The 67350-nt window shown below is 35.5% G+C and overlaps 1 protein-coding gene and 1 long non-coding RNA gene across 2 annotated transcripts; both read left to right on the plus strand.

The window, feature by feature from the left end:
* Window positions 1-17851: 17851 nt before the first annotated feature.
* LOC149848539 (uncharacterized) lies at window positions 17852-20799 on the plus strand. The gene is made up of 2 exons (XR_016432956.1): window positions 17852-18056; window positions 20432-20799. It is a non-coding gene; the product is annotated as an uncharacterized LOC149848539 (long non-coding RNA).
* A 25714-nt stretch (window positions 20800-46513) lies between these two features.
* LOC149848540 (zinc finger protein WIP4-like) lies at window positions 46514-50134 on the plus strand. Its single transcript, XM_090011802.1, has 2 exons — window positions 46514-46980; window positions 49645-50134. Exons 1-2 carry the CDS (start codon window positions 46615-46617, stop codon window positions 50092-50094), a joined length of 816 nt encoding a protein of 271 aa, XP_089867928.1. The 5' UTR covers window positions 46514-46614; the 3' UTR covers window positions 50095-50134.
* The last annotated feature ends 17216 nt before the right edge of the window (window positions 50135-67350 follow it).

Consider the following 67350-nt stretch of genomic DNA (forward strand, 5'->3'; position numbering starts at 1 on the left):
GTCAGATGTGGCCAATACCAATTCCATGTAATTGGATATTGGCTAAACATATTCAGGTTGAATCCGATTTCTTACATGTAATCAGATTTGGATATCCATCATATCCAGATACCTGTCAGATTTGGTAGCAAAAGTCAAAACCGTATCGGAATCCGACTAAAATTGGATATGGTCTTGGCTTTATGAATCCGACTGAACCGGGTCGGATTCGGTCAGATATCAGATAAAATCCGATCTTTTGACATTCCTAAATGAGAATAGGATATATATATATATATTATATATATATTATATATTATTATACAACTCTAATTTCCTTCCCAACACCAGAAAATTTTTTAGTTTCATTTAAATCTATGTAAAGAATATTAGACAGATAACACAAAAGAACTACAAACCTGGCTGGCAACAAGTATTATGGCACGAGCATTCTCTTCGCAAAAACTGATTTCTTGTTTCCAAAAACAATGTTCAGGCTTTGTACAGCGATATTACTCTATAACAAGAACAGAAGGTGCACTACTCTGCAACAAGTGAACATAAAAACTATTTAGGTGGCTGGAGTAAAACAAGTAAAACTAAAAATCCACATGCATCAAATAAAAAAATTCCTTGACTAAAAATAAAAAAGAAAAATTTGTTGCTTGGAGGTACCAATCACCAGAGCACAAAAAAGAAAAGGAAAATCCAACACTGTAATAGCAATATGCTTGACTAAAATGATGATGTTTAACCTAGCTAAGCATCCACTTCACTTATGTTGAAGGTAAGGTGAAAGGAAGCAAAAATGTGGTAGAGAAAGAGAGAGAGAGTTCTCTGTTTAAATAATTGGATTTCCCTTCAGTTTGGGGCAAAGATAATCATGTCAGCATTAAGTGATCTCTTTACATCCACCTTTACTAAGGATATATGCTTATTGACCATAGGCGGGCACAGTGAGTTGTTGAACAACTTAGATTCAATCTCCTGTTGTAAAATAGCAACAAAACCTATATGCATTTATTCCTTCATGATAAACTGAATGTGAGACAATTAAGAATACAAGACCATATATGTGATAACTGGATTGGGAGTGTGAAGTTAGGTGGAGTTTGAATATGAATTTAGAAGTGCAAAATGACCTCTACCATTATGATCATCAAGCTTACACTTGTCCCTGTCACAACCTCAACCTTGTTAGGCATGTAGAAAAATAGGTGACTAGACCCATTCAGTAATATTTTGATGTACATAGGAAGTTTCTCTCCCATTTTTTTTTTTCACAAATCATGAAAAGGATGTACTCAAGAAATTGTACAGTACAAGTAAACAACATGACATTGTTTTTGTATTTTGCATCATGAAATAATTAATAGAAATGCTGCAAGAATTAATTATGCAAAATCAATTTGATTAGAAGACATGCTGGACCAAAGAAATATCGTTTTTGTACTCACGTTGCCATCTCAATTGCAACGAGAAATATGGTTGGTTTAACCATTAATAACAAGGATCTGGACTTGTTGACTTGTTCCATGGCACCTGAGATTCAAACATAGAAAAGACAATCATGAGAAAACAGTGATAATAAAGATGATGAAAAAATGCTTTATATTCTGCAAAGAGGGACCTTCAAGCTGCAGTAGCCCCATCAACAATCAGATCAAAAGTTTTCAAAGTTAATCACTTTATTTTTTGCACTCGTATTCCATGATTAGTGTTCTAAAGATAGCTGTACATGATTGTTTCAATGGCATAGCAAACATCTGGTAAACTTTCATTGTAACATGCATTTGACATACATTGACAACATTCAGTGTCATAGGCGACAATAAAGAGCAAGGCTTGTTTATGTTTGTTAAGGCCAATGATGAAATGGAAATAGCCTTAATGAGGTTTTATAATAATATATACAACAAATTGACAATAAAACCTGAAATTCAGGTTTCACTAGCTTCCCAATCTAGTTACCATTACTTAGCAATGATTACATGGCATAAATTCATAGATAGAGCATGAAAGTCTCATATCTTTTCAGCATACTCCGAAGATACTATAGGCTGAATATGCAACTGGGCAGCTGTTTAGATGCACATATATACACATTAAACTTTCTCAATGCAAAAGAATGCATGTTTCTTCCCAAGCTGTTTCAAACAATGGCTTTTATTTACAATTGTGCAGAACAGAAAAGCTTTCCATGTACATATGCTTGTGTGTGTATGTGTGAACTCTACTTGCTTAATTTCCATCCCAACATGCCTCATCATAAGCATAGCTCGTGCTGGAGCAAGTTGCCTTTGCAACACAAATCATCAATGCAACTCGAATTGCAAACTAGTAGTCAACCTCCATTGTCAAATCACCTCTTATGTTTGGCACTCCATAGATGGGGCTATGAGAGTACTGTACGAAGACCGGATCCAAGGTGCTGATCCAGTTCAGATCCAGAATGGAAGACCAAATACATTGAATCAAGGTGGTTGCAATCCAAAGGAAAGGATATCTAAGGAGCTCGTAAATTCAGCTAATGACAGCTGCAGGCAAATAAGAAATAGCAAGGAGAATACTAGAAAGAGCCCATGTAAATAAAAATGTAACTATTGCCTATATCTTAGGAGATCAATGAGGAAAGATGAGTGATTTCCTATCTCCTTGTATCTTACCTTATAATAGTGGACACTTGTGTGTGTGAAGAGAGACTCATCGACGTAGGTGTATTCCAACACCAAACCACATAAAAACTGATTGCCTGTGTGTGAACATCTGTGTGTCTCGTGTTCTTCATCTCTCTGTACTGCTGTGTTTGCTCTTTGAGGGGCAACCCCTTTGTGTACCATTGGTTTCTTACATGTTATGCTCTACAAAGGGATCTTCCATTATGAACATCATCCTTGACTCAGGTTCCCATTGAGCCACTAATGTCCCAAACAAACTGAATATTCATAGACTTATTGGCACCAAGGAGACCTGGAACTGGGTTCATGTAAATGGGGAAGCGGAAAATGATAGAAAAACGAATCAGTAAATTAATTGGGAAACATTTGAGAAACATGCAGGAAACATAGACTTTTCTAATTTAAACTTTAAATATTAAAAATTCAAAACCCGACTGTATAATGCATTAACTTAGTTCGTTTATTTAACTTGTTCAAAGATTCTAAACTCCAGATAAGTACACCATTAAGTGATATCTATATATATAACAAAAGTACAACAACAACAAACAACAACTACGCCTTCATCCCAAAACAATTGGGGTCAGCGATATGAACCAAAAAAGAAATTCATTTTGGGTCTTCCACATGAATCCTTTTCCTCCAATCATTTCTATCCAACGCCATGTCCTCGGTGAGGTTCAAAGCATTCATATCCTTTCCTATCATCTCCATCCAAGTCTTCCTAGGCCTACCCCGACCTCTTTTAACTAATATATTTTCCCATTTCTCCAACCTTCTAACTGGAGTATCATTAGGCCTTCGCCGAATATGTCCAAACCACCGTAAACGATTCTCTCGCATCTTATTTTCAATGGGTGCAACACCTACCTTCTTACGTATCTCTTCGTTCCGAATCTTATCTTTTAATATAACAAAAGTAATATGATAATAATATTGTGAAGAAGATCGTAAAATTTACACAAACTTTACTTGTTTACCGGAGTCATGATAACTGGCAAGAACTATTACATAAATTTATCTAACATGTGAACACCTTGATTACTTTAAAACAATCACACAAAGCTGTAACACGGACTCGCCGTAGAGGCTGCCGCATCCGCGTCGATGCGACACGATGGGGGAGCGGGTATGGGTGCAGCAATTATAAAATTTTGCCGCAGCGGGTGCGGTCGTTTATCCTAAATTTTGACCAAATCTATTTTGGTCGAAAAAAAAGTGGGGTACTAAGGCACGACTGCCCCCCGACTCCTCCCTGCTCGCTTGCTCCTCCTCTCCCTCCCCGACCAACTGCTCTTCCTCCCTTCTCTTCCGATGGCGGTGACGACGACGGCGGCCACAGGTACCTCTCTCTCTCTCTCTCTTGTTTCTCTTCTCTTCTTCTTACTTCTCCTCCTCCTGTCTTTCTTCTTCTTCCTTCTCCTCCTACCTCTGTCGCCTTCTCCTCTCTTTCTTCTTCTTTCTCCTTCTCCTCCTCCTCTGTTTGTTCTTCTTCTCCTTTTGCACAGGTACGATCCCCTTCACTTTTTGCCCTCTTTCGTTGTTTGTTTTTTCCTTTTTTGTTCATTAAAGATTGTGTTTGCCAGTTTGGTGGTTTCTTTTTAAGGTTTGATATATATATATATATATATATATATATATATATATATATATATATATATATATATATATATATATATATATATATATATATATATATATATATATATAGTGGTTTATGTGTCTTCTTCTGGTAGATCCATTGATATCATGATTTAAGGGTTTGGATTTAGGGATTGTTTGCTTTAGGGTTTCGGTTTCAGCCTTTGGGGTTTGTGATTTCATGGTTAGTTTCTATATAAGAATTTGTTGTATGATGGTTTGAGGTTTGGGAATTGGTTGGTTTAGGGTTTAGGGATTGATTAATTCACTTGTTTGGTTTGGGCTTTGGGGGTTTGTGATTTCGTGGTTATGTGCTACATCAAAGTTATTTTGATGATGGTTTGAGGTTTAGGGATTGTTTGTTTGATTAATTAGATTTATTACTTGGCATATATTATTGTTATTTTGGTTTTGATGGATAACGATTTAGGGTGTGGAGGGTTTTTTTTTTCAATGCGTTTTGGTAGGGTTTGTTGCGGTTTGCCCCTTGCACCTTGGGCATATCTAGTCCATTCAAAAGGATCATTACCTCATCGTAGTAAACATTGTGTATTATATATTTTTGGTATGCAATTAGGTTGTTTGTTTCTTTTATTAGTATAATCTACTTTTCTGCTTGACTTGTTTGATTGTTTCATGTTTTCTTAATTCACTTAGCTTAGCCTTAATATATTTAGGTTGATTTAATTGTGGTGTTATTTTTTATTGACGAGGAATGATAATTATAAATTATTAATTTGATTTATTGCATGAATTTATGCATGATGAATTGATGATATGATAATTATTTTTATTTCATTAGTGTTAACTTAAAACTGTTAAAAATTATATATATATATATATACACACACACACACACGCTCCCCACACCCCGCACCCAAGTTTTTTTTAAAGTGCTGCATTGCCACATCCGCACCCGCACCCACACCTATATGACATAGCACACAAGTTGTTTATACCATATGTAAAAGAGTCTATAATAGGGCTATTTTAATAAAAAAAAACAAATATTGTATGATAAAGTGATCAAATGGACAATAGGGATTTAGGGTTTAGATGGGTTAGATTCAAATGTAAAAGTGGGTATAAGATTTTAACCAAAAACAAGTAATTAAAATTTTTTAAATAGCACATGCATCTCAACTTTTTTTTTTTACAATGTGGAAAAACATTTCATATTTAAGGGAAACATGTGGAAATACATAACACTTTTCCTATGCAAAATAAACAGATTTCCCATGTGATGGGAATCGTGTTTCCCACTCGACTCGATGTGAAACATGCTTTGATGTGTTTTCCATACATTTCCTGCATATTTCAAAAACATTGATTCTCATGTTTTGGAAAAAATTTCCTGGGTAACTTGTTTCCGACAATGGTATTTTGGTAACCCTAGTTGTGTTAAAATATATAGTTATGCATATAGAACTATATTTCTTGATATATCTTGATGTAATTTAGTCTGCCCACCAGGGGCATTTTTGTCATTTCATACAGAGGTATTTTAGTTTACCCACCAGGGGCATTTTGGTCATTTTATACATGGGTAGTGTTGTTATTGCACCCATTATAGACATTGGGGCATCTGAACGTTAGGAGCTCCCCAAAGTCTATAATGGGAGCCACCTTGGTCACTCTTTTGTATATAAATAACGCTCAAAGGCCTTTGTATTTTTAAACTTTTCTAAAACAACTATTCATCTAAGTCACAGGGATTCGGCCAACCAAGTGCCGCACTCGCGTCGATGCGATGTGACGCGACGCGAGTGCAGTCAACCCGACCCTATGTGCGATCAACGCACCCAGAGTCATAAATGTCCAACGTTTGGACTTTAAAAAAAAAGAGAGGAGGATTAGGGCAAAATGATTTTGCCCTAATCCTCCCGACCTTTCCTCCCAACCCCGACGCCGACGATGACCAGCCTCCTTACCCGATGCCAGCGACGACCAGTGTCCCTACCCCGACGCCGGCGACGACCTCGAGCGACACCGTCTGGTACGCACTCTCTCTCTTTCATTCTCTCCTTCAATCTCTCTCGTTGAGATGATGCAAAATCTGTATTTTAGATGCAAAATCTGTATTTTTAATTGATGCAAAACTTGTATTTTAGATTGATGAAAAATCTGTAATTTTAGGTGTTGAAAAATCTGGTTTTATTTATAGATGTTCACGTTGGGTTTTAAATCAATGAGAATCAATTTTTTTTTACAGAGGTTCACGTTGGATTTTAGGGAAAAAGAACTTTGTTTGACAAATGCTCAAGTTAGGGTTCAAATTCAAAAAAAAAAACTCTGTTTGATAGGGATTGGAATTGGTTTTAGGATTCATGCAAAAATTCTATATTCCCTGTTTAGTGTTTACCTATATGCTGTTCGTTATTTTACTGTGCACAGGTGCAATTTAATTGTTTCTTTGTATTGGGCACGTATGCATTGCTCCTGCAAATCTGGATATACTATGTGTTGGGATTTTCATGCATATCAGTAGGCTGTTTGCTTGTTTTTTTTCTTATGTTAGCTATGTATATCTGTTGTTATGCAAACCTGTATGTGTAGTGGTATATGCGTTTCCTCTAAAAAGCCTATGTAACTGCATCATTGTTGTTGCATATTTATATACAATTTTTATGATGTATGTGTTTTAATGAAGAGGTACGTGCATTTTCTTTTTGTTGTGCACATGTATATGTGTTTTGGATGATGCCATTTACATGCAGTTTTTAGTGCCTATGTACATACTGTTTTGGTAACACTTGTACATGCAGTTTTTAATGCCATGTACATGCAATTTTTATTTAAGAACCCTTTCGGTATTTATTTATACGTACTACTACTATATTTTTTAGAACTTATTGTATATGTTATTGACCTTGCACTCAATATTTTTAATCTTGATCGTGTGCATAATTGATTGTAATATAACATTTTTTTTGTTTTCATGACAAAAAAGTCGGATAAAGGGAAAGGACTTGCGTCATCCTCTTTCCCACATTGTGAGTTCTGCTGCTAGTGTTGCTGGTTGTTGTAGTGGGAGTGTTGATTCAAGTTATTTAGCTGCAACATGTGATGATGGGGGGGCACTATGGGCACATGTAGATAAGCTTGCAAAAACTGGAGGAGGTGGTGAAAACAAGAGATTTCGATACAAGCTCTGTGAAAGAGATTTTGTTGGGTCTTACACAAGAGTTAAGACTCATTTGTTAAAGATACCCAGACATGGCATTTCAGGATGTAGAAGAGTTGATGAGGCAATGCGAAAACAATACAAGAATAATATGAGAAAAGGAAGATAATGAGTGATTCTTGTGCAATTAGTGTGCCATTTTTAAGCCACTAAGAAGATGCTAAAAAAAAAGTGGATGTAGGAGGTAGAGAAAAAAGAACAATATAAGCAGCATTTAATACATATGGAAGTGAGGAGATGGATAGAAAAGTAGGAAGGTATTTTTATTCTAGTTCACTCCCATTTAATGAAGCTAGAAATCATTATTGAAAGGATTTAGTTACTTTTTTAGCAAATTATAATTTTGCTTATGTATCTCCAAGCTCAGAAAAACTACGAACCATACTTCTTGTAGAAGAGAGGGCAAATGTTGAGAGATTGCTAGAGATTAAAAAATATTCATGAGAGCAAAATAGAGTTTTCATTGTTTCTAATGGGGTGAACAAATATTCAAATGCGCTCACTAATTAATTTATTGCTTCTTCTCTTAGTGATTCAGTATTCTTGAAAGCAGTTGATGCAACTGGGGAATATAAAAATGCTGAGTATTTGAAAGGGTTGTTTATAGAAGTAATAAAATAAGTGGGTGATCAGAAAGTAGTATAAATCATCACAAACAACATTCTAGTTTGTAAAAGTGCAACATTGAGTTTGGAGAGTGAATATCCTCATATTTTTTGGACTCCCTGTGTAGCATACAACTTGAATCTGGCCCTCAAGAGCATCTGCAACCCCAAAGAAGAAGAAAATTCACTAGCATATGCTCTATATTTATGGATTAAGGAATTAGAAAAAAATATCAAAAGCATTAGGAATTTTGTTGTCAACCATAGTCATGCTAATGCTATATTTAATAGACATTCTGACCCAAAATTGTTAGTCGTTGAAAGACGTTTTGCGTCCATCATTGTGATGGTGAAGAGGATTAAGGAAGTGAAGAATGCTTTGGTTAGCATGGTGACTGATGAGAATTGAACATTCTATCGTCATGATGATGATGTCATGGCTCAAGAAATTAACAAATTCATTATTGATGATGAGTTTTAGGACCAAGTCGTATATTTTCTTCAATTTACGCAACCTATTTGGAAAATGTTGAGAGAAGTTGATAAAGATGAGCCCATGCTTCACAACGTTTATGAAATATGAGATAATATGATTGAAAAAATACAAGTTATAGTTTTCAAGCATGAAGGAAAAAATCTTGCATTAGATGATTAAGAATTTTTTAACTATATTCATTCAGTTTTATTCAGAAGATGGGATAAGAGCAACACTCATTTGCATTGCATGACACTTTCTCTTAATCCAAAATATTATGCAAAAAAGTGGCAGGAAGGTGGTATTGATCGTGTCCCTCCAAATTTAGACCTAGAGCTATCAAGGCATAGAAATATGTGTATGACAAGACTTTATCCAGAATCACATATTCTAAATCAAGTCACATAAGAGTTTATAAAATTTGCATATTCGAGATTATATGGACAGGCATTACTCGCGAGAGAGGAGGATAATATAGATCCTATTATATGGTGGTCAACATTTGTATCAGAATTACATCTTCTCCAACGTCTTGCATTGAGATTGCTATCCCAGCCTGCTAGTTCATCCTGTTGTGAAAGAAATTTGAGCACATATTCTCAAATCAACAACATGAAGAAAAACAAACTCACTAGCAAGCGTGCAGAGTATTTAGTATACGTTCATTCAAATCTTCGACTACTTTCGCGAACCAATGATGAATACAAGTACTAATTTGCTCTTTTAGTTACTTGACTATTTTTTAGTTTTTTCATTTAAATATACTTGTATTTAACATTTTCAAATTGTTTAAAATTTTTAATAATGCAGACAAGGATCATCCAAATTTTGGGATGTAAACCCAAAAGTGTGTGACTTAGAGGGAGAGCATGATTTCAACATTACAAACATGGATTTATCTGAGCCCAGTCTTTCTCTTATGATGCATTTGATGATGAACCAGAAAATTATTAGGATCCATTACCTCATCGTCATATACATTTTATAGGATATACTTTTGGTATGTAATTATGCATTTTTTTGCTTCTTTTGTTAGTATACTATATAAATTACTTCTTTTCTGCTTTACTTATTTGATTATTTCTTTAATATATTTAGGTTGATTTAATTGTGGTGTTAGTTTTTATGATGTAGAATAGAATTGTAGATTGTTAATTTGATTTATTGCATGCATGATGATGAATTGATTTGATGATATTATGATAATTGTTTTTTATTTCATTAGTGTTACTGTTGTTAACTATTAAAACTTAAAAATTATATATATATATATATATATATATATATATATATATATAATTTTTTATATTTTTGCCACACCCTGCACCCAAGTTTTTTGAAAGTGCCGCACCCCCACACCCGCACCCGCACCCGCACCCATGTGACAACTATTCATCAATAAACAATATTTTTATATGTGTGTTCTTGTCTCTTTTGAGACTATTTAGCACTTTTGTGCTTGTGTTGGGTCATTGTGCATTAATTTCTTTCTTGGTGATCATGTGTTCATGATTGTATATAAATCAGGCTCAAAGGCCTTTGTATTTTTAAGCTTTTCTAGAAATGCTATTCATCAATAAACAATATTTTTATGTGTGTTCTTGTCTCTTTTGAGACTATTTAGCACTTTTGTGCTTGTGTTGGGTCATTGTGCATTATATTCAATGTTAGCTGTGGTCAACTGATTGAAATGACCAAAACACATTAGAAGCTATGCCACATGGATAATAGTGTGAGTGTGGGTAAGGGGAGTATGAGACAGGAAGTTCCGACATTGCGGGCATAGGGATATGACTATACCAATGCAAAGAAGTGAAACCAGCTTTTACCAACAAGACTGAATGACTTGATATCTGTTTGAATGAATACACTCATGAAGAACAAGATTCAAGAGATGGAAAAGATCAATGCAAGTGCAATTGATATGGAGAAAATAAATTTTGAGAAAGTAGATGTAGAAGGTGGATCAATCAATGAAATTGAAGACAAAGATGATGCATAAAGATGATGAAGCGATGAAGATGACTCAGACTCATGATGATGATGATTCTAATGATGCTTGATCTTTTTTTTTTCCTCATTTTGTGTTGGAGACTATGATAATGTTAAGAAAGAACCTTGCAAAGCATTATGAACTTGGAATTTTGTTCTTTACTATTAAGTATTAATGACTTCAATGTTTAGGATTTATAGATTAATTTGCGTCTTGCATTGGTTGTGCTTGTTAGTTTACTTTTTAGCTAATTGTTAATTAAAAGTTTTTATTGTTGTAGTTTGTTTATATTTCATTTTCTTTGTGATTTGCTACTATTTAAGTAATATTTGTGATTTGCAATTTCCAAAATATCTAGTCTAATTCAGCATTTAAGATAAAAAAATTCTTGCATATTTGGGTTGTCTATCATGTTATGGCTTCTTTGCTTAACATATATGTTTTATTTTTTTTCCTATTTTCGTATATTTTTCATTTAATTTTTTAAGTTTGAAGGTTTCCTGAGATTTATCGAAAAACCTATAATGTCCCAAGAATTTGCTTCATCGGTATTGATATTTGTGACTGATCTGGTGAGCTTATAGTATGAATCTGCCTAAATCTGATCATCTTGGAAATCTACTCGGGTTGCAAACTTTGTGAGGCTTATCCTACCCTATTCAATTTTATTAACACTGCTGTCCACAAAGCTAAAGAAATGACACTTTGTTCCATCACTTGTGATGTATACTGTTACTCCTTATCAATGAGGATATAGGTTAATGGTTTATTTCTATCTCAAGTCTTTACTTTTTTTGCCTTCTAATTATATGCATTGCAACTTTAAGAACTAAATTTGTGATCAGTTTGATTCATTTATTTATTTATTCTTTTACATGGAACAGATTTTTTAGCTGTTTCATGACTTAAAAATTTTGTTCCAAAGGAATTTTTGCATGCAACTCTCATCAGTGGTGTTTCTCGGGTCTGACCAATCCTAATCTTGGGTGTCTTGCACACAAATATTCTTTGTCAAAATGTGGTACCTTTGGCATATTTTTGTTAAGACAAGGAAGTTGTACACGATAATTCAAGTACGATATTTTGATGTTGAACAACTGGATTTCAGCTATGACAATAAAAAAAGAAGAAAAGAATTGAAGAAGTTTACAAGTTCTACATTGAAGAATTGATTGAAGATTTCGTGCAAGTGTAAATCTCTTTAAATTCTTAGATTCTTGTAAGAACCTTACTTTGATTGCATATCTCACTTGCATTACACCTAAAAATACTTAGGAAAACTTTCCTAAACAGAACCCTTTACAAAAATCATTTTAGAAAGCCCTTTACCTATATTTTTAGTTTTATCAGTCGACCAATAGTCTTAGCAGTCGATCGATTTTCTCGCGCCTTTTTTTTTAAAGCCAAATGTTTATTTTTTGATCAGTCGACTAATCTACTCTTAGTCGACTGACCCGAATGTCTGATTTCTGAAAAATTTAACAGAAGTCGACTGAAAACTTTTTTCAGTCTAGTGATGATTTTCATCAGTCGACTAATTTTTCCTTAGTTGACTAATTTTCAAAATCTCGAATTCAAATCTTTTCGGCTAGACACAGTAGTCGACTGATTTAACAATCAGTCTGCTAATATTTGATTTCAGTCGATTGATAACTTTTTTAGTCGACTAATATAGTCATTTTTTTGAACTTCTCAGAAGTTGTGTTCTTCCATTTTTCAAACGTTTTGACTGTTCAAAACTGTCAGTTTAACACCCCTTTGTACCACTAACGTCTGAAATTCTTTAGCTATAAATAAGAGAGATCAAAATCAATGAATTGAAACATCGAATTCTGTGTTTTTCACTCCTATTCTTTCAAGCATTCGTTTTCTCACTCATTAAGTCTTTTCACTCAAGTTCTTCATTTCAATTTCTTTTGTGAGTCAATGAAATCGTGAGTTGAGTATTTTTGAAGTCTTTGTAAACTTATTCCACTTCTTTTGCATTCATAAGAAATGCTCATAGGCTGATTGTAAGTTGTTTATTTCAATTTTTCTGTAAAAGGAAAGAGTCTCCTTGGTTTAAAAGAGAAGTTTGCTTTCAGCAGGGTGGTTGCTGAAAGCGGGACCAGTTTTGGTCTGTTTGATCTTGTGGTGACACAAGTTTGATAGTGGAAATCTCAAGCGGGTTTTGCTTGGGGACTGAATGTAGGTCTGGAGGACCGAACCAGAATAAAATTTGTGTTCTTTGTGTGTGATTGTTTTGCAAAATTCAAAATCTTTCGAATTCCAAAGACGAAGTTTAAAGACACTATTCATCCCCCTCTAGTGTTGATTGCATCGATCCTACAATACTTTCATTTGGTATCAGAGCAAGGTTTGCTATCTTTTGATTTTACCACCATCTAGCATGACAACAACATCGTCTTCTCATCACAAAGAAAGTTGCTCCTTAGTCCGTCCTCCTCGCTTTGACGAAACAAACTATGGATACTGGAAAGTAAGAATGACAATATTCTTACAATCCATGGATCTTGAAATTTGGAAGGTCGTTTCTGAAAAATATCAAGCACCATTAACAAATTTCAGCGTATGGACCGATGAATCAAAGAAAACCACTTCACTCAACGCCAAGGCTATGAATGCTCTATATTGTGCCGTTGACAAAGTAGAGTTCAATCGAATCTCTCAATGTTCCTCTGCAAATAAAATTTGGCATACTCTTCTTGTGACTCATGAAGGTACGTCAAATGTCAAGGAATCTAAAATTGCTCCTTTGGTTTATAAATTTGAATTATTTAAAATAAAGCAAAATGAGTCAATTTCTGAAATGATAACAAGAATGACCGACATTACAAATACACTCAAATCCCTTGGGAAAGATTATTCACAAGTGGATTTGGTTAGAAAAGTCTTGAGGTGTTTAACTCCAGAATGAGAGAAAAAAACCACAACATTAGAAGAAACCAATGATTTGAACGCCCTTTCTCTTGAAGACTTGGTTGGTAATTTGATGGCATATGAAGTTCAACTTCAAGATAGACAAAAAGAAGAACTAAAGAAGAAATCTCTTGCATTGAAGGCCACTTCATATTTTGAAGATTCAGATGAGGATGAAGATATTGCCCTTATCACTAGGCAATTCAAAAGATTCATAAAAAATGGGAGATTTCAAAGAAAGGTGAAGAAAACTGAACCATCAAATTCTGATGAAGTTAAGTGTTTCAACTGCAAAAAGGCTGGACATATCAAAAGAGATTGTCCTCTTCTCAAAGTCAAGCCTAAAGACCAATTCAAGAAGAAAAAGGCATTTCAAGAAAATTGGGATGAAAGTGACTCTTCTTTCAACGAAGAATCAAATGAAGAAGTCGTCAACATGTGCTTTGTAACACAAGAAGAATCGGTAAGTCAATTTTATTATGATGAGTTATTAGAAGCTTTTAATAAATTATATGCTAAATTTAAGAGTCTAAGTTCTAGAAACAAAGAGTTGAAAACAAAAAATTTGACTCTTGACTCTAAGAACAAAGTGTTACTTCAAGAGATGGAAGATCTCAATAAGGAAAACTTTTCTCAAGCATCTAAGATAAAAGAAATTGGCATTAGAAACAATACTTTACAAGAAGAGATATCTAGTTTGAAAAAAAATCAAATGATTTTCTATGTATAGTGATGACTAAGTTCACTAATGGTCAAGAAAATCTAGAAAAACTTCTTGGTTCTCAAAGATGCTCGGTTAACAAAACTGGATTGAGATATAGTTTTTTTGATACTCAAAATAGACCAAACTATGTGGTAAAGAATCATCAAAGTCAAAACTCAAAATCATTGGTTCAAAGAACTCAGTTTTCTAGTTATGCATATCATGGTAGAAACATACCTCATCATGGTACTTCTAATGCATATAAGCCTAGACATGTTTATCCATCTTATCATGCTTCTTTCTACAATTCTAGAAATGCTAAAACATTTTATGATAGAAAGAGTGATTATTTTCAAAGGAAACCAATATCCAAATGGATTTGGGTTTCTAAGACTAACTCTTATGGACCCGAAAATGAAAAGGGGCCAAATGTTTTGTCTTCCAATTTTGTTGTAGGTATACAAAATAAGGAGTAAGTGGATCTTGGACTGCAGCTGTTCCAAACATATGACTGGAAGGTCGAAGGTATTTTGCACCCTTTAAAGTAAGGATGGAGGAACCGTCACCTTTGGTGATAATAGCAAGAAAAAAGTAATCAGTATTGGTAATCCAAAAAATTTCTTGATAGAAAATAGTTTTTTAGTAGATAGATTAATGTATAATTTATTATCTATTAGTCAATTATGTGACAGGTTTTCTAGTTTCTTTTGAACATAATTTATGTTTGATTTCTGATTCTTGTTCTAAAAAGATCATCTTTAAAGGAAAGAGAAAGAACAATGTGTATGAATTTTATCTTGATGAGTTACCCACCCTCAATGAAAAATGTCTTATTACTTCAAATGAAATTCAATGGTTATGACACAAGAGACTTGTACATGTTAACTTTAAATTAATTTTTAAGTTATCTAAGAATGATTTTGTTAAAGGCCTACCTAAAATATCATATAAAAAGAATCACTTATGTGATGCTTGCCAAATGGGTAAACAAATCAAGAGTTCTTTCAAAGCAAAAGCTATAATTTCAATAAAGCGTCCTCTCGAACTTTTATATTTAGATCTTTTTGGACTGTCAAGAATTCAAAGTTTGATTGGTAGTAAATATGCTTTTGTCATAGTAGATGATTATTCTTGTTTTACTTGGGTGATTTTTCTGAAAAACAAAAATAATGTTTTTTTCTGAATTTTCTAAACTCCGTAGAAGAATTACAAATGAAAAATCTACCTCTATTATTACTATTCGTAATGATCACAGAGAAGAATTTGAAAATGAATCTTTTCTAAAGTTCTGTGATTTACATGGAATATCTCACAACTTTTGCTTTTCCTAGAACGGCTCCTCAAAATGGAGTTGTTGAAAGAAAAAATAGAACATTGCAAGAATGTGCTAGAACTATGCTTTAAGATAAAAATTTACCAAAATACTTTTGGGCTGAAGCAATAAATACAACATGTTATGTTTTAAACCGTGTTCTTATTCGACCGTTCTTATATAAAACCTGTTTTGAATTGTATTATAATTGTATACCAAAGATTTCATATTTCAAAACTTTTGGTAGCAAACGCTTCCTATTAAATACCAAAGATAATCTTGATAAGTTTGATTCAAAATCAGACGAAACAATATTTCTTGGATATTCTTGTAGAAGCAAAGCTTACCGTGTTTTTAATAAAAGAACTTTCTGCATTGAAGAGTCTTTACATATTGTATTTGATGAGAATGGTGAGTAGGTTGTACTTCTAAGCGAAGGAGAAGAAGTCATACCTTAAGGAGAACCTTTGATAGAAAGCACTTTACAAGAAAACATTCTTCAAAATCTTCCACCGGTTTGGAAAGAACTTCGTAATAATCCACATGAGCAGATTATTGGAGAAATAAAGAGTGGTGTCCAAACTAGAAGCCAGTTGGAAAAATATATTACAAATATTGCTTTCATATCAAAATTAGAACCAAAGAATATCAATGAAGCTTATGATGATGAATTTTGGATTTTGGCCATGTCTGAAGAACTTAACCAGTTCACTCGGAACGATGTATGAGATCTAGTTGATAGACCAAAGGATCATCCGGTAATTGGAACGGGATGGGTCTTCCGAAACAAGCTGGACGAGAATGACGAAGTCTAAACAAAGCTAGGCTAGTAGCACAAGGCTATAACCAAGAGAAAGCCATAGATTTGATGAAACCTTTCCTCTTGTGGATCGATTGGAGTCAATTCAAATGATGATTGCTTTTACTACCTACATGAATATTAAGTTATACCAAATTGATGTTAAGAGTGCATTTTTAAATGGATACATCAATGGATAAGTTTATGTAGAACAACTACCAGGCTTTGAAGATGAGAAATATCCAGAAAGAGTCTACAAATTAAAAAGAGCATTGCACGGACTCAAACAAGCACCAAGAGCATGGTATGAGAGACTATGAAGTTTTTTAGAACTATCTGGTTTTTTCATCGGTCGGGTAGACTCCACTCTATTTATTAAAAATATAAATTCAGATATTTTTATTGTGCAAATTTATGTTGATGATATAATATTTGGTTCTACTAATGATTCTCTTTGCAAATATTTTGTTAAAGCTATGCAGGAAGAGTTTGAAATGAGCTTGATGGGCGAATTAAACTACTTCCTTGGACTTCAAATAAAGCAAACTGAAGAAGGAATCTTCATCAACCAAACCAAGTATACAAAAGATCTTCTTAAAAGATTTGACATGGACTCATATAAATCAATAAGAAATCCTATGAGTACAACTACCTCTCTTGACAAAGATGAAAACGGTAAAACTGTAGATACTAAGCTCTACAGAGGTATGATCAGATCTCTATTATATTTAACTGCTAGTCGACCTGATATAATGTTTAGTGTATGTATGTGTGCTAGATTTCAAGCTAATCCAAAGAAATTATACTTTGCCTGAAGTCATCTTCCTTTAATTTAGTTTCATATAGTAATGCAGATTTTGTTGGAAGCAATTCTGATTGCAATAGTACTAGTGAAACTTGTCACTTCTTAAGACATTCCTTAGTCTCTTGGTTTAGTAAAAAGCAGAATTCAGTATCACTCTCAACAACTGAAGCAGAATATATAGCAAACAGAATATATAATAGTTAGTTTAGCATGTATATAAGTACTATGAATGAAGCAAACCTTAAGAGAGTTTGGTTTGAATTACTCCACAACAACTATTTATTGTGATAACACTAATGCTATAAATCTTTCAAAAAATCCTGTTCAGCACAACATGCCAACATTTTTTATATTTTACGAGATCATGTTTTAAAAGGTAGTTATTTCTTTGAATTTTATACCCACAAATGCACAACATGCCAACATTTTTTACTAATACACTCGAAAATGAAGATTTTATGAGAATTAGAAGAGAACTTGGTATTTGTTCATTATTGGACTTATAATGTTTTTTTTTGAAATTTTTGTTTTACTTAAAAAATTTTAAGACTAACATTTTTCTTGAACTTTGATTGCTATGATAACATTTTTGGTTTGTAATGACTCCGCCTACTCATTTTGATGACAAAGGGGGAGAACAATATGCATGTGAACAATGTGTGATATATGGAGAACAATATGCTTGTATGATATATGTTATTTGATATGCTAACTTCTTATGTTTTGACAACATATTGATAGGGGGTGTAAGTTATTCTATCTGTTTATCAATGCTTTATTTATGACTAGTTTGTCATTATAAAAAGGGGGAGATTGTTAAGACAAGGAAGCTGTACACGAGAATTCAAGTACGATATTTTGATGATGAACAACTAGATTTCAGCTATGACAATAAAGAAAGAAAAGAATTGAAGAAGTTTCCAAGTTTTACATTGAAGAATTGATTGAAGATTTCGTGCAAGTGTAAATCTCTTTAAATTCTTAGATTCTTGTAAGAGCTTTACTTTGATTGCATATTTCACTTGCATTACACCTAAAAATACTTAGAAAAACTTTTCTAAAAAGAATCCTGTGCAAAAATCATTTTAGAAAGCCCTTTACTTATATTTTTAGTTTTATCAGTCGACCGACCCGAATGTCTGATTTCTGAAAAATTTAACAGAAGTTGACTGAAAGTTTTTTTTTCAGTCTACTGATGATTTTGATCAGTCGACTAATTTTTCCTTAGTCGACTAATTTTCAAAATCCCAAATTCAAATCTTTTCAGCTAGACACAGTAGTCGACTGATTTAACAATCAGTCTGCTAATATTTGATTTCAATCGACTGATAACTTTTTTAGTCGACTAATATAGTCGACCGATGGGCAGACTAGGGTTAGGCAGACCCCTACTAATTATGCCAGTATACCACTGGGTTCTAACCCCACCATTTTTTTTTTCACTATTTCTCTGACAGGGAATCAGCCCAGACTGGCCCAGCCGAACCAGTCGGCTGGGTCTGAACAGTACCCAGATCTGTCCAGTCGACTGCGTGAGCTGGGACTGGACCATGTTAACCCAGGCTGGTACATTTAAATACATATATTAATTTTTTTTATGCAAACTTAGTTCTGCCCAGCCGACAGTGGCTGGGCTTTACCAGTCAAGTGACTGCCCAACTTTCTGTTGGTTGGGCTCGCAATGGCTGTCATTTGATGGTGCTGCCCAGCCAACAGTCAGCTGGGCTTCACCATACATGAGGTTGCCCAGCCGGCAATCCGTTGGGTCCAACATGTGTATATATTATATATTTTATTATTATTTTTAAACCACACCTGCATCGGATCTGGGCTAGATCTGCACATGCGTGAACATGGCAGATCTGTCCAAATCTGTCCACAATACATGTGGCAGTTCTGTTCAGATCTGTCTACTTTTAGACAGATCTGCCCCGATCGATAGATCTGAACTATATAAATAAATAAATAAATATATATATATATATATATATATACACACACACATCCCGCTTTTGTTCCCAGAAAAGTGAAATCGTTAACATGTAAAAAAAAATATATATATATATACATATTGATGAAAAAGAGTAAAATTATATATATATATACAAGTAGGATAGACTTGCATTTTAAGAATGTGTTCTTGCACTGATGGTTTAAGTTTGAACATTGATCCTGAGTGTTTATATGTTTGATACATACTAGAATAAATTTCTTCTAGCAATATGTAGCCTTTTTCCTCTAGAAATATATATGCATCAATAATATGGATATATGAGGAATAAGAAGATATTATTAAATCGGGAAATGAAATGATAAGTAGGTAGTGAGCAATCATCCGCAAATATTAGCATTACTGGTACAATGAGCTTGAATTTTTGCTTCTTACTCATGACAAGTCTGAAGTTTGATGTATGGCCCTTGCACAAGAAAGAACATCAGCCATAACAATTTTATGGACAAATAGAACATTGGTAAACTTATCATTGAAGGTTGAGTTCCATTCCTTCCTGACCACCAAGTCGGTGTTAGCCAGCATCTCCAAATAAATTTCCACCTCTTCTGTTTTTTCCTTTTTTTGCTGGTCCCAATAAAAGGTCTCTAAGACACAAATGATTGCATATTTGCATAGTCAAGTGCAGCAAGACAGAGTTAATAAAGTCTGGAAAATTCACAGCATTAGAAAATATGTGATGTATGTTCTTCATCCTTGCAGAAAAGGATGCACCTGCTTGCATCTTGTATACCCTTATTAGATACATTTGAGTAGCCTTTTCCCAAAGAGACAATCCAAGCAAACATCCTTGCTCTTGGGAAGGGGCCAAGTCCCTAAATTGTATTTTTGGGCCAAGGTCGAACACCCAGCTCAATCAAGATCTATAAAATGAGGTCACGGTATATATACATGAAATACCGCTGCACCAAATAGTCTCATCAGACTTGTTAGCAGAATGCTTCACTTCATTTAAGACTGCAGCAACTAAAGCCACTCTTCCATTTCTGATTTTTTAAAATTCCTTCTAATTAAATGTAACACATTAACCAACATTTGTTGCCAGCAATATTTCACCAGCAGTCAATCCAGAATTTTAAAAAGTGCCCATCACCAAGTTTATGCATATATTTGTGGGAACAAGTAAGAAATTTTCATTGTTATTATATTTAAGAATACATGATGATATTAACGCATGTGGTTCGTCACCAGTCAATGTGAAAGTTTTGAAGTAGTAGTTTGATTTTTTTAATAAATAATTATTAGTTTACTGTTTATATTGTGTCTTCGTTGATACTGAATTAGGAAATAATCAGTCTGAGATTTCTATTTTTCGCTTTTCTGGCAGGGAATACGGAATTCCTTTGATAGTGAGTATTTTCAACTCCAAGTTCTTTGACTTTTTGCTGGATATGTTGCTTCGGTAAATCCTAGAAGTCACTTGATTGCTATATAAAATTGGACATCTAATTATATTTCCTTGCACTCCCAAAGTTCAACTACAAGTACTATTGTCAAGTTAAAGTTTTGAATGATATTAGTTCTTAGTTAAAGTTCTTCCTCTTTCATGTTGGTTTGGGGAGGCCTCTAGAGTGAGATTAATTGCTGCATGTACAGTTTCATGTGAGATCAAAATAGAGTTGTATGCAAGGTGATGTTGTAACTTGTAACTGTCTGAATTTGGAAATATGTCATAAAGTGTGTGGGAGCCTCAAATGAGAATGATTCAATCACGAAACACACGATCACCAAGAAAGAATATAATGCACAATGGCCCAACACAAGCACAAAAGTGCTAAATAGTCTCAAAAGAGACAAGAACACACATAAAAATATTGTTTATTGATGAATAGCATTTCTAGAAAAGCTTAAAAATACAAAGGCCTTTGAGCCTGATTTATATACAAAAGAGACCAAGGTAGCTCCCATTATAGACGTTGGGGAGCTCCCATCGGTCATATTTATGACTGTTGGAAGATGCCCCAGTGTTTATAATGGGTGCAATGACAACAATACCATGTATGAAATGATCAAAATGCCCATGGTGGGCAGACTAAAATATCAAAATGCCCTGGTGGTCAGATTAAATTACCAAAATATCCCTATATAAAATGATCAAAATACCCTTTGTTAGCAGACTAAGTTACCAAAATACCCCTGCATGAAATGGCGAAAATTTCCCTGGTGGGCAAACTAAATTACATCAATATATATATATATATATATATATATATATATATATATATATATATATATCCCCTCAAATTTACGATGACTCACCCTGAGTTTTCAATTACAAAAGAAAGAACCCATTGCATAAAAAGTCTTCATTGACTCCAAGTTCTTCCATCAGGGTGCTTTTGATGTCATCAATACTTGAGAACCTATAAATACAGCAAACAAAACATCTCAACCATATATATATATATATCATAAAACATAAAAAAAAAAGATTTTAAAATTAATTATATTAGTTATATATTATGAAGAGAGGATGGCCAAACACACCAAAAATACAATATATATATATCCAAAAGACCAGTGTTAAGACAAAATGTTTTTAATAATTTTAAGCACAATTTAAAACATAATAAGAAAGGTTTAAAAACAATTTTGAAGAAATAAAAAACATATATAAGACTATCATACTTCAAAGGAATCTAATTTAGAAGAATGTAATCACAAAATCAACACATATTTCTTAGATACTGATTGGAGAATTTGAGCACAAAAGCACATGTTATTAAATAATTGTATAATATCTGAATACCTCAAAATGAGAGTAAATCATCAAACATACTAAGCAAACTCCACAATCATGCATAAGATGCGAAAACTCAAAAACAACCAACAACAAAGGGGAGTCAACTTCATGCATTTAAGATAATTAACACATATTTAACACATAAATATGAGCCTTTAAAGGAGAAAATAAAATATTCATTAAAAGTAGCCATTTTCATACAAATGTCCAGTTGAAACAATGAGGAAATTTAGAATCCCACATACAACAAGGTTTAATATCACAGATAAACATAATTACAATGAGAAAATTCAAAATCCCAATAATAAAATATTCAAATACCATGCAATGAAATGGTGATATTCAAATATCACCACCATAGTCCACCAAATGGTTACACAAGTGGACAATCAAAAAACTCACAATGGAGTCCATTAACAAAAGAAGAGTTAACTAAATTCATGCATACAACAATGTGTACAAGATAACTAATATGACATATACATATCCAACATGAAATTAAAGCATATTTAATGTACATAATAATGACAGAGTAATCTCATAAATCACACAAAACATACCCCAATAGGGTTCACTCATAAAAAACAAGAGGATTACTCATACAACAAAAAATGGGTTCAAGCAGACCAACAATCTTAAAAATAAATATTTTATCAATAAAATGCATACAATTTTATCAATAAACATTTTTCCATACAAGGGCAAAATGAGTAGTAAAAGTTTAGAAATTTCATGAAGAGATTTTAAAAATCCCACATAACAAAAGGAATGATATTTGCAACTCTCAACACCAATTTGTTCTTCACAAGCAACCACCTCTTTGACCTCCAACTCAAAATCTTCAAAATTCAAGTGTATCAGTGCATATGATAAAAGATCAATAACAATGTCACTTATGAGCTTTACAAACACACATGGTGTGAATAAACAATGGCCACTTATGGGTCAAATACTTGCTACAACCACAAGAGGTGCATATCTCTCACCTCACAAATGTTTGTAAAACTGTAAACAACAACTTCAGCTACAATGGGTGCACATAACTCACTACAACCATGGTTGTAAAACTGATAAACAAAAGCCTCTTATGCAACATAAAATAACACCTAGATAAAAGATATGAGTGAAGAAACCAACATGGTAAAGAGAGCTTGTAATGAAATCAAACTAATGTCATAAAAAAATATTTGCAAATCAAGGCAGAGATATTAAATTTTATAAACTTTCAAAAAATCATGGTTTAAAAAATAGATAGCCATCACATATAAACATAATTATAAACATCCATCATAATAACAATGGTCAAACATACAAATGAGTGATGCAACACACTCAGAGAATCTGAGATCAATCAACCGTTAGTTAGAGCTAAATTATAAGTGTAACGACCCCAACTTATACCCTTGGAAAAGTGATTTTTTTAAAAATAATTACAGAAACAAACCCAGAGACTCGAGGCCTTACAGTCACAATACATCCACAACTACAAGGGATCTTATACCACCATTATCTAAACCAAAATAACTTTATTCACCAATCAATAAAGTTTCAGAATAATAAGTAAAAAAATGACAAGTAAAGCAAAATATAGTCACTCTGTCCTATAGTAGAATGTCAAGTAATCACGCCGTCCTTGTAGCTCGCTATAGCAGCCCGTCTCATAACTGGGCATTAAAGGTTGTGAAAAACATAAAATATACGGTGTCAGAATCATAGATTCTGCATATAAGCAAGAACGTAAATAAAGTTCATGCAACATTTTAGAGGAATATAACAACAATAATTTCATAATTTCAATAATCATTCATGCATCAAAGAATAACTATCATCATGCAACAACAATATATCACAATGAAGAGAACATATAAAGATGCATAATCTAATGCAGAACAGGAATATGCATGATAATAATGCATATGTATGAGTAACTTATTATCTTTTATCAGAGTTTTCTTTTGTATACATGACCCTATTAAATGACACAATTTTAATTTTATTTTTTATTAAAACTCGCGAATACTAAAAAACGGGCACAACAATTCTCGATGTCAAGGTTGGTCCCCAGTTATAGCTTAACACACAATTAGTATTTTATTGCTGGGTTTCACACTTGACTCTCGATCGATATCATAAATCAACACTATCCATTAGAACATTAGAATTCAGCATCTAATGTCGGGACATTAAGAAAATAAGCATCCACTAATGTCATTGGTATACCAATAACAATAACTATGTCTACACCATCTCCAAGCAAAGTGACAAAATCTTCTTAAAACAGTAGCCGAAAGGTGAACCACCTAGTTGGATTCAAGCGCACAATTGCATACGGAGTTTTAGTATCTTCACGGTTCTCCAAAACCGAAGTTCAGGATTCCTACACTGTGGAAAGAATATCCGAAAAAAGCATTAATTATACTGGTTTTTCTTTTTATCTTTTTATTAAAAAATAATTTATTTCTCAATATTCGTTTTGCAAATCAGTATGCAAAACACACCTCGGGACACCAACCCATTATAATATGAACAGTGCAATTAATTCAATTAATATCAAATCGATTTTTGTGATGCATATAACAAAATATAGACTGCTTGTGGCCTTCACGGCCTACAGTGGTTCTTATTTGACCACTGCACCTTATACAAAAATTATCATGAGCATACACATGAAATCATGCTCACCAGCGCACATACGCAACCAAGCACATGTATAGCTATTTCACATGTCTACTACCACGTGCTTGCAAATACATAATTCTTTTCATTATTTATCTCATTATGCAAACATGCACGTAATTATGCAAGTGCAACAACAATATAAATTTTATTATTCACTGTTTTATTACATGCATAAGTCTATACATTCACATGCATGAAAGCTAAAGCTGTGATATATGTAAATCTGAAAATAACGTAAGCACTTTAAGTATGAGAATCTGGACACAATCATGTAAAATTTTCATATTAAACTGTGCATGATCATAAGTACTCAACGCATCAAACTCTAAACATTTATGTGAATCTAAACATGTGTATAAATCTGGATATAAAGATGTAAATCTGTAAATTGAACTTTCATTACACCTAAATTTGAACGTACCCATTATGTTCACTATATATATATATATATATATATATATATATATATATATATATATATATATATATATCTCAAAATTTGAGCTGCTCCCGCTCCCATCCTCACCAACGATTTTGGGGTCGTTGTCAGCCAGAGAAATGCAGGACGGCTATTTATAAGACACTGAATGACCATGCTACCCCTACAAAATTTCCTCCAACTAAAATGATTTCTCCTTGTGTTTTGACTTTTGACCTGGATGCTTCAGAGTCCAGGCCCCGGATCAACATCACACAAGATTATTTTTTGGCAACTCTATCCTTATGACAAAACCATATTTTGACAACACATGAAAACGATGTTTATAGCATTTTAATGGACAACTTAGTGAAAAGCTATCAGGTCAAGAACAAGGTTGTTAAAATTAATCCGAATTAGCTTGAACTGGACTGAATTGACCGAATTAAATCAAGTTGGCCCTTTGTCGAAACAGGTGCTGATCTAATTTTCTTCAAAAATTGGCTGATTTTTTGGCCGAATTGTAGATTAGCTAATTCATGTCGATTCTGCTTTGAATCTATCTACTTTGGTATTTTAAAACTGGATTTATACAAAGTAAATTTGAATAAAAATTAAAATTTTAAAATTGTTCAATTAAAAGACAATTTGATTGCCCCAAAGGGGTTTGGGGTAGTGGGATGGGACCTAGGCTGCAAGGCAGGTGGTCTAGGTTCAAATTCCATTGGTGTCAACCCTTGAGCAATCCGAAGCATGGAGACTCCCTGAGGGCAAGGGGTAAGCTCACAAAGTTATATGCAGCTAGGACAGCGACCGTGGTTGGCAAAGTCAGCACTTTTAGGTCTTTATTCCTGGGGTTGACAATTTGATAACTATTAGGGCTCAACATATTAGGTGATGGGTAGAGATGGCAGTGGACCGGGGGAAAGCGGAGCCCTACCCTGCCTTGCCTCGTTTGGACTGGGGATGAAGGGCATGAAACGGGGATGGAGGCGGGGATGAAGGTTAAAATCCATCCCGGTGCAGGGATGAAGGCGGGGAAGGACTGACGTTTTCCCCCGCCCTGTCCTCATCCCGATCCCCGCCCCGCTCCATCCCCAATCCTTCTAAGGGATGACAATAGGCTGAGGGGAAACACCCCCCCTGCCTCGCCCCCGTTTGGACTGGGGATGGAGGACATGAAACAGGGATGGAGGTTAAAATCCATCCCCGTGGGGGGATGGAGGTAAGTCAGGTTTGTCCTGGACCTGACCCGTACTGAAACTGATAGGTTTTCATATGTCCTGGTCCGCCAGCAAAAGGGTCAATTAGCATATGGATTCAGGTATGGTTGTCATATTAATCCTCATATAACACAAGCATGACTTTTCTTATGGTGGGTCCAATTGAACCTCACCAAGTCCAGTATAAACTCGCCAAGTCCCACCTGATGACACCCTTACCCTAAAGCATTGCTCGTTTTCTCTCTGGTGGTGTGACATCGTAACCACCCGATGCATAATGCATTCATGTATTCTGTTGATTGTGCAAATGGTAGGGCCCATGATAATGATGCTAATTAGGGGTGTCAATGGGTTGGGTTTGGATCAAACTCAGGTAGAACCAGACCCAAACATGAATTGAGATGATATTACCAGGTCTTAATTCGGGTCTAATCAGACCAACCATAAGAAAAACTATACCTGGATCCTATAATGATTACATGAACCAGACCTGAACAATACCTGGTGAAATAATATTTTTTTTATCATTTTTACATTAAAAAATTGCAGATCTTGATTGGAACTCGGGCCTGGGTCTAGTATGAAATTTCACAATTCATACCTGGCTCCATATATTAATCGGATCCATCAGGTCCCACCCAGACGGATTCTAATCAGGCCTTATTTATCACCAAACCCTAACCCTAACAACAACAAAATATTAAAGCGTTAGAGAAAACTGCAGCACACCTCCGATTTAAGGCCCCCAAACAGAGCTTAATATAGAGCTCGAGTGGCCCTGGAAACACTTGTGAGCCCCATTTGGAATATATTTAATCGATTCATGGCGATTGGATACTGTCCAGTGCTTGGATGAACGGCATCCAGAAGAACCCGATGATATTACTTGAGGGAGGATCGGGTGCAATGTGATCACATACTTTTTGAGTGCTGCTGCACCTGATCACTATCCATCTTCGAGATACAGCCTGTCAGCTATGTAACCTAACACCAAATGGTGGGTGGTCAGGTGCAGCATCACACCAAAAGTGTGCAATTACATCGCACCTGATCTTCTCTCATATTACTCTCTTTTCTTTTCTTGTTTGAAATCTTGGGAATGGCCTAATGGAAAACCAAGACCTTCATCTAAGATAATACAATTCTTCCTGTCCAACTATCACATTCAGTATTATTCCCTTGTTTAATTTAAGCCTGTGGCCCCTTTGACCAAGATAATGCAATTCCAACAAACTGGTACCATCACATTTGAACTTGCTCCCAAAATTTCCCATTCATGTGATCTGAATGTAGCCCACCAACTGGCTGAACCAAGTGGACCACCATCCATCCAGCCTTATCAATAGAATAGTGGAGGTGGCTGTAGTGGCTAAGAAGGTGGGACCAAACACGCTTTTCATATCATGCACCCTTATCGGGTCGGGTTTACCCGGGCCTGACCCATACCAAACCCTTATAGGGTCTGGGTATGGTGATAAATAATAAGACCCAATTAAGACCTGGGTTTGGACCTGAAGGTCCAATTAATATATAGAGCCGGGTATAGTTTGTGAAATTTTATACCAGACCCGGGCCCAACCCCATTTTTTATTAAGACCCACAAATTTTCAATGTAAAAATGATCAAAAATATTATTTTACCGGGTATGATCCGGGTCTGGTTTATGTAGTTCTTATTGGGTCCGGGTATGGTTTCTCTTATGGTGGTGCGATTAATACTTTACACAGTATTCGGATGCACAAAACATAGAAAATCGCTAATGTGTAGTGATTTTTTTGTGTAAAACATTAACACAGAAAACCTCTATACGGGTAGCGAATTTGTGTAATAAAAAACACAGAAAATTGCTACATGCAAAACCAATTTTGTGTTTTGTGTGGCTCGGCCCCGATTACTAAATCTGCTCTGCCCCCCCAAACCCACTTCCTCTTCATGGCTTGAGGTAGGTTCATCAACTTTTTCAACTATGCAGGGTTGTAAACGGGTTGGATCTGGACTGATCCTGATACTGGATTCGACTTTCCATGAGTGGTTCTGTATCTAGATTGGCATCTGACTCTAAACACACGGTAGAGTTCTGGATCGGGATGTGATCGATCCAACCCCCTTGATACTGGATCTGTGCAAAAGAGGTCCACTGTACAGGTTTTTCTATAACAGGTTGGGTCAGAATTAGGTCCACCTGAACCTCTTTGTTTATTTGATTCTTTCCTGGGCCCCACTGATCCTGAAATCGTTTGTTTATAAAGTGGAATTAGATACAGATCCGACCCACTTTCACTCCTAGTACTATGTGACTCAATTTTCAAGAGGGATCCATGCTCTACATCATTAATTACTTCTTACAACACATTTAGCAACATAATCTATGAACTCAAACCAAACTTTTAACATTTTTCCAATTCATTGTTCTTACAAACAATATTTTATTACTTTTTCTTTTTTGGATTAGCAAACTGGGGTTAGGCAGAGCCCGACCAGGATACATCAACAGATACAATTACATCGTTGAAGGAAACCAATCTCCTTCCAGCAACAATCCTTACCAAGGACTCCTAGCTTAGGTAACCTGAATAGAACATGAATTTTGTCTTTAAGAGTCTAAATACACCTGATTATATCAAACCTCTTGAAGAAATCGATAGCTTTTTCAATCAAATTCTGACAACCTCTTTAATCCACCACCTGGTTGAAAATTCCAGAATTACTGTAGATAGGTGGGAAGTGCGCGAAACCTCTTGCTTCTAAAACTTGATAGGAATCTCGATTCTCACGCTTCTCCTATGTTTTCACATGCTTCTTTCCTGATTCTCTACATGATTTCTATGGCCTTTTCTCACGCTTCTTTTTATTTTTTTCATGTGCTTTTTTTTTTCCATGCTTCCCACTCACTTCTCATGTACTTTTTTTAAATTGGCAACCAGTTTTAGATTTTGAGAAGAATAAATTTTTTTATTTTTATTTTTTCTTTTTTGATTTGTATTTTGCTTCCCATTTGTTCTATTATCACTTTCTCTTTTATTCTTATTTCACTTTTAAATTGATTCCTTGCTTCCTGCTTGTTATAAATTTTAAAATATCTCACTTTTCGCTTTCGTTTCCGGCTTGGGCTTCCTAGTCTGGTAACCTTGAAAAACTCTCAATCCATCCAGGTGAGAACTTTCAATAACTATCTAACAGTGGCTGCAATCCTGTAAAACTTCCTGCCACCACACCCATTCTTTAACAACACCTTGTTCTTGACTCACGAACCACCCTATCTTCATAAACCATCATCCTTCGTAATTTCTATGGGTATAACCAACTCTTTATTCATGACGCTTCCAGCCATAGATGGAGAGCACTATCCACCCTTGTGGGAGAGGCCTCCATCGATCAGCATAAAACCAATTAAAGTAAATGGGATGTTTTCAAACCATAAACCATGTACTCCGCATGGTTGGTAGGAGCTATCATGAGTGCATGTCTCCTTGTGGTAGGATATTGCAGGTTCAAAACCCTGCGGTACGTTGAATAGTAACTGGTAGGGGTCTGCCCAACCCTAGCTTGCCTTTCAAAAAAATAAAAAACTATAAACCATGTACTTCCTGACTGAATTAATCACCTCCACAGAAATTTGAACTGCACTCCAACTCTTACCATTGGCAATGCCTATTAAAGAAAGGATTAGATATCTGGAAATTTCACTCTTCACGAGACTTAATAGGGTCAAACCAGAACTCTACTTGAGATCCCACTCCCACACTCTTTGCTTTTCTTGCCACAATCTCCAAACCGACTTTTTTAGACTTCTAGCCCCAAGATGTATTCATTTGAAATACAAGTAGGGATGGTAGTGGACCAGGGCGGGTGCGGGGGGCATGCTCTTCACCCCTGCTTCATCTCAATTTTTTTCCTTCATCCCCAATTCATTCCCCGTTTTATGTCTTCCAATCCCCATCCCAAATGGGACGGGTTCGGATTTGTTCTTATTTTTCTCCGTTCTACTGCCATCCTTACATACCCCACAAAACCTTCTCTCCCTCTCTTTCTCTCTGTACCCCACAAAACCTCAAACCACTTAGAAAACAAATATATATATAAGAGATATAAATGCTATTTTATAAAATATTAAGAGTATATTAGTAATTTTAACAACGAAGATCCGGGGGGCGGGGCAAGGAGAAAAGTAAGTCCACCTCCGCCTCCATTTCCGCACAGGTTTTGATTTTCACCTTCATCTCTAGTCCATTCCTCGTTTCATGTCCTTCATCCCCGCCCCCAAATGGGGTACTGGGTTTGGACAGATCCTCGTTTTCTCCGAGTCCGCTGCCATCACTAACAAAGAGTTTATTTTGAAGTACTTATCCTCAATCAGATTTGTCCAAGGGTCTGGATTCTTGCAAGCAACTTTTCATGAAGCTTTAGTTAATAAAGCAACATTGACCTCACTTATTCTATGTAAGCCCGAAGCCTCCTTCCTTGTGTAGTCCACATACCATTTGCCAGTTCATGATTCAATATTTTTTTAAATTTTTTAAAGAGCAGATTTTAGGCTCCCTTTAAATTAATAGGTAGTGTGCCTTTTCGCCATCACCATCAAATTGCAATATCCTCCTGTCTGGATGCCCTCACATTGAAAGGAATATAAATTGTTTTTTCTTTGCTTACCATAAGCCCAGATACTTCTTCAAATTCCTTAATGACCTTAAGAAAATTTCATATTGAATTGCTTTTGTTGCTAATAAAAAACAAAGCATCATCTACATATAAGCTATGGCTCCAATGAAATCCTCTCACATCGACGGATACAGTACAACCAACATCTTCTTTCACTTTTAATCTTAGCAATAAACACAATAAGAAAAAGATAAGAAGACAATGGGTTCCCTTAGTGAGCAAAAAAAAAAACATGGGTCCAGGAATTCCATTTATGATCATTGAGAAGCATGTGGTAGTCAGTAGCCACACACTGCAATATTTTAATACTTGGATAAGCCATTCAAGTCAAAAGTTCAATTGACTTGGATTGGATAACCAAAACCCATTTTGCATATTTTCCTCTTGAAAAGTATTAAAAAAATAAGAACTGAAAAAAGTGACAATGATGCAAATGGGTTCAATTTAGATTAATGTCATTGCATATTAGGTCGGCTCTGACTAATATCAATGAAAATTGGCCAATTCAGAGAATTAAATCATCTTGAATCAAGGGTTGACCTAAAAAAATGCCTGACTCAGGCCAACTTATAGGATTTGCTCTAGAAGCATGTAACAAGTTGTAGCTTTTTGACTTAATTTGTTCAGTAGCACCTAAGGATTACTAAATCCAATAGTTCAAATTTAACCCAAACTTTGACAATGGAGATCTACACATTGACATCCTCTGGCAGCCCCTTTTTATAAATTTCCTTCTGCAATAGGTTTAGAGAGGGACTCCCAACTCAAAAAATGATATCCACTTATGACTCTTGCCACAAAAATTAAAATCTCATCATCTTTACAAGCAATGGATTACCTTAGATGAATTAAAAACCATGTCATAATCATGCCATTTTGGTTGCGTGTCCTTGGTAACACGATTGGACACGTGATGATATATTGGACATTGACATGTACAAATATTATGTTTTCATAATATTTTAATAAAATTATCCAAAAATATTGACTAAAAAATAAAAAATCCATGTCTATGTGTCATATCTTTTAAAAAGTTTTCTAATCACACGTCGGATTAAACCAGTGCCACATGTAGGGTCATAGCAGCATCTTTGTGACATAGATTAAAAAAGAAGCAAAATCAAGAAAGGAATCTACATACACGAAAATTTCTTATAACCAAGAAATGCATTTCCCAAATTCATCCACATACAGCCCTTTTGTGAAGCTTATAACTAATACCTTGGCCCAGGTTGAAAAGTGAAAGCTATCACGAGGGACGATCAAAAGGTGTATAGTTGGGCGAACTCACCTTGCAGCAAACTTGGGCGATATTTACAACGCAAAATAATTATACTGTAGGGTAAAAACGACATGCTTTCTGAAATGCTTCACAATTTTTAAAATCTGCCCCATGTCTAAATTCACAAATGCTTGACTTTTTAAGGATATTTTTAGCATTCACACGAGTGAACCTTCTGAGGTTCACGCGATATATCAGTATGCTCTTTTGGTATCACAAACTCTCACTAAAATATAGATTCACATGTTTTTTTTTCTTGTACCTCACGAAGTTTGCAAAATCAAATTTGTGAACCTCACGTAATGGAAATATGAGTAACTTCACAAATATCATACTAAATTCGCATATATAATACGACATTCATGAGATACCATGCAAACCTCATTTCAATAACTGATCCTCAAGGAGATCCACAAATATACAATATTCTGTGCATATAACATGTCACGATTTTTTGTAAAGTCCACACTTTGAAACGACCATCACAAATAAGGTACTAAATTCGCATATATAGTATAACTTTCTTGAGATACCATGCGAACCTCCTTTCAGTAATTGATCCCCAAGGCGATCCACAAATATTTGATGATTTGCGCATATAACATGCTGCAAAATTTCATGAAGTTCGCACTCTGAAATGACCATCGCAAATAAGGTACTAACTTCTCCAATAAGTCATTATGAATATACTCTTTATATGCGGATTTGCTGACAAATTAGAGAATTTGCCGAAACATCGCAAATATTGAAGATGAATACAATGTGAATTTTCTTCTTGTTTGCGAATTTTTGTATGAGCATTAAATGCGACCCTTTGATTTTTAAAACAAAATGTTCGCACCCTAAGGTTTTTTTTTACATAAATTAGGGTTTTTTGTGGTCCCAACAAACTTTCCCCCAGCAAAAAGTTTTGATAACTTTTCTCGATAATTCATCAGTGGCACTTCATCGGTGATACTTTATCATCGAGTTTTTCCGAATTATCGAGGAGTTTTATCAGTATGCACAACTTTAATGGTTGAAATAAAATTTTTTTTTTAAACAACGGTTTGAATCTGTTATTTTTTTAAAATAATGGTTTGAATCAATTATTTTTTTGAAACATTGATATAAGTTAGTTATTTTATATAAGAATTGCATGGTTTTCAAGTTATTTTTGCATGTTTAATAGCATATTCTATTTTTTTCTTTGATTAAATTATTTACGTGTGAGCATCCATTTGTCTAACTAGTTATCCTAAATAATTTATTTTCTTAATGATTTGCATGCCTCTATCTTCTAGTTTGGTTGTTTATATGTTATGTATCTTATTTTATAAACATGATTAGGGAACGTTGTTTGTTTTTTTTGTTTCATTAATGATTCAATTTTTTGCATTTTCAATATGCTATTCTATCTATTTTTTTAATGTTTTTCAATAGCATGTGTCCTATCTGTATTGCCATCTTGTTTACCTATATTCCCTGTTTTGTTATTGTAGAAAATTTTGATTTTTTTATTATAATATGGTGATTGAGGAGACAGTCTCAGAGGGGTTGACATCCACATTGTCTTCTAGTGTTGTAACACAACAGAAATATCCAAAGAAGAAAATTTACATATTGAGTGATCCTTTCTACTCTGAAGTACAGAGTAGGTTTGATACATGGGTAGAGGAGCTTGTACCATGGTCAAAAGCTTTGGTGTCTGACATTTACCATAAAAGATGCAGCCTCACTAATCGAAAACTCTGAAAATTGCGCTCAAACAAACAACAAACAATTTAATCATGACCCAAATCTAAGACATAATATGCAAAAAAAGGTTGACATGTTTGTGGTCACATTCATGTCTCCCATCCAAGAACCATCTAAAAGGGGGGCGGAGGACTCAATGGTAAAGAAGTTTGACTCATTTGCTCAATCTAAAGTTGTTGCTAACCTCAATGCCCGAATAAAGAAAGCTAGAGATGCGGCCACCTGCAGTGGTAATGGCGAGATAAAGATAGAAAGTGTAGAGAATAGAAGGGAATGACCTTATACAAGGGTGGAGGAGGTATCTCAGCAAGTGGTGGATGTGAACCCTAAGGTTAAGGTTAATATGGAGGGTGTTCACAAAATGGAGGTGAGTGAAGGTCCTAAGGAGGATCATTTGGAGGGATCTGAAAAGAAAGTGCATGAACCGAGAAAAAAGTCGCAGCGGAGAATAACGTCCAGTGCTCGTGAATACGTATTTTGCACATAGATGTTATTTTGTATATACATGTTCGTAAGATATTTGCAATCATTATCAATTTTGCATTCAATCATTGATTAGATTATCATACATGTGTGTGAAGCATGTTTTTAGGATAATTAATTTGATTCTTATAGTTTAATGTATAAAATACTATATATATAATGAATGTGTATGTGCATGCGTGTGTGAAGCATGCTTGTAAGATAACTATGTTGAGTATTGCAATTCATTGTTTAATTTATCTCATATATTTGTAACATATTTTTAGGCTAATTAGTTTGAATATATACAATCATTAATTTATCATATATATATATATATATATATGTGTGTGTGTGTGTGTGTGAAACATGTTTTGAGGATAACTAGTTTGAATATTGTAATTGATTGATTAGTTTCTCATGTATGTATTAAACATGTTTTTAGAATAACTAGATTGGATATTGTATTACACTTGTTAAAATATTGTATTTATGTGTATGTATAATTTAATGATTAATTTGACTAATTCTAACAAAATAAATTATAACTGCAGGATCTGCAACAAGTTTCAGATGATCCAACAAGTTGCATGCACTAGTTCTACTGGTTTCAAGCACACGAGTGATTCTTAAAACTAACAAATGAAGTAAAATATATGTTAGTTCACATGTATTTTCACAAATTCTCATAGATCACACCATGAAACATCATCCACAGTCTCTTAGAGACCGTTGTACAATTTTGGAATCTGGCGACTAACATATTTCAGTTTAGAGATATTGAGATGATCATCATATTGAAAGATGTGACATGAATTACCAGATTTAAGTTCCATGGGAAGCCAGTGAGTGCACATCAATGAGGAGATTTAAAGCACATTTGAGGTGTTTATCTACAAGCAGATGGGGATGCATTTGAAAGTGAAAGACTCAAGTTATCATGATTGAGGAAGCACTATGATCACAATAGGTCAAGGAGAATGAAGAAAAAGCTATTGTGTGTTGGAGGGAAGGGAGGTACTAGGGTGGACAATGAAGTGAGAACATTATTTTTGTACTTCTCTCGTATATGTATATTTATTGACATTGGGAAAAGTCGATCCATGAATCATACATTCAACTATTGGAAGATCTGAATGGCGTTGATAAATATGCATGGAGAGTAGTCTCACTTGCACACCTATATGCAAGTTTGAGTAGCATTGAAGAAAAACTTCTCTAGCATGTTGGTGTTGGAGGTATTTATTATTTCATTATACTTATATTTTTTATTTATACTCAACTGTTATTTACTGTTATTGATATACTATACTGAGTGTTAATTTGTGTTAATCCTTGTATTTATCCTTACATGTTTGAATACATGAGCACATATCTATTGGAAGGCCCTTGAAACGTGATTGTCTCCTTGAATTTACATATGTTGCAATGTGAAGTTGGTCACACAATGAAGATGAGTAAAATGAAAAAAGAGCGTTTAATCCTCACATGAGAAGGGTCTATTATGTTGCATCATTGCCCAGAATGACTATGGCACATGTAAGTATTCTTAAAATAATTTTTTATATTTTTATAAATAATACGATATACAACCAACCATGAATGAAACTTTATTTTGTAGGTAAAATGGTGCCTCTACAAAGATATAGAGGAGAAGGAGAATGATGATGTGGTTGTGCAAGTGAAGGACATCGTAAGGGAGAACATTTGGTTACACAACATGAATGAAGTTGAGCGCAAAATGGTCAGTTGAGTGGTTCAATAATTTGGGTTTTTCAGCTATCACCTCGTCGCCTTCGCGCAATTAGTAGAATCATCTCAGGCAAAATAAAGGATCGTACAAAGGATTACTCCACAGTGTTTTAATCCAACTTGAAGACTAACACTATAACTATGAAGACACTGGCTTGTCATCCATGGTATGTGCCTAGGATGACGATGATACAGTTGATGACAACTTGCAGTTTGCAAGCAGCCCCTCCACAAAGAGGGGCATTGCGGAGGAGGAAGTTGGGGCAAAAAGTTTGAAGCACATATGGACTGTAAGTTGAGTGGATGTGAATATGGATCTTGCACTAGTTGAAAATCATATGCTGAAGGATTTATTTTAAACAAAGAAGTTAATTATGCTGAATCAAGTTGACTTTATCGCTAACAATAATAAGGTTATCAATGAGCTACGAGCACGCCTGGCACATCCACAATAGTGACTTCTGATTTTGATTGTATCATAAATCATTATAATTAAGTCATGGTTTTAAAACCTAGTGACTCATAACTCAACTCATCTTTGAGTGACTCGTGACTTGACCATGTCAACTCAGTGACTTGACCATGTCAACTCAGTGACTTGATCAGGTCATGTTAACTTTATATTCTATATAAAATATATAAATATATGTATATACTATCTATATTTTATAGTATTTTACTAATATATTATATATAATATGCATTGTATGATATTTTTTATAATATATTTAATGTATAATTTTATTAATACATATATAACCATAATTTTATATATAATATATAATATTTATATAATATTTTATATAATATATGTAATTATATATGAAATATATTATATATGTATATATATGCATGACTCGCTAATGACTTGGCTGACTCACACATGACTCAACCGAGTTTTGTAAAAATTGAGTTCAACAAGTTTTTTGATCTTGTGATAGGGCGATTCAGGCCGAGTCAACCGAGTCACTAGGTTCACCTGGTGAGTTTTTAAACAATGAATTAAGTAAATAATTATAAATACAATTGTAATTGAATTTTTTTTTAACAGTTTAAATGTATGCCAAGATTGAATTGTATATATCTGTGTGATTGTAACAACTTAACTTTGAACTGCGAATGAATGTATATAGTTTTGTATTTGAATACCTATAACAGATGAATTGTGTAACTGCTGTAAATTTAAATATTACAAGTGAATTTGAATGTTACTTGTGAATTGTTTATCTGTTATAAATTCAAATATTATAGGTAAATTTGAATGTTACAGGCGAATTATATATCTGCTGAATTGTAAATTTCAATGTTACATGTAACATCGTACACTATGGCTAAAGTTACGTAACTTTGCACAGTGAGGTATGAGAACAATGACCAAGATTTGTGAAGATCGAGAAGTCTACAAAAAAGTATTGTGATTAATGACAAATATTATGAAACTTAAGGACATTCATGACTTTCACAACAAAAATATGTGATTTCCCTCTTAGATATGTGATTTTCTCATAAATGTGATTTTTCACCCAAATATGTGATTTAAACAAAAAAAATATGTGATTTTTCCCTATATATGTGATTTTTTTCTAAATATGTGATTTTCTCTTAAATATATGAATTTCTTTCTAAATATGTGATTTTCCTCCTTAAATGTGTGAATCTACATTTTAGTGAAAATTTGCAAAACTAGGAGAGTGTATTGATATATAGCACGAACCTCAAGAGGTTCGCTCATGCAAAAGGTAAAAGTTCCTAAAGAAGTCGGGCATTTGCAAATTTGGACATGGGGTGGATTTTGAAAATGGTAGGGCATTTCGGAAAACATGTCATTTTTACCGTATAGTCCAATAATTTTTCCTATTTAGAATTTATCATGAAAAATTTGTGAAACAATAAGGTCCAATACAAATTGCAATAATTTCAAAATATCACCTTTTTAATATATATCAGATTTTTTTTGTGATTTATGACGATTCTAATAGGCTTTACACACCCACACACAGTAATTGGTTCCTCCTAACCTTGTCAAGGAATTAATGGATGACCATAGTTTCCAATGTAACAATGGTTTTCAGTTAGTCTGAATCCTAGATGTGCATCATTGCTTCTTTTAGCGTAAAACAAGCTTTTAGTTGAATTATTTCAGTGAGAAAACCTAAACTTTTTTTATTGTAACTTTGAAACGGAATATGAACCTTTCAATTTTAGATTTTTTTATAAATATGTATAAGTATAAAAAAAAAACTCTAAGTTAATATAGATCACAAAGGTGTGAGTTGAAAAATATGTGCTATAACATCAAAAACTAAAACCATCCATTCCTTGTGTCCACATCATTTTCCTTAACCATTTTCTATTTCCTTGTAGGTTCAAAGTTGTCTTCTTGTATAAACACTTTCTAAGAAGAAAATGTTGCTCTTCCTCTTTCACACAAATTTTGCTAGACCCAGATATCATCTGATAAGTTGTAATGGTGCGAAAAGAATGACGATAATGATTGATCCTAGAGGAAAAGAATTACAACACTACAAGAATGAGGGTCAATAGCGGTGGTGAAAGGGGCTGCTATTTCTCTCTTTGTCGCCATTATAGACCTATAACGATGACAAAAAGTGACCGTCTAGTTTTAACCTTTGTTGATAAATAACGATGACAATTATAGGTTATTATTAAAGGTTACATCCCAATAGCAGCGACTTAGCCCATAATCGTGATGACCCTTATAATGAAGACTCGACTTTAATGGTGACTTCATAGTCATTGCTATAGGAGATAACAACAAGAATTAAAGTTTATTATAGCCTATAACAGCAAGCATGAAGTCATCATTATATGCTATAACAACAACCTCATAGTCATTATTATAGGCTATGACGGATTTAAGACCTATGACGATGACACAGAAATATCGCTGTTATAGGCTTTAAACTTAAAAAAATAAATTTTTATATTAGAATAAAATATAAATATTCCACGACATATAAAACCAAAGAGAGACAAAGCGAGAGAAATAATACAGGAATGAGAACCCTTGAAGGGTGGTACTTATGCATCCATCAAAGACATATGCATGGTAATCAAGCAATCTTTTAGCTATATAGAGTGTGCCAAACTCATATGGGTGTCACCATTAGGCATTAGGCTAGCACTTTATTTTACTGTCAATTACTCTTACATATCAATTTACAAACTGGCAGCACAACATTGGATATGAGAGAGAGAGAGGTAGTTGCCATGCATACAAAAACAAGGTAAGGTAGTGATATGTTCATATTTGCTCAGATAAAGATCCAACCGATGGTTGCCATGCATACAAAAACAAACCAATCAAAGAGGAAGTCTGCCCCTGCTATGAAGCCGGTCGGTAGAGTTGAAGGCACTCCAAGGTAAGGTAGTGGAAGGGTGAAGACATATATAGAGATGGGGACTGTATCATATAACAAAAACAATGAGAATTGAAAGGTAAGGAAAACTAATACTTCTTTTTGCTCAACTATAGTTGTTTGGATTTGTGTGTTTGTGTGTGTCATAACCTGAGAAAGCTGTAGTAAGAGATGACACCAGTGCAGAGGTGATCTTGATAAGATGAAGCAACGATATGTTAAAGACCATGTTGACTGAAATAAACAGTAATTGCAAAAGTTGTGTACCTTCACATCCTGATAATTCTGACAAAATCATGTAAGTGTGGTGTTGCATGAAGCACCCAAATTTTCTTGTGCATAAGTTTTGAATTGAAAATATGCAATGTTTTGCAACTCTTCTACTATACTATGGTCCCCTTTATCATTTTTTCAGTTTCCTCAAAAACAAAGGTTTTCAAATTCCATCATGTATTATATAAAGAATGAATCATTCAATCCCATCTCTGACAGGTATTCGCTATAAGCTTATAATGTAGAAATATTGAAGATCAAATTGTATTATTGGGGTCATTGCTTGGCACAAATTCTGTTAAGTTGTTAGTGTGATAAAGGACACACACAAGTTTGAAGAGTAATCTAGTTTCATACATATCTCAATTAAGAAAACAAGTAGGCATACCACTTGACAAGAAACCTATATTTAAATGGTTTCTCTCAGCATATGTACCTTTAGCTGGTGAGCAACATATATGAAAATTATTTCCTACCAGTTAACTTTAGTTATTAAAAGTTGCAGTAACCTTCAAAACTATGTCAACAACTTGAAAGAAAAATGATGTGATCATCAAGAGTGCCAAAAAAATCCAGTTTCTTTCAATGATCCACTGAATAAGGAAATCAGTTAGAAGATTTATCCACATAAAGCAGTAAGAGTTCATATGAAGCAAGTCGTAACAAAAATACATGACTAGTGTATAAAATTCATAAGATGCCTAAGTTATTTTGGAATTTAAATTCTCTCACTAATCCTAGCTATGGTATTAAGCACATCAAGTCCACTGTGGACACAACCCAGAGATTTTGTAAATACTTTAAAGCAGATAAAGAAATATACAAGAGTTAATTTGTCACAAAGTTGAATTCATCATTCCCAACCATATATACTCTAAACTATAAGTACTCCAAATACAAAACCAACAAAATTTCAACTTAATAGATTAACAACACAAAATTTCATCATGGTGTTCTTGCCATAAAAAAATAAAACAGCATGTTAGTACCTATGACAACTATTAAGAAGAATATATATATATATATATAGGGAGAGATGATGAGAAAATGGGGCATACCAAAACCGTGGAGAGATCTAGGATGGAGGGTTCATTTGCTTCATGTTTTTTACGTAAGAAATCATGTTTTTCTCATAAAAATAAGATTGAACCTCTCCTCCATGCACAAAACTATTCAAGTCAGGTGGCTAACAAGATTAAGATTAGTAGGGTGATTGAGAGATCTGAACCACTTGGCGATGGGCCATATGGCAGAACATCAATTTCTAATAGGCCCCACTACCTAAATCAGGGTTTAGAAGGAGGAGGAAGAAGTATATATATATATATATATATATATATATATATATATATATATATATATATATATATACCTGCTATGATTAACACCCAACTGCTGAATTCAAAAATTTACATTAACATCAAGCAGAGATGAATCAAAAAAATGAAAGAAGAATGTTGTATATACATAATTTTTGTTATGAAAGAAGAATAAAAATGAACATGAATAAAAAAAATTTGTAACCTATTATCAAAAATTTCAATAGCATAATGTTAACATCAGGGATGGATTTTTCTATAAAAAGGAATTTCAACTACCTCACATTTACAGCAGGGATTTAAAACAAAAAAAATAGCAATACTCTTGTTAACAACATGGACTTTATCACAGAAAAATCTCTGCAGAAAATCATGCTAATCAACTTATATAATTTCAAGATATATGTTACTTTAATTTCAGAGTTATTTTGGATGCATTTGACATGCTTATGTTGCACATATGTAGAGGTTCTAGTGATTGCATGCTTGTAATATTAATCATTATCAACAACATATTTGACTTAAGAAGGGTATTTTCATCGTATAAATATCAGTGACAAAGTTCAGTGCTAATCTATCAAGAAAAATGAGTTGGGATATTGGCCACTACAAGTTGTTTAAACTGTATTCTTTTGATTTACAAATCATCTTAGACAGTATGCATTTGTTGATAATTGAACAAGTCGATAAAATGAGCTAGTTGTCAAAGTAGCTTTGTAACTTTTGTTTCCACTAAAATAGAATGTTGATTTGCATAATCAACTCTCTCTCTCTCTCTATATATATATATATATATATATATATACACACACACACACACACACACACACACACACATATGTTTGTGCATGTAATTCGATGCTGAAAAAAATTGCTTCTTGTTCAAATTTTGAATTCAAGAATAGTTCTCTTTTAAAGATTTTTCCTTTTATAATAAGTTTAAGGAAATGTTTGAAACCTTTTTTTACATTCTTTGAATCAATCTTTTAATCTTCTTGTGCAGGTTAAATGTTCTTGGACAATTATGAACAAGATGAAAAATTCTGCAGAAAGCAACAACTAAATCAAAGCATATAAAAAACAAAAAAGAAAGAAAGTGCCACCACCTAATGGCCATGATTGATTTTACTAAACTTCCATTAGGCAGCATGTTGAACCTCATAACTCCAATAAAAGCCTAATCCTACACAAAGTACTACCGACAATGGTGTGAAGAAGAAAAACCTACACAAGGTACTACCTAAGGAAATTGAGGGAAGAAGCCTACCTTTGATTTTTGCCCAAAATATGGTAAGAATCCCTGAGCCTACACCACAATTCATTAAATCTCCAAATCCACAGCTCTTACGATGGCCGATCCATAAAATCTTGACCCCTTTTGGCTCCAATCGTGAGGAAGGAGAAGAAGAGTGTGGAAATGGCTTTGTACAATGGTGGTTTAGGTTGTTGCAGCGAGGGTTGGGTTGCAGCAGAAAGAAGAACACGAGGAGGAGGAAGAAAAAGAAAAGTGAATGAGAGAGAGAAAAAAAATAAAAGAGGAAGAAAGAAGAGGAGGTAGCGTAAAGAGTGAGGGGGTCAGGGTCCGACGGCATCAGCCAAGCAGGGAGGAGGGTCGGGGTCCGACAGCATCACTCGAGCAGGGAGGAGGGAATGCAGGGTCTAGCAGCATCACTTGAACAGGAAGGAGGGAATGCGGAGTCTGACAATGTCACCCAAGCAGGGAGGAGGGAGGCCAGAGAGAGAGAGAGAGAGAGAGAGAGAGAGAGAGAGAGAGAGAGAAGGGCTTGTCGAGCCCTAATTATAAACTCAATAACAACAACATTTAAGTTGTCATTATTGAGTAATCTATAATGATGACATTTATGTGACCCTAATCCTTGTATATATATGTAATGGCCTTATATATCATCGTTAATGACACATCTATAACGGTGACATACACGGTTGCCGTTATAGAGTAAAACTCTATAACGACGATGATATCGTAATATCATCAATATTGATAAATAACAAGTGACATATAATGGCCGTTAAATATTGCCGTCAAAAGTGTTTTAGCGGCAAGAATTAATGGCCACATATGTCACTGTTAAAGACAATTTATAATGGTGATATTTATTAATCACCATTGGAGACACTCTAACGGTGATATATAAAGTCACCCTTATAGATATATCTATAACGGTGATATATAAAATCACTGTTATTGCAGCAATTGAATTCCAGCAATAGAGGCGACGTTTTGTGTCGCCATCAATGAGTCACCGCTATTAACAGTGTTCCATGTAGTGCAAGATGATGCTAATGAAGATAATGATGAGTGAGTAGGGTGGTGCTGTGGTGACATTAGAGGAGAGGTCCAAGATGACAATGCCAGCAACCAAGATTATGTTAATTAATGCTATGTGCGTGTCTGCATACTATGTAATAAGTGATTGTTTCAACCATAGAATAAATTGATACGATTGCCCATCATCCAAACAACACTAAACTAAATTATATTTATCAGGATTCTGCCTGCAAACTATTATTAATTTATTAGACAAGTAGAGTGACATAGCTATGCTCAGGGCAGTTATGGTCAAAATGTATATAGTCAATCGTCAATTGTATTCAATCCCCGCCATGTATCACTTGGGATATGTGAGAGCCAGATATATATATATATATATATATATATATATATATATATATATATATATATATATATATATATATATATATATTACACGAAAAAGGATAGGTACCTAACCTTTTTTGTGCCTACCGTGAGCCTACTGAGCGTTTATAAGGGTTTTCAGGTTGTTTTTTAAAAATCTGAAATCACACTTGGATCATGTTTTTTTGAGAAAAAATGATATTTTAAGCATTGATTATTTTTTAAAATTGTAGCCCGTTGATTTTTTAATCTTATAAAAACCTAACTTGGTGTTGGAATCAGACTATCACGATCCAAAAGTAGATTCTCACATCACATCTGGATAGTCAGAATTTAAAAAAAATAAAAACAATCTTTTCAAAGCTCGGTAGGCACGCAGCAGGCACAAAAAAGTGTCAGACACCTAGTCCTACTATATATATATATATATATATATATATATATATATATATATATATATATATAGCATGCTCGATTTAGTGGGAATCAACTCTTGGATCATGTTTTTTCCATAAAAAAATATATTTTTATGAGCCGGAAAAAAATGATGCCTTCATAACCATTGATTTTGGTTCACCAGAAAACCCTCTATACAGGAAATATTTGGGTGATCCAAAAGCCAGTTCCTACTAAACAAAACCTATAGATCACATCTATGGTGTTAGATGTGAGAAAAAATATAAAAAACTATTATTTTTGAAATAGTCTAACCGGGCAGAACGAGCACATTACTATAGATATATAACCAGTAATTTGGTTATATATAATAAGACTTAATTAACTGCTTTCAGCCTAGCCGTAAGGATACTCCAATTTCCTCTCGTGTAATGTCCTCATATATTTTTCTTAATGAGAAATTACCCAAAATGGCGTATCTTGTGTCTTTTCTCTGTGTCCTTGTGACAATGTGACATAGCTCAGCTATTTTAAAAGTGGGTCTGCAAAATCCCATTTTAATGTAAATTATTAAGAAATTTTAACTGAACATAAAAAAGGGTCCTTTAAGAAAATAATCCAACTACTACAAGCCCTTTAACCACACGGTTAAGCTATTTTAAGTTAGAAATTACTAGATTAACTACTGTTGTTTTCTTCAATTTTTGAGATAATGCTAACCTGGAAAAATATTGGCTACTTTCGTGGGTTTCGAACTCCGTAGCTGAAACTCATAGGGGCGAGTCATGTTGACAAAATCAGACCCCATTTGATGTGTTTAACATGGTGTAAGAATCACCTTTTGGATAGTATTTCTTCAAAATAAGAGTATGATTTTTGAGAGGTAAAAATTGAGCACTGTAGGCTTTTTAACCCAAAAAAATCTGATAATGTCAGAAAAAAATATGATCCAAGGGTTAGTTTCTATGTAGATCACATACGAGGGGCAGATGTAAAAAAGTAAAAAAATAAATAAAAGTTTTTACTCATCAGTTTGGAACCACAAATGGAGTCAATATTTTGCTTGTGAAGTTTGTTAATTTGCCTTGTGTGCTATTTTGAGATCAGTTGCAGTCATATTGTATATAACTGATCTGTTGTATTCAATTCCCACCGCACATCTCACTTGGAAACCATGCATATCAATTGAGATGTGTGAGAGTTGGGCAGCCGCACATTTCCATCAACTGAGATGTGGGGGCGTGGATTTGGTTGCACATCCTAATTGCTCTCAGTACTGGCTGCCACACTACGAAGCTGAGGTATGGATCCCATCATTTGACATAGTATGGGTTCTATCCTGCACTGATCTTGGCAGTCCAACATACCAGCTGGACGGTTAGGATCTGTCTTAGAATACTTTGTATCGTATGTCAAAGGATGGGACCAGTTTTGAAAGGTGAGGAAGTCCCAAAAAAGTAACGCGGACATTTGACAAAACACAACAAAACACAAATTTTGTGTGTTTTGAAATCACAACCGTCCATCATTTCAAGCACCACCATCCGTTCTGAACTGATGATGCCAGCAATTTTGGTGATGCCCACTGATTTTTTCAATGAATGGTGGTGATTGATGTGATGGACGGTGGAGATTTCAAAACACAAAAAATTGTGTTTTGTATTTGTCCTCAAAAGTAACGGCACGTGAGAAGGGAGCGTTACTTCGTGTGCATCGGCAGGCTTTTGATTCGGTCATTTTCCTTCTCTCTTCATCAATCGTCAAGAGGGCGACAAGAAAGTCAGCAGGGGGGGGGGGGGGGGAGGTTCGATAGCGATCAAGGCGTCTTCTTTGGCGATTCGATCGGCTCCCACGTCGTCGGGACATAAACCCGCTTCCTTCGCCTCATCCCGTGTGAAAGCGCGTTTCTTTGTTCAACGTGGGATCCCACCAACCTCTCTCTCTCTCTCTCACGGTAGGAAAAGTGACAAGTAACCGCACTGCTCTCTCTTTCAAAAAAATACTACAGTGATCTCTCTCTCTCTCTCTCTCTCTCTCTCTCTCTCTCTCTCTCTCTCTCTCTCTCTCTCTCTCTCTCTCTCTCTTAAAGGGAAGTAGAAGATACATTTAGACCCTCCAGCCAAACGAGAATATCAGAAGCAGAAAAAGAAATTGAAAACTCTCTCTCTCTCTCTCAAACAAAGGGCAGTGGTTGAAAGAATTAGGCCCTTCAGCCAAACGAGGATGTGAAACCAAACATAAGGCCCCTCTCTCTCTCTCTCAAACAAAGGGAAGTATTTGAAAGAATTAGGCCCTTCAGCCAAACGAGGATGTGAAACCAACATAAGGCCTCTCTCTCTCTCTCTCTCTCTCTCTCTCTCTCTCACACACACACACACACACACAGTGTCATGGGGTTTAGAGAGCATCCAGATCCCACTTTTATTGAGTGGCTGAAGCCAGCAGGTTCAGAGTCGCAAACAATCAACCAGATCGGATCTCCTCACTCTCTTGATCGATCTGTTCACTCAACAACCAAACTAACTGCCATGGGTTTCTTAACCCTACCTCTCCTACACCCACACCAAGTGGAAGAAAAGACCCATCAAGGCGAAGCCGACAACCTTCTCTTGCTCAGACAGTTCGAAGAAAGCAAGCCACTAAAGAAGATGGGATTGCCAAGTGTGAAAAGTGAGGAAGATGATGAGGAGACGACGCTCTCCCTGCGCATCGGCCTGCTGTCCAACTCGGGAGGAGATTGCAAGGGGAAAAGGTGCGAGAGTAGCAAGGAAGGAGGGTTTCATCATCATGAGGGCAAGTACTGGATCCCAACGCCTTCACAAATACTGATGGGGCCTACACAGTTCACCTGCTCGGTTTGTAACAAGACCTTCAACAGATACAACAACATGCAGGTTAGGATAGGAATCTCTCTCTCTCTCTCTCTCTCTCTCTCTCTCTCTCTCTCTCTCTCTCTCTCTCTCTCTCTCTCTCTCCAAACTATTTTCAAATTGTGTTTAGGTTGATCTGAAGGTGATTCAATTATTCATATTATAAATTTACTAATTTTTTAATTGTGTTAAAACTTTACGAAATTAATAGATAACCAAATACATCTTCGGATCTAGCTTTCAGAAGATTGGTAAAAGTCATTAATATGTTGTTAGAGAGAGAGAGAGAGAGACTAAAACCTAAATAAATGCCATAATTTTTCCCATGAAGAACAAACAAACCACTTTCGGAATCAGAAACCTAATGGCTAAGCCTGCCGTTCACTGTCCTGACGGTGTAAACCCTGGTAGTCACCAAGCTTAGGCAGAGCAAGGGTTTATTCCTTGCCCTCATCAATGCATGGGGCTGACCCGCCTAGTGGCCATAATTAGTTAATACATAAAATTCAAAGAATATTTTTAAGGGAAACCCTATAAACCGTAGGCTCACTATTGGCGTTCGTACTTGGGAGTTTAAAACTGCCTCCACTCTCCGTCACCGTAGTCTGCCATTTTATTAATATCATATCAACAGATATGAGATCCTAGCATATAATTGAACCATCATGGATCTCATACAAAACATCCAAAGGAAAAAAAATCTGGATTGCTGGCGTCGTATATTAAAAAAAAGCTAAATAAACCCCTATGATTCAGGCCAACCTTGCGGAGTTAGGTTCAAGATATCAGGATTTTGTTTGAATCTCTAAAGATACGAATTTAATCACCAAACTGTAAGTTAACAACCACTAAACCAATAGTATCAAACTCCTCACCAACCCTTATCCACAGTTACACATACATGCACATGCACAAGGGGGCACATGAGAAGGAAATGAAATATCTTTAACTGTGCATGAATTTATGTGTGATTGTATTGTGAATTAGCTGAAGTTTTTTTTTATTAGCACTTGATTTTAGACAATATACTAATATGAAACAAAAGGAGTCATATCTTTGTTCTTTCCATTGGAAACATCATTTTTAGAAAACTCTGCCTGGAGAACACGGGCACAGAACTTTAAATGGTTAAAGGTTTGGAAAGCCACGCATGAAAGACGATATATCTCATTTCCCTTGGGTACACAACGGTATTAAATGTCTGAACTTTAATTTTTCTATCTATTCCCCTTTTAACCAAAAAAAAGAAAGAAAAATATTGATCAGAATCTAACAGTTATACAAACCCACCGAGTTCACATGGATGGTAGCCATCACCATATCTTCATTGCTAAGGCAGCTCTTCGTGAACTTCTCATTTGATGTAAATTTAAATGGGAGGATTTGAATGTACCTTTTTTACAGGACTTACGGTTCGTTTGACTCTTGTCTAGTGACATTTTGTCACTTTGTGATGTAATTCCTCCGATTTAAAATAAAGCTATGAAATATTTTCTTAAAAAAAAAACATTTATACTGTTGTCTCGAAAGTTTCATTTGAAAATCAGAATTCTTTTAAGACTCTTGAGGAGAATCCGAAAGAAGAATATGCTCTTGTTCACTCACAATAGACGATTTCTGCTATTCAAATTGATGGTTGTCAGGTTTCAAAAAAAGAAGTTGATGTTAGCCTCTCTGCCCAAGACATTGATAGCCCAACTTCTCTCCCCTCTACACTTGTGCATCACACCAGAGTGGATACCATTGAAGAAACCTTTTTTGGCAACCTTTTTTTTTTACACTGCTTTTTCTCTTGACTTTTGTCAACTTAAGAAGCAAGAGGTTCAGATAGTGGCTAAGGTTTGTAGCAAGGATCCTTTGCGGAATCTTGCTCAATTACCTTCAAACATGATTTTCAGGTTATTGATTTAGGGAACTGATTGTATATTTGCACATACGCTTTGCGGTTCCCAAACTTATTGTACAAGGGCCTGTCCCATGCCACCTATCAAGTTAGTGCTGGAGAGTGCTAAAAAGGTGCGCTAAAATTGAGATGCTAAATGTGAACTTCAAGTAATATGCTTGTTGTGTTCAAGGGGAAGGACTTTAAGATGTCTTTAGTCTAAGTGTAATCTCCATCCTGTTGGCCTTTTACCAATGGGATGAGTGAGCATCTAATGTAATCGCCATCTCATCCTGAGTGATATCTCATCACTTAGAATCTTTGATGTAATTATTACATCTTGAGAGTTGATCCATAATTATATTTTTCTTTAAAAACAAAAATAGTTATACAAACACACTTGCGCGCACTCAAGAGGGTACACGTGAAAGATATACAAACACACTTGTGCGCACTCAAGAGGGTACACGTGAAAGAAATGAAATACCTTTATTTGAACATGCATGAATATAGCTTTGTCTTTGTATATATTGAGAATTGGATATAGAAGTTTTTTTTTTATTTGCACATGAATTTAAACAATATATTAATATCAGACAAAAAGAATCTTATGTTTTTCTTTTTATTAGAAAATTACTGGTAGAACTCTGCCTGGACAACAGGCAGAGAACTTTGAAATGATTAAAGCTTTGCTTTGGAAAACCAACCAAGGATTTCAATTATCTCATTTCCGTTTGGTATAATTGATGAATATTAATCTAACTTGACAATCAGGATCTTAACAACTTTTTCAAATTGGTTTACAGATGCATATGTGGGGTCATGGATCAATATACAGAAGAGGCCCAGAGTCACTCAGGGGGACTCAGCCCACAGCCATGCTCAGGCTCCCTTGCTACTGCTGCGCACAAGGATGCAAAAACAACATAGACCACCCCCGGGGCAGGCCACTGAAGGACTTCAGAACCCTTCAGACTCACTACAAGAGGAAGCATTGGCACAAGCCATACAAGTGCAGGAAGTGCACCAAGCCCTTTGCTGTTAAGGGTGACTGGAGGACCCATGAGAAGAACTGTGGGAAGCTCTGGCACTGCACCTGTGGTTCCGATTTCAAGCACAAGAGATCACTCAAGGATCATATGAGAACCTTTGGGAAGGGCCACTCCCCACACCCATGTCATAGTCCTTTTGAAGAAGAGAAGGAATGCATTACAGGATCAGAAGGGGAAGAGGTGATAACAAGGGAGTCACATTAAGATGATAGCATATATAGTTGGCAATTCTATATGGACACTATATATGTTTGTGTGTGTGTGTGTGTGTGTGTGTGTGTGTGTGTGTGTGTGTGTGTGTGTGTGTGTGTTTTAATACATGGAGAAACCTTAACTTGGATCAGAGGCCTAGGCGCGGTGGTCTTGGTTTGCCATACGGCCGCCGTCCTGGTGGCGTAAAACTTTTTGGCGCCCACAAGTCTTCTGCTTTGCCTTGCGGAAGGGAGCATCCACACAGGAACTCATTTTAGGGTAAGGGGAGACTTCCCTATTCACCAGCCTAAGACCATGTGGGCGACCCCTTGGGGTCAAACATATATATATATATATATATATATATATATATATATATATATATATATATATATATATATATATATATATATGGTTAACATGCATAGTAGGCAGTTCTATATGGTACTATAAGCATATAAATCCATAATTGGTACCACACCATCCACCTTACCTTTCATGAATTGATGGCCATTGTGAAGATCATCATAACTCTAGTGGTTCATTATTTAGGCGATCCATGCAGCTTGGTGGTAGATATTCCTAGTACATAGATTATAGCATTTCAGACCGCTTATGCATGATGGTATTTATAATGCATTTCTGTTGAAAATGGACCATAAATTTTGGAAATGGACTATGGATCAGAGCTTGTATGGTTTTATATGTAGAAGCCAAGCGTAAGAGTATAGTACACTTTTAGGCTCAAGGGTTATAAGTCTAGTAGCTTTCTTCAGAGCACAAGCTGAAAATAAAAGATGTGAAGTAGGAGAATTTTCATCAGTGCAAAGCATACACTTTGATGATGATTCAATTAGTGTAATGGTGCAGTATAAAATTCGCCTACATCACAAACATGATTATTAGGGAATTATTGTATAACAAGAGTTTTACTAGTTTTGCTATCACTTGTCCAATATCTTTTTCTTTATTTTTGGAAAGAACCCTTGTTCCACCATCATGTTAGTGTTTCTACGTGGCATTCTACTCTCTCTCTCTCTCTCTCTCTCTCTCTCTCTCTCTCTCTCTCTCTCTCAGTGTTCATAAAGACTCCTTGCCGAGACTTTATAGTTGCTTTAAGTGCATCGTCGGCCTTTAAAATTCTTGCATTTAGTTGACTCTCAAAGTAATCAACCGATTACATTGAGCATGATAATATTTCGTCTTTGGCTAACAATATACATTCCAAGTTTTTTTTTAAGCTATTTCATTAATAAATCATTGTCAACACAAACACGCCAACGATAATGAACGCACTCACACATGCACGAGAGAGAGAGAGAGAGACCAGGGAAGTAACCCTCATATTGTATATGACTATATATTCCATCACCACCGCATATCTCACTTCATGGAGGTGTGAGTGGGTCCCATTCTCACATTTCTCACGGTGACAGTCCCAAGTTTTGTTTTGTTTTTTTTAGAGTGAGGAAAATATTTCACGGTCCTAAGTTAGATGTGCGGTGGGGATTGAATATAACCGTGAAAATAACTGCTTTAGAGCTTGGCATTCTTCAAGATTCAAAAAAACTAAATAATTATATTGATTTCACCTTTACCCATATGACAGGACTAGGCAGCACCTGGAACAAATACTAGCTAAAGGCTCATATTTGTCACATATGGTGCTCTTTATCTTAGGGTCATCGTGGTAAACCCAAAAGAAGAAAAGCAATACTCTTTATTTTTTATTTTGCTTTTCTTTTTTCCCTCTTCTTTGAGTTACAAAAGTCAGGTACGGGAAAAGCAGAACAAGATTTTCCTCAACAAGTTGGACCTCTCGACGTAGATTTGTCTCTCTTTATATTTGAAAAATAATATAATCTTTCCCCCCTCCTTTTCCTCCCTTGTTTTTTATCCTTTTCTCTCTTGTTTTGTTTTGGTTGAGAAGTCTTGTCTCCTTTTAGAAAAGACGGGGGGTGGCGGGCCTCAAGAGTCCATACTCTAGGCCGTAACGAATCCACCACACATTTCTTTAGTTTTAAAAGAGAAAAACGCTCAGGTTTTGAGGCTTACACGTTAGTCAAGTTGTGTTTTGGGCTTTTGTGCTCAGTTGCATCAATCTGAGATTCCTTATCGAACCTTAAAGTGTACTCATTACACCACATCTGAAAACTCATGGCTCTAAATTTATCTATGTACGGCGCTGCTTTATCTTGATTCTTTAGATGATGGTTTGGCTTCAAAGGAATAATCGTAGGCATTTTGGACTCATTCTTCAACCCACTTTTATGGTTAATAGTGTGAAGAAGGAACTCCTTGTTAGACTTGGCTTCCAAAATTTTGATATACCACAATTTTAGCATTACTTTTTATCTTATAATTAGCATTGAGTGGTCTTTAACCACTTCCTACTATTATTGTAAATGTTGGACATTTGGGGCACAGGGCACGCTTAATGAAAGACATAAGTGAGGAGGGGCTAACATGAATATTGAATGATTTACATTCAATAAGGGCATGTGAAAGGTTCACACACATGTAATCCTCACTCTCCTCCCACTATAAGTAGAGAGACATGGTTGCTTGATGAGTGCAACTAAGGAGCTTTCTCTCCCATTTGGGTTCAGAGTCTTGCTTACATTTGGACCTGACGACTTGGGCTCATCGTAGGCATTGACAGGTTGAGGAGAACGTCGAGCACCCACATCTACGCAAGGTTCCGTATGTTTTCATTCTCCATATATTTTTTTGCCTAAAATGGGTTTTGGGCCCACTATCCTTGCAACCGCTGCGTGTGTGGGAGCGTTGGCGTGCTCTCTCGGGCACCCACCAAAAAATTCTTTTTTGGTTTTCTTTTTCCCTCATCAAACTCCCATTCAGACTTTGGCATGTCGGACGGGGACGGGAAAGGAGTAGCAGAGGCGACGATGGTTGCCGCCGACGATTAGGGTTGTCTTCGCTAGAGTATCAGGTGGTGGGGTAGTGGAACCCCATCTGTAATTATATATTGGGGTCGGTCGGCGCTGCAGATGACCCTGGCTTCGAGGGTTGATCGATGCCAGTGGCTACCTAGGGCAGACTGTCGTTGGCGATGGTCGACGGCAGAGGCCAAATGTTGCTCAGTGGGGGTCAGTTCACAAAAGAAAAAAAAAATTTGTTTGTTCCCTAACTGGCAGCCCTCTGTCGCTGTAACCGTTGGCGAACAACGGCTGGTCATCGTCGACCGACTGTCATCGACGGCGGCTGCAATGGCTGGCCGCCGGAGGTTACTGGGAAGAAGGTGTAAAACCTTTGCAAAAAAAAAAAACTTCTTTCATCACCTGTCATCGGCGGTCGGGGGAGTCCGTCGCCAGAGAGCGACGATGCCGACAATATTTTACGCCGACCGCTATTGGTGGTGGTCGTATGTGGCTGCGGGGGAGGGGGGTGTTGAGAAACCGAAGATGTTCAGTTTCTCAGAGAATCGAACGTCATTGGGCTCCACTATAGCAATCTACAGCGGAACCCCACCCAGGGGCTGGCCCGATCCCAACCCGGACCCTAAGGGTTCCAGGTGGATCGGCTTTGCACCCATTCGAGGGGTGGGACTCGAACCATACCCAGATCATCGGTTCTGAGTGGATCGGGTCTGCACCCGTCCTGGGGAGGATTCGATCCAGACCTGGATCCGTTGAGGACCGGGTGGGTCGGGTCTGGACCTGATCTAGACTCGGACCCATTTGGAGTTCCAGGTCTGGGTCTGACCCGATCCCTTGCGATCCAGGATCTGAATCTGACCCGATATCTGGTTTAAACCGGGTTTGGATCCAGACTGGGTACAGGATATAGATCCGACCTGTAATCTATTCTGGATCAGGTCTGGATCTGGATCAGGTTTGGATTGTAGGATCCAACCTAGGATCTGATTTTGATCGGATATAGATCCAAATCAGGTTTGGATCTTGAGATCCAACTCAGGATCTGGTTTGGATATTGAGATCCAATCTAGGATTCAGTTTGGATCCAGATCGGGTTTGGAATGTGGGATCCAACCTGAGATCTATTTTTTGAATGGATCTAGACCCAAACCGAATTAGATCAGGTCTGAAATTGTGTTCGAATACTATTTACCTATTTTAAAGAACTAAACAGGTTCTGTGATCGATACAAGGTATTTTAGGACCGGTTTGAAGCCCTTTTTGACCAGTTTTTATAGGTTTTTCACTGGTTCCTGCATGTAGAGACCCTGTTTTCATAAATCAGTGAAGAAACAGAGGTTTTCTCATTCTATTTTAGGGGTTTATAGGTGTTAGTATTTGTTTTAGACCGGTTTGATATTTTTGAGACCGGTTTTGGGCCTTGGTTGAGCGGTTTGGGGTCATTTTAGACTGGTTTGGAGTATTTTTTGGCTGATTCCAGTAAGAAGGCCCCAAATATTACCTGAAAAAAGCATGTTTTTATCATTTTTTAATGATTTATGTGTATTTATTATTATGGATATGTGTATTTATTATTATGGATACATGACTTTTGTGTGACTTATGCATGCATTTTATGTTATTTTCAGTTATTCATGATATTTAAGCATGAAGTATGACTAAATTCATGACATATATAATGTGTTTCATCAAAATTTTATTTATGTGTATGAGTTGAAGTGTGAATTTATGTTTTTGATGATATAACACATAGTTTGTCATGAATATACATGCATTATCATGTGTGTATTGGCATGCTCTATAATATGAATATGTTTGCGGTAAAAGATCTTGATTAACTGACTCATGCAATCACCTAAGTGATCTGAGTTATGTTGATTAAGGATTCTTTGGACTGTTTTAAGATTCAGTATTATGATTGTTTGTGACTTTATGATACAATGATTCTACCCAAATGTGGATCATTGTGTTTCAAATTTACAGGGGGTGTAATAATAGGTGTGTATACTAGCTCATGAAGCAAGTTCATACGCAAAAGTATAATGTTAATTTTCTCTAGTTACATGATCTGGTAGTTTTACCAATTGAAGTCAATTCCTTGAGAATTGAGGAGACGAAGCAACTCTGAGTATTGTCGTTTTCACTAAAGTTGAACGATAATGACCTTATTATACTTATCTCAAAAAAGGTGAATAATAAAGGGTCTTAATTTTACATTTTCAACATAAGTCTTATTTGTGCATTTGCAAGGTATTTTCCTTTTGTTCTTGCAATACCAGGTTCTTTGATCATTGAAGATTCTAGTAATATCATCATCTTAGACGAATCCAAATTTTTAGATTGGAAAGAAATAGTATTATTCACTCTGGGTTACATGGACCTAGATTTGACTCTTAGAATTAATGAACATCTCACTCTTACAGAGGAAAGTACAGTCGAACAGAAAGCTACCTCTGATATGTGAGAGCACTCGAATAGACTTAAGATGTTGCCTTTGCAATCAAGAGTGACTAAGAACATTCAAAGTGTCATCCCTTACTGCAGGACAATAAAGGAATTCCTTGGAGCTATTGAGGCTCTGTTAGCCAGTTCTAATAAGGCTAGGGCCAGTATCCTGATGTTTAAGTTGGTGTCTATTAAATATTCTGGTGATAGTCACATCCGACAACACATCTTCGAAATGAGACATCTTAGTTAAATGACATGAAGTTTGTCATTTTAGACTTTTTCTAGTTCATCTAATTTTGACCTCGTTGCCTATTGAATGCAGACCTTTCAAGATCTCTTACAACACACATAGTGATGATTGGTCCTTTAATGACCTCTTGACCAAATGTATTGAAGAAGAAGAAATACTGAAGGGTGAGAGGGTGTCGAGCGCACATATGACTTCTCATCAGAAAAAATATAGGCTGGGGGGTCAAGAACAATTCCTTTAAGAAGAACAAGAAGAAAACCTCTGGAAAAAGTTTCAACTCTGAGGTGAAAGCCAAATCTCAGGTAGGAAGTTCTTATATAAAGTATTTTTTTTGCAAGAAGAAGGGACATAAGAAGGTGAACTACCTTATGCATAAGAAATGACTCGAGAATAGGGGCAACGTGTCATTCATTTCTAATGAGTGTAATTTAATCCATGTTCTATTATATAGTTTCTGGGTTGATTCTAGTACCACAGTGCACATTGTCAACTTTTTGTTGGCATTTTTTAACAAAAGGAACCAATGGAGCATGAAAGAAGCATCTTCTTAGAAAATAATATGCATTTGCATGTCAAGAACGTTGGGACCTACAAAGTCATGTTGGAGTCTGGATTTATTTTGGATTTGGTTGATACTTTTTATGTTTTATCTTATAGTCGGAACCTCATTTTCATTTCAAAACTTGATAAGTTTGGGTTTGCATTTAAGTTTGAATACTCCAAGCTTATTATTGTTAAAAATTCTATTTATTTAGGTTCTTCATATGTGTATAATAGTTTGTATAGTTTGAAAACCAAATTTCAAATCTGGGAATCTCACTCCATTGATAATACAATGGTTGGCAATAAACGTGGCCTAAAGGATTATTTAATCCTATTTTCTTTGGCATCGAAGGTTATGATATATCTCGAAAGAGAGAGTCTAAAGACTTATGAAAGAAGAGATTATTGGATCCCTTGATTTCACAGATACTGAACTATGTGTTGACTGCATAAAGGCTAAACAGTCCAACACATAAAAGAAAGATGACAAACGCAATAATAGAAAATTAGATATTATGCATACAGATGTTTACAGGCTTTTTTCTCTGTGTTACACGGGTAAAAACTATTTTGTCACTTTTATAGACGATTACTCACGGTACATATATTTCTACTTATTATTTGAAAAATATGAAGTGTATCAAGTTTTAAAGGACTTCAAGAAAGAAGTTGAGAAATATACTGATAAAGTTATTAAAGTAGTGAGGTCAGATAGAAGTAGTGAATATTATGGTCATTCCATTGATATGAGACAAAATGAAGGGTCATTAGAATGATTTCTAAAAGAGGAAGGAATTATACTTCAATAAACCTTGTCTGGTAGTGCTTACCAGAATGGTATAGTTGAAAGAAAAAATTGTACGCTTAAGAAAATAGTTAGTCTGAGCAATGTTGAATCACTCAAACCTTTCCTTGACCTTGTAGGGTGAAGCTCTTAAGATAACAATGCACATATTGAATAAGGTTTCTACGAAGGTTGTCCAAAAGACTCCCTATGAGGACAGATTGGAAACATTTCTTATCATATATGTGTATAAAGGGATGTCCAGCTGAAGCTAAGTTGTATAACCCACATATAAAAGTCTTTGATCCTATGACAACTAGTAAATTTTTTATTAGTTATCTAAAAAGATCAAAGGGCTTCAATTAGGTTTTATTGTCTATCTCATATACCACAGATAGTGAAAATAGATAAAGTAAGATTTTTTGAAAATAGTTCTATTGGGATAGATGCATCTCAAAGTTTTGAATTTGAGAAATTGCAGGATTCAATTTTCAGACCTGCAAAAAAAATGCCTAATTTTCTGATCAATATCCTTTTGGATGATGCTAGGAAAAATCTAGTCAATGAACATCAACCCCAAGTAGAACAAGTTGTTGATGATGATATACAACAACAATAACATGATGCAAAGGTTCATTTTGAACTACCTGTAGCACTTGTATGAATGTCAACAGAGACAAAAAAATTGTAATCCATCCAGACTATGTGGTATATTTACAAGAGCTTAATGATTTTATAGACATTGATGATGATCCCTTAACCTTTACAGAAGCCATTAAAAGTGAAAGATCAACACATTGGATCAATGTTATTAAAGAAGAGCTTGACTTTATGACAAAGAACTAAATGTGGGATCGTGTACCTGGACCTGATGGAGTAAGACCTTTTAGTTGTAAGTGAGTCTTTAAGACCAAGACAAACTCCAAAGGGTGAGTGGAGAGGTACAAGGCTAGGCTCATTGCAAAGAGATTCACACAGATAGAGGGCATTGATTATAATGAGATTTTTTTTTCTTTCATAACTGAGGAATCGTTGAGAATAATCATGGGCTTCGCAACCCATTTTGATTTTGAACTACATCAAATAGATGTGAAAATAATTTTCCTGAATGTGGATCTAGAAGAAGATATATATATATATATATATATATATATATATATATATATATATATATATATATATATATATATATATATATATATGCAACAACCTCCTAGTTTCAATGTAAATGACTCGAATAATTTAGTTTGCAAACCAAAAAAATCAATCTATTGACCTAAACAAGTCTCCCGCTAGTGGTATAAAAGTTCAATCAGGCAATTTTGAACTTTGGATTCACTAAAAACATTGTTGATCAGTGCATATACCTTAAGGCTATAGGAGTAAGTTTATAATTCTGGTTTTATATGTTGATGATATTCTTCTTGCAACTAATGATTTGAGAATGCTACATAAGACAAGATTTTTTTTCTCTCATTTTGACATGAAGGACATGAGTGAGGTCGCATATGTCTTTGAAATTACGATCTGTTATTAAAGAACTAAGGGTGTCCTTGGACTCTCTCAAAAATCCTATATCATTAAGATTCTTAAAAGATATAAGATGAAGAATTATTTTTCTAGATCGACATCCATAGTGAACAGGGATAAATTGAGCTTAAGGGACTGTTCTGAAGATGATAATGAAAAGGCTCAGATGCCAACTGTCCCGTATGCATCGACAATTAAGAGTTTTCCATACACGCAGACTTGCATACAACTAGATATTGCAATTGCTATGATAATGCTTGGTAGATATCAGTATAATGCAGACATTACGCACTATAAGGCAGTGAAAAAGATCATGCACTATTTGTAAAGAACAAATGACTATATGTTGACCTACAAAAAAGTTGACTACCTGGAGGTCATTGGATACTGTGATGCAGACTGAGGATGATGTCTCGACAATAGAAAGTCTACTACTGGATACATCTTCCTATTGACAGATGGTGTTGTATCATGGAGAAGCAAAAAATAGTTTATAATTACAGCTTATACCATGAAGGCAGAATTGATTGCTCTATACAAGACTTCATCTCAGGTCATTTGGATAAGAAACTTCATTACAAGTCTTGGGATTATGAATTCTATTGAGAGACCACTAAAGATTTTTTATGATAATGAAGTTGTCGTGTCTTTCTCGAATAACAACAATAGTTCTTACTTGTGTTGACATATGAAATTAAAATACTTTATTATTAAAGAAATGACTGAGAATTATTTAGTGTATATTGATACAATCGGTATGAAAAAAATGAATATGGATCCCTTACTAAAGAGTTAGTATCAAGATTATATTTCCAACATATAATGAAGATGGGTTTGTTTGATTCTTTCTGATGTATGACAATACATTATGGTTATATGTGATCACATTTATAAAACTAGATTAATTTTCTATGATTTTGTTTATTGCTGATTCTGTATAAAGTATTTCTCATTTGGGTAGAGAGAATAACAAAATAACAATATTAAATGACCAATAGAATGGATTAGAGACCAACCTATTCATAAAGATAATCTTAACATGCTAAAATACTAAAAATAAATAATATTATAGTGTATGAAAATATGACATCTCATATAGAAGTATTCGTCTTTATGACTTATATGATTCATTGTTGTGATACAGGATAGCATGTGAAACCATATAGAAGTTGAATCGAGATAATGGTAAAAAACTTTGATTATATTTTTTTTTGTGTCAATAGGTCAAGTAGGCGAATGTTAAACATTTCGGATTGGATCCAATCATGAGTAACCCAATTTGATATAGAACACACTTAATAAAAGACATAAGTGGGAAGGAGGTTACGTGAATATAAATGATTCACATTCAACAAGGGCCTCTGAAGTGTTCATACTTATGAATGCCATGCATGTAACCTCCACTCTACTCTCACTTAAATAAAGATGAATAGTTGCTTGATGAGTTCAACCAAAGAGCTCTCTCTCTCTCATTTAGGTTTAGGGTTCTCCTCTCCTTTTGAGCTGACGGCCTAAGCTGATCGTTAGGTTGAGGAGAATGCCGAGCATCAATATCTACAATTACGGATATTTTTTATTTTTCATGTACCTATTCTAAATATTTTTCTCACAAAAAGAGACCGAGATAGTGACGCCACTCCTACGTAAGACCATTGTAAAAGATTTGATTAAATCCACCAGCACATGGTTTTATGCTTCAAATGATAGCAGTAGGACATCCTCTGTGTATGAGAGAGAGAGAGAGAGAGAGGTCGTTGCCCTCTGTAATGCATAATTAAAGTAGGAACCCACGTAAAAATGCCATCCGTATTACGACAGAGGTGGCGTTTTACGTGTAAAAGTACAGTTGTAAGACAAATTTTGGAGCGTGCGTAGGTCACCCTGATGCCGTTCATCTATACGATGCTTCCCAAATATCATGGCTGAACTGTGTTTTCAGCCGTTCATTTTGCAAACTCTAGATTTCTTTCATCTAGGTCATCAACGGCTCTTAGAAAAAAAAAAGGGAGACCCATCTAAGAAATGCCGAGTCCAACCATAGTGCTTTGGATGTCGTTCATCGCATGGATGAAGGGCAACAGGATGACCATTGGGGTTACCATGGCCAGGTAACGTATCTTTCGGATGGACCTCACAGAAAATTTTAGAGCCGTTGATGCTTGTGATGAACGACATCTGTGGTTCAAAGAATGGACGGCTGAAACAAACAACAAACAGACCATGGCCCTTTCATGCCGTTCATCACCAAGATGAATGACATTCAAGGTAAACTTCTTTCCAAAAGAAATGACGTTCAAGGTAAAACTGTCAGGGGTACCAATGACCTGATTCCCACCCATTCTTTCTTTCTTTTTCTTTTTCTTTTTAATTAGCAAGCTGAGATTAAGCAATTCCCACCCCAAATCTTACACTTATCTCCTACGTTAAAAAAAAAAGAATATTAAAGTTAATGAGGGATACTATAGCGCAAATTTTTTCCCCTAATCCCAAAATGGGCCTCATTTTAGGCATTTCCTGATATGGGACTATTTTTCTGGAAACTGCCAAACAGAGGCCTACTTTTTTTTTTATTACCATGATCTATTTACTCAAGTTAAATGCCGTTAAAATTGAATCAAATGACAATGCTACCCTTCTCTTTCATATGAGAGGTTAAATAAGTATTTTTCAACTCCAAAAGACAATATGGGAAACTAAAAAAAGTAATGTTTCTCAAGAAGATGGAGGGTTAACCCGAGGTTCCATATTTATTTTTTAGGAAACTTATGGTCATATCAGGCAATTCAGACACTTGAGGCCCACTTTTGTAATTAGCGGTAAATGATTGGCTCCTAATTGAAATTTTTTAAAATTTTAAAATGATAAAAATTATCACGCTAAAAATGATAGATGACAAGATGCTAGCCTTACTATCATCATAAACGATCACATCAGAGGCCGTTTTGACCGTAACACCGTCAGAGTTTCCTTGGAGTTAGGACACCCATCAAATTAAGTTTATTGTGAGCGGGTGTCTCAGTGGTCTGGGTCGACTCCAGTGCTTGTGAGAAGATTTCGGACATGAGCTTTTAATTTTGGGATCAGATGGAACTCACTCAAAAATAGTGTGGAGAAGGTCAGTTGGAATTAATATTGTTGTAACTTGTGGGTTCTGTGCGGTAATGCACTAATTTAAGTTGTGGTGGTACAAGAAGATCGTGTTTTTGCAAGAGAGCATTGTTGGCATATGAGCGTGTGAAATGTTGGGTGCTAAAACGTGAGATGAGTTGAATAAATCGACACCTTGTATTCTTTTGTTTTGTTCTGCTGACTGAGGGTCGACTCCTTCGTAGCAGGAGTCGACTCCTCAATCTGAAGGTTGACTCTTGAATGCAGGAATTAACTCTTAGAAATGCAAAACTTAATTTTTTTTGTGATAAAACTTAAGTTTTTAGTTGTTTTGTTTGGGATTTCACCGAGCAGGTTATATGTTCTCCCCCGAACAGGGCTGGTAGGCACATCTCATGTTCGGGGGGACCCAATGAGCCCCACGTATAAGATGCAGACCGGCTATCCCCATGTGTGTCTGCATTACATAGCATCGTAATTTGGTGTCGTCGCAAAGACTTAAGTACCTTTTACTGCCATTCTCTTCCTCTTCCTGGAACGGACATAAATGCCCTCCATCTAGAAATCTGAATCGACGGTTCGTGAAAAGAACAAAACTGCCCTCCATCGTGATTGCGCCAAAATTTTCAGCAAAGTTTGCGTATGTAGCAAGCTTTATGTTGTAGGATTTAAATAGTTCAAAATAATTCATTTTTGCCCTAAGCAGAAAAGTCTACTGGAGCATACTTTGCCTTCATCTATTGTCGCCGGATCATCCGGTTCCTTCATCTGTTGTCGTCGGATCATCCATTGCCTTCTTCTGTTACCGTTGGAGCATCCTTTCCTTTGCTCTGCTACCGCCAGAGCATCCGTTTTCGTCTTATTCGCAGTCGCTGCATCGTTGCCACCATTTGTTGCATATACATTTTGACTGTTTCTTACTCTACAGTTGGACTACCCAAAATCCTATCGTTTCGGTGAGTTTCGTGTAAGGTTTCGTTATGCAACTCTGAAGGTTGCGATTTATACAACGATTTGTAAGTTTGAATCGACGACGATTTATACATTCAAAACAATAGCAATGTGTGTTTATTAAGATACCTCGATTTGTACATAAGTTGCTAAATCTTACAACGATGTGTACTTATGAAGCTAAATATTACGATGATTTGTAATCATGATGATCGTTTAATGTGTTGTGCAGGTTAGCAATGTCTGCGGCTCATCAGAGAGTAGAAATACCCCGTCGTTCTATGGGTTGTGTATTAGAGAAGTAATCCGCCAGTCCCATCTATCTCGGTTTTTTGAAAGGTACCAAAATATACTTAAGATTGAGAATGATAAAGACAAGGAAAAAGAGTTTGAATTGTATTATGCGGAGGATTATCCATAAGATATCGAGGCTGCAGACCAAAGGAAAAATGTTGAAGAACTGCAAAAGAAGGATGACCAAGAGAAGGCAAAGCAAAGAAATAAGGAGAAGAATGAAAAGAAAATGCAAAGGAAGAAGGCAGAGGAGAGGGAAAGGCAAAAAAAGAGTGAGGAGGAGAGGGAAACGCAATTCAACAATCTAAAGGAGGATGCTAAGACGGAAACATGAAAGTTGTTGTTGGAGCATATAGCAATGCGAAAGAGGGTAAAGCTATTGAAGGAGGTGGAGGAGAGGCGAAGGCAATTGAATAAGGAGGAGGAAGAGAAGGAACGAAATAAGCTTCTTGATGAGGAAGAAAAGGAAAGGCGAAGGAGGGAGAAGGAGTTTGAGGAAGAGAAGGAAAGACAAAGGAAGGAGAAGGAGTTTGAGGAAGGGAAGAAAATGCAAAGGAAGGAGAAGGAGGATGAGGAAAAGAAGGAAAGAGAAATGAAGGAGAAGGAGGAGGAGGAAGAAAAGGAAAGAGAAAGGAAGAAGCAGGAGGAGGAAGTGGAGGAAAGAAGGAAACATGAGGAAGAGAAAGAAAGGCGATAGTAGGAGAAGGAGGACGAGGAAAAAAAGGAAAGAGAAAGTGGAGGATGAAGAGAAGAAAAGGGAAAGGGAGGAACAAATTGAAAATCAGACGATACCGATGATGGAGCTAGGGACGGTAGAAGTGGAAAAGCAGTGGGAGGCAATGGACCAACCAGAAAGGCCTAGGTTGGAGGGATTGGTCGAACATGAGAAAAATACGACCAAGGTAAATAAATTTGTCCTGTTTGTGAAGATTTAATACTATGTTTAGCAATTACTCTGTTATGTATTAATATGTATAGCGATTACTGTGATAGTGTGTGTGCAACCAATATTATTTATAGCGATTAGTAGGATATTATTTCTAAGTACAAATGGTACCAATTAACAATTGATACGAATAATATGTTATTGTGTGTTACAGGGAGGTCAGAAGAGAAGTAAAGCACCAGGTGAAAAGCTCGGAGGTCGGTGTCAGTGGCCTGTAGTTCTGTCGTGGTATGGTCAGCTGAGTGCATATCAGAAGGACCGATTACGAAATATGCACTTCGGTGGCCTTTTGGACCAGCAATATTTTGAAACTTGCTGGAAGACCATGACCCACTTGATAAATAAGTGGAATGATAAGACGAACACATTCCAGTTTGATTCTTTTGAGATCACCATGACTCTAGAAGATATGGCGAGGATCACTGACCTTAAGTGTGATGGCAGTGTTGTCCTATTACGGGATTCAAACTATAACGCAAGGAAAAAATGCACGGCCCTTCTAGGAATGTCGAGAGACGAATGAAGTCAATGTATTTCTTGTGGAATCAATTCTACATCAATGAAAGTCTCATCTTTTCGTAATAAATGGAAAGGTCGCTCCGCTACTTGTGAATCTGAAATAGTTGACCAAGAGTTGCGTGGCTTCCTTCTTTATTTTTTTGGTCTTACTTTATTTTCTGATTGTTCTGGTTCGAGAATAAGTTACATGTGGCTGCAGCACCTGGAAGACTTAGACGAAGTCGACAACTATGCATGGTGTGCCGCTATGCTTGCACACTTGTACAGTCAACTCTACCGTGCGAGTAAGGGCACAAAAATAGTCGGGGGATTTTGGCCATTTGTTCAAGTATTTGTTTATTACATACTTAGTACTTGTAGACTAAGCTCATTGAAGGTTGTAGTGTTACTAATATATTGTTTTTGTTAGGCTTGGGCGTGAGAACATATTATCCCATTGCGTCCACATTGTGGCCCTGCGATTTATGGTTTTCCAAAGATCGGTCGCTGAGCTAGAATAAACGTCACAGTTCATAATGCTAAGTTCATTTTAGATGGGCTGCAACTAAATGAGGTAAACGTTCTAAAATTGTTTACAATCGGTTCAGCATTTATCATTCAGTATTATAAATCGTTGAAATGTTTAACATTCTTAAGTAATCATCGCTACAGGATTTTGTCTTCCTTAGTAAATATCGTTGTCGCTATATCATTCTTAAGTAAATTGTAATATATTTGTCACTTATTATTAAAAAGAATTACCAATGTACAGGTTTTGTGGAGACCATATGGAGATGGGGAGGACGATGACCAAGACGTTGTTGTCGAGGCTGCTAGATTGTTTGACCGCAATTTGTGGCTGTTTTGCAATTATGAAGCCGAGTTGCAGCATGATAGTCGAGTTCTCCTACAATCTGGCTTGGGGCAGTCTATCCCAAATAAGCCTTTGGAAATGAGAAGGAAGATGAATAGTGGTGGGGGCAGGAACGTGAATTGGCATGAACGCTATAGGGACGAATTATTAATTTGGAACACAGGTGGTGTCCGTGCCATAGCGTATGATTATAAAGGACGACAATTTGATCTCTTCTATTTCCAAAGATATTTGGAACCTATGCGATGAAATCTGGAGATTGAGAAAATTGGGAACCCATGCCTCCCAACTGCCCTCTTTCATGTTGCATCCCAGCATCTACAACCTGTCTGTCATCCCCCTCCGGCTACAACAACGATTCCCTCAGTAACAAATCGCGATGTAGAACGAACACATGTTACAAAAGAGAACGTTGTCTCCGCTGTAAGGTTCGAAGTGATGGAGAGGGAGAATAAGAAATTAAGGATGGAAGTAAGCAATATGGGGAGACAATTGAACTTAGTGGTAGAGATGATGACCAGTTTTTTTAATCAGATTGACGCAACCAAGAGGCCACCGAGGATAGACAGTCCACCAAGAAAAAGAAAGAGACAAATTCTCTATCATATTTCATCTGATTCATCAAGTCCCACAGAATAAACCGTAGTTATTCTTTTTTATCACGATAGTTATTTGTTGTAATTCTTTAAGTAATTGTCGTAACGTGACATTCTTTTATTGTTCAATTATTTTTTATTACATCTAACAGATATGTTTCGTCTATGGATCTCGTAAATAAATAAACTCTAATCGAAAATAGATGTCTGTTGTTCAGAAATCGTGGCATTGCCTAAACTCCTCGATTGAATGAAAATCAGAATATAACTCGCAATATAACTCGTCGTTTTTTAATGAAAATCGCAATAGATCTGTGATTGGCAGGAGTAATATTGTTCACAAATCGCAATATAACTCATCATTTTTTAATGAAAATCAAAGAACACATGTGATTTATGCGGTCAACAAGGTCCCGTAATCGACGTCAGGAAATGATTAAGGTCAGCATCGATATAATAGATCATTTCTGTTCAGCAATCGCTGTATTTGTCTCCGTCTTGATAGAAAATCGCAAAAAGGATTCGCGATGTATGCCGTGAACAATAAGTGAACAAGATCTGACGTCGTAAATGATAACAGTCAACAGCGATAAGAAAAGTTTGATGTTCAGAAATCGCTATAGTTATTTATTGTAATTCTTTGAGTAATTGTCGTAACGTGACATTCTTTTATTGTTTAATTATTTTTTATTACATCTAACAGACATGTTTCATCTATGGATCTCGTAAATAAATAAACTCTAATTGAAAATAGATGTCTGTTGTTCAGAAATCGTGGCATTGCCTAAACTCCTCGATTGAATGAAAATCGAAATATAACTCGCAATATAACTCGTCGTTTTTGAATGAAAATCGCAATAAAAATCGCAATAGATGTCTGATTGGCACGAGTAATATTGTTCACAAATCGTAATATAACTCATCGTTTTTTAATGAAAATCGCAGAACACATGCGATTTATGCGGTCAACAAGGTCCCGTAATCGATGTTAGGAAATGATTAAGGTCAACATCGATATAATAAATCATTTCAGTTCAGCAATCATTGTATTTGTCTCCATCTTGATAGAAAATTGCAAAAAGGATTCACGATGTATGCCGTGAACAATAAGTGAACAAGTTCTGACATCATCAATGATAACAGTCGACAACGATAAGAAAAGTTTGATGCTCAGAAATCGCTATTGATGATCATCAATAAATTCAAATCGCGCAATAGGTTGGCGGCCAAAGGCGGTATGATATGGTTCCTGCTCAGAAATCGCTCATTTGCAGGGATACCTTAAATGCAAACCGCAAAATAGGATTGTAAATCATATAGGAAAATAAAACGTTTGTTGTTTAGAAATCACAATTTTTCTCGTCGCCAATGAATAAAAATTGCAAAACGCATACACGATTAATGGAGTAAAAAATGGTTGTTATAGGTCAACCTCCTTGAATGTGACGTATATTGTCAACAATCATTGTACACGTTAATTTCAATTGTATGCAATTAACAAAGGTTACTAATGTTTGGCCGTGTAATAGGTTAGCAATTCATGTAA

Source organism: Nuphar pumila, chromosome 1 (assembly GCF_984573655.1).
Source record: "Nuphar pumila chromosome 1, dmNupPumi1.hap1.1, whole genome shotgun sequence".
NCBI lineage: Eukaryota > Viridiplantae > Streptophyta > Magnoliopsida > Nymphaeales > Nymphaeaceae > Nuphar > Nuphar pumila.

Excerpts from the sequence above, each read along its gene's own strand:
- LOC149848540 (XM_090011802.1), top strand. The coding sequence starts at position 46,615 with ATGGGTTTCTTAACCCTACCTCTCCTACACCCACACCAAGTGGAAGAA. Across the intron at positions 46,981-49,644 it reads ACAGATACAACAACATGCAG|ATGCATATGTGGGGTCATGG; the intron begins GTTAGGATAGGA and ends ATTGGTTTACAG.